General features: G+C 51.0%; 1 protein-coding gene and 1 non-coding gene across 2 annotated transcripts; both read right to left on the bottom strand.

Annotated features, from left to right (window-relative positions):
• Positions 1-17,182: 17,182 nt before the first annotated feature.
• On the bottom strand, positions 17,183-38,434 carry Wnt4 (Wnt family member 4). Its single transcript, XM_051171223.1, has 5 exons — positions 38,299-38,434; positions 25,878-26,113; positions 18,985-19,116; positions 18,758-18,900; positions 17,183-18,157 (listed from the first exon to the last, which is right to left on the bottom strand). The coding sequence occupies exons 1-5, from the start codon at positions 38,373-38,375 to the stop codon at positions 17,690-17,692; spliced, it is 1,056 nt and encodes a 351-aa protein (XP_051027180.1). The 5' UTR covers positions 38,376-38,434; the 3' UTR covers positions 17,183-17,689.
• Positions 38,435-58,920: 20,486 nt separating this feature from the next.
• On the bottom strand, positions 58,921-59,009 carry LOC127212106 (small nucleolar RNA SNORA49). The gene has a single exon (XR_007833490.1). It is a non-coding gene; the product is annotated as a small nucleolar RNA SNORA49 (small nucleolar RNA).
• Positions 59,010-70,262: the final 11,253 nt, after the last annotated feature.

Raw genomic sequence — 70,262 nt, 5'->3', positions numbered from 1 at the left:
GGTCTGTAAAGTAGCTGTCTGTATGTTGAACTACTTTCGCTGGAGTATACCATCAGATACCAGGAGCCCCACTGTGCTAAATAGCCACTCACACCCAGTATATCAACTAAAGGAATGAATAGTGCCAAAAAGCAGGGAAAGGAGATTTACTTAGCAAGGCCATGTTGGGAAATACTGAAAAGGGGGTGCATTGGCTTTAAGTCCATTCTTGGAGGTAATGATTTAAGCTTTATGAAAGTGTAGAGGAAAAATGGGGCAGGGTAGAGAGGCAGGCGTAATTAAGCCTCTTGGCAAGGTGTAGTCTTACTGGTCATTGAGTCAGTTCAGGTTCTGTCGGGTGATTGGTGAAGTTATTGCTTGTGGCACTGTCCCGGTTCCCAGGAGCTGAGGGTGAGCTCATCTTGGTGTGATCTGTTGGGGGAGGCTCTGATGGTCTGCAATCCAAGGTAAAGAACTAGTTTGAGACAGTGACCGAAGACTTCCAGGTGCCTTTATGGGGCTCTGGAATCGGACACTGTAAAAGCTAACAGGTGCCTCAATTACTCTTTGTGTCTTAAACCTCAAAGGAGAGTAAGGTAGGTGTCAGTGGTAGGCCAGACAGACTGTGATTAACATGCCTCTAAGTAGAGTTAAGCATCATTATGACCTGGAAACTGGATAGAGGGAAGACAAGCCAACTTCTGACCTGTTTTAGTTATGGGCACATGTGAAGTAAGTGCTTTTAGCAAAGTCACTTTCTAGTATCCAATAGTGTACTGTATAGAGTTTTCTTGGAAGTCTGTATTTTTCTCAATAATATTTCAGTTCAACTCCATTCCCCATCCCCCCAACACAACATCAGATTCCAGTGTTAGAAATGAATGGGAGTGAAAATTGTTCTCATAGTTTAAGTTGGGCTCCTGGGGAAAGTATGGAAACAAGTAAGTTGGGCTCCTGGGAAAAGTATGGAAGCAGTGGTTACATCTTCCAGTTGCTGAAGATCTCCCCATTTCTGTTACCTGTGTTATGTCATCCCAGCACAATGTCAGGCTACTGTACTGCTCCTCTCTGTTCATCAGTTGGTAGGAAATTGCACGTGGATGGAGTTTTTTTCTGATTATTTAGGGTTGATTTTATTTATTGAGACAGAGTTCCTCCGTGTGGCACTGGCTGTCCTGGAACTCACTCTGTAGACCCAGCTGGCTTCAAACTCAGAGATCTGCTTGCCTCTGCCTCTTAGAGGCATATGCCACCACCACCTAGTTTAGGGTTGATACTTTTAGCTGTACAGGATTAAACAGTAGTGCCTGCTTTTGTGCTTAGCTTTTGATTAGGGTGGAGTCCTAGCTCTGGTGTCTTGACTTGTGGTTAACTGCAAATTATATATTGGCTAGTCTGAGAGGCAGGACCTGGAGGGTTGTTATAAGCCTGACTGAAAACCTTCGCTTTGGCTTTGTGATCATGAGCTTGAGAGCAGTTTTGGGGGAAGGTGGAAATGCCTGTGCTAATACCACACTGTCTAGTTCTTTAAAATGATTGTAAAAAGACTCTTAACTTTGGGCCGAGACAGTTTTTGACAAGAGTTTCTTGGATGGTTGAGATTAGCCTCATCTAGTGGTAAATTTATGTTAAAATTCTGGTGATTCAATTCAAATTGCACTCGGTTACTTATGGGGCTTTTTTTTTTTTTTTTTTTTTTTTTTTAAATCAGTGGCAGAAAGCAATGGAGCTTACCTTAGTTCCTTGCTGGACTGGGAAAACTAGTGAATTTTTTTTTTTTTTTTTTTAAAGATTTCTTTATTTATTATGTATACAATATCCTGCCTGCAAGCCAGAAGAGGACACCAGATCTCATTGTAGATGGTTGTGAGCCACCGTGTGGTTGCTGGGAATTGAACTCATGACCTTTGGAAGGGCAGTCGGTGCTCTTAACCTCTGAGCCATCTCTCCAGCCCAAACTAGTGAATTCTTCAAGAGGTTACGGCTAAGTCTAGAAATTACACAGGCAATCAAAGTGTAGAATCCATTGAACTTCTAACTTGAGGAAATTGTGCAGAGCCTTGACTGTGCTGTACAGTCTTGGGACAGTGTATGAATACCCCTGGTACTTTAGTAGGTTGGAAATAATGGTTGACTCTGCACCCGGGTGTAAGGACTAAATGAGATCATAGTCTGTGCTGTGCAGTGTTAGCAATGAGCAGATTTGCATTGCAAGGGGGAAGAACATGGTGCACAAAGTTCTGGCTGGCACCCTTGTGGTGTGTGTCAGATAGTTCATGTTTTCTGTAGTTAGCTGTAGATTCAGTTGTTCTTTCTTGAAGCTCATGACTTCAAGGCGAGGTCTCTTGTATCCTATGCTGACCTTGAACTTTTATATAGCTAAGAAGGTCCTTTGTTCACCTGAATGCTATGATTATAGGCATGGGCTACAACATTTACGCAGTGCTGGAGGGCAAGCATGGGGCTCGAGCATGGTAGGCAAGCACAGGGAAGCACTTTGCCAACTGAGCTACAACCTCAGCCCCAGATTAAATTTTTAAGAAATTTTGAGAACAATGTGAGTAGCAGTGTGAAGAAGTTTTACTTCCTCAAGGAAAGGCCTGAGATGAGAGGTGGTGTTTCTCCCAGGTCTTTAATTCCATAGAAGTACTTCATGTGCACAGTAGTTCCTGATGAGCTCCAGAGAGCTTGCTCTGAAATGGCTTCTGCCATTTGTGATGGCCCTGGACAATCACTGTCTGAAGATCAGACAAGCTGTGTGGTTTTTCTGTGTCCGAGAATGACAAGGACTGTCTCTCTCTCAGGATGGATAACACAGGGATCCTGCTGGAAGAAATAAATGCTTAGAGGATATCTTTATATTAAAAACCATACATCTCCCAAATGTCTTCTGTGTAGAGACAATGTGCTTTTTAAAATTGCTGAGAGGCCTTCTTTGAGATAGAAACTGGATGAAAGCTGTCATGGAGAGAATGAAAGTAAGTGGGGGAGTTACTGAACACTGCAGGAAAAAAAAAAATCATAGTTAGTTGTGGATATATGGGAGGGAGTGAAATAAACCAGAAAAGGCTTTTGCAGAAAAAGAAGTTTCAGGGCTGGGGGCATACATAGATCAGTGGCAGTCGCTTGCTCAGATGCTTCCAATGACATTTAATTGCTCTTTTTTTTTTTTTTTTAAAGATTTTTTTTTTTATTATTTATACAATATTCTGCCCACGTGTACACCTACAGTCCAGAAGAGGGCACCAAATCTCATTACAGATGGTTGTGAACCACCATGTCTTTGCTTGGAATTGAACTCAGGACCTTTGGAAGAACAGACAGTGCTCTTAACTTCTGAGCCATCTCTCTAGCCCCATTTAATTGTTCTTTTAGTTGACATGTAGTAATAATGTGATATATAATTTAGGTGCATAGCTAAAATTTTCTGGGTGGGAGAATATGAATAAATATGGGAGAGCTTAGGGATAGACAAAAATCTTGCTTCTGGGCATACTGAGGGGGTAGCCAGCAGTCCTGTTCCACCACAACATGGGAACAGGTGTGCTTAGTGGATGTGACATGCTGGCTCTCAAGGGCTCACAAGTGAGCTTGTTAAGAGGGAAGTAGCATGCAACACTCAGAGGGCTGTAAAAGAAATGGTAAGTGTTTGCTGGTGGAATAATAGCCATTTTAACTTAGAGTATGCATCACACTGATGTTTATAACAGCCTGTGAGGTTGATAATGCACATAGCTTTATTGACTGGAGAGGGGCTCAGCCATAACTGCCTTATGTCTGCAGCCAGAGTTAGAACATAGATCTTTGTGATTTGGAACCCGTGGGTTAGACTAGTACTTGCTGGAATTAAAATCTATGTGACTAATCGTACAGCTGATAAATGTAGCCTGAGCATCTCAACAGTGGCCAGGCCAACAAAGCAATTGAAAAGGCTTCGTGTACAGGGCAGACAGACTGGGAAGCAGCATTTTGGAGAAGGGACGTTAGGACCAGCATGAGAGTAAAGCACCTCTTTTATGGCTTAGAGCATTGCCACCATTTGACAAACCCCTGTGTTTCATAACAGTAGCAAAATGGCAGTTATGAAGTAGCAACAAAATAGTTTATGGTTGGGGGTCATCACAACAGTTAGGAAGATTGAGAAATACTGGCTTAGAGTATCTTGAAAGGGCTGAGGGAGTAGCTGAGTGGGAAGCAGTTGCCTAGCTCATGCAAGGCTCTGGGTTTGGTTCTCAGCACTGGGGAAGAAAGAAAAAATGAGTTTCCAGTTTTGTAGTATCTTGAGGTGACTTTGTATGTGGTGGTATAGACTGGAAATCCTAGGTAGAGGCAAGAGCAGGCTGGGCTTAGGTGAGTCCCAATGGTGGGCGTAGAAATTTGGCTCCAAAACTTGCTTCCCTCCTTTCCTTCATTTAATGTGAATTAGGGGGACACCTGGGTTCCAGCTGCATCTTTCCTAACAGAGGGTCTCGGCTATTTTTGGGTTTACCTGACCCTAATGAATCCTGAGGAGAAAAGCAGGGAGCTGGTGAGGGTAAGCTAGACAACTTGGCATTGTAGTGCTGTGCATTTTATACACAGGCTTAGGGCTTGAGTGGCTCTGTTGCTCCCTTGATCTCTGACTTGAGGCAAATAAACATTTTCCTATGCAAAATGGAAGTAGCTGTGCTTTGCTGAGAGTAGAGAATTGCTGTATGTAAAGCTGGGTAGCACCATCACTCATCATTGTCAAGTAGGGCCAGAAGGTTGTTGACTCCTGCCCTTGGGCTGTTCCGTGAGTAAGGGTCTTCTTTCCTTCCCTCTTCTCTTGTCTCTAGTCAATTCTGAAAGTGTGGGGAATGTGCCTGAAGCTTTACCCTGGAGCCCTAGGCCTGCCAGCTGGCCCTTGTGGAGTCCTGTCCTGGTATAAGGGAAGGGGATTTAGGAAGCCCTTTCCTGTCTGTTGACTAGGGCATGGAGATACTAGAGTTAGCCTGTAGAGTGGACAGTACCTGTTAATCCTGCCTGGCCTCCCATGGGAACAACCTTGCTGGCAGCAGCAAAGACTGCCTTGGTTGGCAGCTTACTCTAAGACCCCCAGGGGTCTTGAGCCGTGGTTGAGCTTTCTGCTACATGGGGCTTTTTCACCTTTCCCACTGTCCTGACAGTACCACTGAGAAAAGCTCCAAGAGTTGGGAGACCTAGGTTCTGGTTGGGGTACTTGATTTGTGTGGTAGAACCCCATTACAGAAACAAAAGCTAGTATGTATGAAGCTCTGCACTTGTGCCTACTTACCCCAAGCAAATTGAGCTGTGTGCCCTGTGAGTGGGGTGTTGCTAAGAGTTTTAAATACCATTGGTGTGTAGGGTTGACTCTAGCTTCTTAGTCACCCCCCACCCCCACCTCCCTACCCAAGCCTTTGCTTTAGTAGCTTGGGCTGGCCTTGAACTCACAGAGATCCAGTTACCTCTGCCTTCCAAATCCTGGGATTAAAGGAGGCCATCATCACTCCTAGCAACCCTAGGAATTTTCTCCTCTATCCCTTCTTTCTAGTCCTAAGCAGCCATGGAGCTGTCTCTGTCACTGTAAGTTTTCTCAGTTTGGAGGTTCTATGCACAGAGGTGATAAAGTATGTAGTCTTTTGTACTTGGCTTTGTTCACTTAGCATGTTTTCACCCTGTAGCATGTGTAGCTATGTTATCCCTTCCCTACATGAATTCAAGGCAAATTCTGCTACCCCTGACTCCTCTTTGTCTATTCTGTGACTGTCACTTTTTGCTTTTTGATCCGTGAGTCAGTTTCTACCTTTTGGCTGTTACACCTCCCGTGAGCCCGAGTACACGTTTTGTATGGCCCTTTAATTTTCTTTCTTTCTTTCATTTTTTTCCCCCTGAGACAGGGTTTCTCTGTGTAGCCTTGGCTGTCCTGGACTCACTTTGTAGACCAGACTGGCCTCGAACTCACAGAGATCTGCCTGCTGAGATCCACCTGCTGCTGCCTCCCAAGTGCTGGGATTACAAGCATGCACCATGATGCCTGCCTGGCCTTTTAATTTTCAAAATTGGAAATTGAGAGTGGTGTAATGTGCACATGTGTATCTGGGCCCGGAGGAGACTGGTGTCATCTGTTTGACTTGGTTGGTGACTGGCCAGAGGGAGCACGCAGCACATAGAGCCTTGGAGAAGAACTGGAGTTGTGTTGAATTTGGAGCCTTCTGCCTCTTCAGAAGCAGTGTTGCACGAGGGAGACTTTGGCAGGGCATTTTCTGCTGTCTCCTGCAGCCTGGGGTGGCTTCTGTTTTACTCACTCTGCAGTTCTCAACCCATTGGTTGCAATCCCTTTGGGGGTCAATATTAGATATTTACATTACCGTTCATAGCTAGCAAAATTATAGTTATGAAGTAGCAGAGAAATTATTTTATGGCTGGGAGTCACCACAACACGAGGAACTGTATTAAAAGGACACAGCATTAGGGGATGTTTCAGAACCAGTGCCCTAACTGAAAAGAGCATCTGCTTGTCTTGTAGTAAGAATTGTGAAGTAAGGAGGTCAGGCATTGCTCAATACCCTGTCTGAATGACACTGTGGACCAAAGAAAATTGCCTTGAAGATGCCCTGTAATGATGCAGAGCATCCACTAGGTGGCAGAGAAACAATAAGAAAAGACTGTTGGTTGGTGCCCAGGACTTAACAAGACCACTAGTTTGCTTTTTCTCATTTCCAGTGGGAGCACAGACTCCAAAACTGCTGTGAAAAGAGCTTGGTGCCCACGGTTTTGTCATCTTCCGCCTGTAGCCTTTTGACTTTTGAGAAACCTTGCTATTCCCCCCAACCCAAGGATCCTGTTTCCAGTTCTCAAACAGATTGCTTGCCACTCCCTAGTCTCTAGTCGGCTTTATTCTCCTTTCAGGTTTCCTTCAGCCAAGATCATCCTTTTTTATTTGAGTCATGATAAGTTTTTGATGTCCACTGCCTCTGGGGAACTTTTCTGAGACAACCTCTATGGTAGACAGACATAGGAACACTGAAATGTAGATGGCGGCCTAGGAAGAATTGGTTTATTTCAAGGGTGGTTGGAATATGCAAGCAGAACTCATGAGAGCATGCATTGTGACCCTTAGATCAGATATGTTCTCTTGTGGCTCAATCGGTTGAGGAAATAAAAAGAATGCTTAGCATTTCCTGGGCTACTTAGATTTCCTACAGCTTAGTTTCTCTTCGTGGCCTTCTGCTCCTGAGGTAGGCAATTGTATCTATAGAGTGGAGGCTCCCCAGGTAGAGGCCTGTAGATAGAGGACAAGGGAAACCGATGAAGCTGGATTGCTAGATCTGTAGCTGGCAGCAGCCTTGAGATTCCAGTGGTTCCATGAGGAAGGGTTGGTGTAGGAGGATACTAAACCTCTACCACCAAGGCTCTGCTGTCAAGTGAGAGTGTCTGGGCAGGCCTGGAGCTTAGATTGACAGAAGTAGACAGATCTTGGCCTTTTCTGTGCCTCAGCAGGTCTGTTCCTGCCATGTACCAGGAACTGACTGGCTCTGGGGTTGCACTGTGTGGTGTCTGCAGTCTCAGCAGGTGTTTGAGCCTTTCCTTGGCATTGTGTATGTTTGTGTGTCTGTACCAGAAGTAGTGTTCTCAAGTTTTTGTGCATGTTGAGCTAACAGCTAACATGATATTGAACATAGTTCAGATGTTAGACAAGGTTAGCAGGGAGAAGGGGGCACCAGGAATGCAAAAAAAGAAAAAACAGCGGGGGGGGGGGGAGGAAAGCACATGTGGGCTGTGATGTCATCTGTTTATGAAGCTGTCACAAGTTGCCTTCATGGCCATCTTTGCAAGGGCTGGTATGGCCAATAGAACAGGTATTTATTTTGCAAGTGGGAAAACTGGCTTAGAGTTGAGCTTTATAAGATTTCACAGGTTGAACCTGGGCCTGTAGGTTCTATGCCCAGTACTCCCTCTGCTTATATGTATGTTTGATGCCTCTTTCAGCCACTGAGGTTGGAAAGACCAGGGACAACCTTTCAAGTTACGAAGTGTGTCAGATTCATCCTTTGCTCCTCTCATGGCCCCTATGTTCCCTTCACGAAGTCACTCATCCCAGTGACAGACTGTTGCTATTATTACTTTGTCATATTGAGGTGGAAGTGACTCAGGGGAGACCAGGCTGGCAGCTGTGGCGTTGGCTTCTGCGTTTGCCTCCCTTGTATGATTTTTCTCCTTCAGATGTTAAAACAGAAGCCTCTCCTCACTGGGGTTGAGACATTGGAAGCTAGGAAAGAGGGAGCATTGGGAAGAATCAAAACCAGCATTGGAGTTACTTCAGGAGCCACAGGGCTTCAGAGTAAAGCACCCGTAGCTGGGTGTGGTGGCGCACGCTTTTAATCCCAGCACTAAGAAGGCAGAGGCAGGTAGATCGCTGTGAGTTCGAGGCCAGCCTGGTCTACAAAGTGAGTCCAGGATAGCCAAGGCTACACAGAGAAACCCTGTCTCCAAAAACAAAAACAGAGTAAAGCACCGAGTTACAAACATGGGAAGGATAAGACCACATCTTCAACATTTATTGTGAAATAGTGTCAGGTGTCTGCCATCCAATAGGTATGACTTTGGAAAAGCCCTTTAACCTCTTGGAGGTTTTGTTCCTTCGTGCCTGAAAGCTAGGTCCTGTGTCGTAGTGCTGTTGAGAGCTAGAGAGGTGTGTGCAGAGACTAGTTGTCATGGCATGGTTGTGACATAAGTTATCACCACCTAGTCAGCCAGCCTCTCCTGTGTGTTGCTAAAAGCTGCTCCTTGACCATCTTGTGCTCTGCTGAGCTGGGAACAGGAGTCCAGCTCAGGCCTGGCTCTTGGGAAGCTAACCCCATGGGCTGTAGAATCTGATGAAACTACTTTCCCAGGAGAAGGAGGAGGGATCTCTTTAAACTTGCTGGCTGCTGAGCCCTGGGACAAAGGAGAGACAAGCCCCAGGGCTGAGACAGTCATGTCTTTATTATCTCAGATGTCTCAGGCCTGTCCCCCCTGCCTGGAGATATATGGCCGGGAAGGCTAGCTCCATGGCCTCGGCGTGATTCCAGGTCCTAGGAATGTCTGGCTGTTTTATAGCAAACAGGATCATGCACAACAGCCCAGCATCCAGGCATCTCCACCCCAGCGAGCTCATTCTCCTCGCCAACTTGTAAAACAGTGGGACCTACAGCAGTGACACAAGCTCCATGGCTCATGGGGTCCCAGAGCTTGGCATAAGACAGCAGTCCTGGGCACTGCTGAACCCATGTAAAACTATGGGCACAAGGCCAGTAGTGAAAAGCTCCGTTGAACCAAGGGATGACCTTTAGGGCCAGATCCTGCCTGCTCAGTTTTCACTTGTGAGCTATAGGCTGCCCTGATTTTAGCCTGTTTCTCTCCCTTTGACCCCATGGGGAGCAGCTGCAGGGAGTCACTGAGAAGCCTTGTTTATAGATGCGCTTGGCACAGGATGAGGAGACCAATGTCCAGCTGCTCCCAGGTGCTGGGGAGCCTTCTATTCTGGGCCCCAAAGAAATAAGCCCACACTGTTGTGTTTGGCTGAGGCTTCAGGAACTTGGAGATGAGGAGGCCAGGAGACAGTATGAGTTAGGTGGCCATCCAGGGCTTCATTTATAATAGAGCCAAGGGGGCTGGCTTTCCAGGGTGGCCTTACGTAGGGACCAGGGGTCACAGACCAGGCCAAGGCTCTCTACTGGGGCTCTGGAAGGGGAATTATGAGGCCCTGGACTTTAGGGAGAGTGGTAAGTGGATTCTTTTGTTCCCAAAGAAAGGACTAGAGCAGCAGTTCTCAACCTGTGGGTCTCGACCCCCTTGGAGGGGGCATATCGGATAATCCTGCGTATCATGTATTTACATTATGGTTCATAGCAGTGGCAAAATTACATTTATAGAGTAGCAATGAAATAATTTTGTGGTTGGGGATCATCACAACATGAGAAACTATTAAAGGGTCACAGCGTTAGGGGGGGTTGAGAACCACTGGTCTGGAGTAACAGGCACTGAACTGAACTGGGTCAGACCAGAGCCTGCTCCTCTCCCCTGCTTTCCCAGTTGGCTCAGTCCGCCTTGCACCTGTGTCCTGCTTCAGACTGGGCAGCCTTTCTCCAGGCTTCACACCTCAGCTCATGTGAACCTCATTCAGTGCTTCTTTGTGGACTTGAGGCACCGTGCCCCCACTCTGAAGGATTGTATGGTTGGGGCCACAGGTGTCATGCAGGAGTAGTGAAATGCATCGTTTGTGCTGGGCGATGTGTTGGTGTGCTTTATCTTCCTACACTTACGAAGTTGTAGAATTGGGGTTTGCCAACTCCAAAGCTCTTTGCTACTAGACAGCCCTGAGCAGGGAGTGCCAGTAACTGAGGCCAGAGGAGGGATGAGGGGGATTGAGAGAGAAAGAAGACCCATCAGATCCCTACTTCCTGCTGAGCCTCTGGAGCAGGTTCTCACAGTGCCACCCCTCCTGTCTCACCACACACTTCCCGACCCCTAAGGAGAGGGCACAGCACTTATTGGCTGACGACTGTCATTCACATTGTTCAAAATGTCCACGTGGAGACCACGTTTCTAGTTACATTTGAAGCAGCAGCAGTTTCTCCCTAGGTCCAGACCCTCCTGCTCTGCCGGGGACACTCAATGGGACTCAGACTTTTGAGAGTCTCGTCTCGTTCCCCTCCTTATGCTGGTACACCTCCCAGACTGGGCCTGCTGTGGTTGAAAGTGGGCATCTGAGCAGTTTGAGGGCCAGCAGGCACCTGTTCTATTGACTGCATCCCAGATTCTCAGAGGAAACTATTAGGGTCTCTGTGTGGAGTGCCACCCTCAATCCTTAATGTCTGGCTATGCCCACTGTCCTGAAGGTGGAGGAGAGAATGCACCACCACCACACCACTCCCCCCCCAAAAAAAGAACAGGAAGAGAGGGAACCGCTTACTGGACATCCACTTGCATTGTGGTTGAGTTCTCATAATGACCTGCAGCTGCTCTGGATGGGAAGGCTGAGGGTAACCTATCTGAGGTCACCCGGCCAGGGCAGATCTAAAGGTGGTGCACACCCAGATCTCTGTGGCTTCAGCCCCCGGACTTCTCTTACCACTCCATGCCTATTGTTTTGAAGGACGAGTCCGAGGTTCCCTCTTCTTGTCCTTTCCAATTTGAATGACTGAACTGCCCCCACAGCAGCCTCACATCCTCACAGTGGCTTGTATAGATCTACTGCAGCTCCATGGTGATCAGGAGGGTAGCTACCGGTCCTGTCACACCTATGATAGCCATTAGCCACTCCTGAAGCTTCACAGGCAGCTCCACTGCTGTCCAAGGAAGGGATGGGGGCTGTGGGAGTTCATACTGCAGGCGGTACTGGAAGGTGGAAGGAGGGATGGGGAGGTTGGATCCTACTTCCTGCAGAGCCTCACAGTGCCAACCCTCCTGTCCCACCACACACTTCCTGACTCCTAAGGGAAGGGCCAGTGTACTTACTAATAATTGTCATTTGTACCCGTTAGGGCGCTTCCCAGCCTGCAGACTCCACCCATGTCCTGACTTGGTCTTCCATAGTAGAGAGAGGGAGAGTGGGCATATGGACACAAACTCTGGTCCTGGCTCTGTCGCTTTCATCTGTTTTCAGGAGGGAGCCAGATATTGCTGAATTGCTTCAGGCTCTGCAGGCTGCTGGCCGAGGAGCTGTCAGGAGACAGGCAACATGTCTCCATTCTCTGGGTGCTACTTGAAGTCAGCCCTGCCAGGAGATCTGTTTGTTTCTTTGTGCTTATATGGCTTGTTTTTCAGTTACCCATGAAAGATCTGTTTTGGAAGCGACTTCCTTTCCTTGAACTATAGGGAAAAAGGACTCCTCTCATCAATTATACCTTGGTCTATGCTGAATATTCCAGAGCAGTGGTTCTCAAGCTTCCTAGTGCTGTGACTCTTTAATACAGTTCCACATGTTGTGGGACCCCCAACCATAAAATTAACTCATTGCTACTTCATAACTAATTTTGCTACTGCTATAAATCCTAATATAAGCATCTGTGCTTTTCTGATGGTCTTAGGTGACCTCTGTAAAAGAGTTGTGACCCACAGGTTAAGAGAACTGCTCTTCTAGAGCCAGGTGTCTGGTAGCCCAAAAGGAGTAAAGGGTTTGGATGCTAGGCTGCCAGCCCCTGTGTCCTACCAGCAAGAACCTGACATCCATCTGGCATTTTTGGAGCAGGCCCTAGAGTTTGCCATACCATCTGGGTGGGGACCACAGAGGGCTGCTATTTCCTGCTCCAGTTTCCTTGCCCTCTGCCTTGAGGAGAAAGCTGTGTGCAGGTTCCCCTGCGGAGATGGTTAAGCTCCACACCGCCGTGGACATTGCTACGATGTGGGGAGGAGGTGGACTCAGGCCTCTGTGGCCCTCTGGCTAGGAAGCGTCAGAAGCAAGTGTAGGCCACTGGCAGGTAATGGGAGAGGCTGGTGGCAATGGGCAGGGCCTCTGCTGACCCTGGCACCCTATCAGAAGCCCAAAGTTCTGGGCTCTGTCCTTAAGCTCTTCCAGGCTTAGTAGGGCTGCAGAGGGTGAAACTTGTCTGGGATCCAGAAGTGGGGTCTGAGAAGGGACTTGTTTGTCCCAGTGATTGCGAAGCTGACAGGGTCGTCACCACCCCACTGCAATCCCTAGTTTGTGGCAATCTTCCTGGGCACTATCTCCTCCATTTGCCAATCTTCGGGCCTCTGTTTGTTTCATCTCATGTTCTACCCCTCACCTTTGTCTTGGGGATTCACGTTTAACCTTACCAGGTCACGGGGATGCTGATGGGTCTGGATTTTGGCTGTGCTTCAGGATCCAGTCTGTTCTTTCACTAGACTGGTGACAACTTTTTGAAGGCAAGGGCCTGGTGTGACCTGCCCGTTGGCTCCCAGGTCCAGCATGGAGCCTGTATCCTTGGGCTAGACCAAAGGGTCCAGCTCCTGCTGGCCTCAGTTGTTGGGTTGGTCAAGATGGCACAGGCCTTCTCCCTCACAGGTGGCATGGGTCGGGGAGTGTTGCTGAATCAGAATGCATGGCGCCTTGTGTCCAGCTTCCTCTTCCCTGCTGGCCCAAAGCTTGTGAACAGTGGCTGTCTTTCTGGGGCAGCCAGGGCATCTGGCCAGAGCATGCTCTGTTGTGCACTGTCAACCCTTCAGAAAGACCAGGTCCTGCTTTTAACCTAGAGAAAGCCCTGGGTTACAGATGTTGTTCTTGGCGGACCACTGGGTCCCTTAGCAAACAGGGAGGCGAGTGTGCACCCGGCCTGGGCCTGTTTGTGTTGGCTCTGCCAGGCGGAGGATTAGCTCAGCTGGGCTGCTAATTGCCTCCAAAGTGCCGGCCGGGATGCTGACAAGGGCTGGGCCTTTAGTCCCCTCCTCCCTAAGCAGGCACTATGCCAGCCTTGGGGTCCTGGCCCAGAAGGGGCCCTTCTCTCCTCCCCTGTCAACGCCTGCTTGGCCTAGACCCTTGAGATATGAGTAGGGGGTCATCAGTATCAGCTCAAGAAGAAATGGGGGATGCCTATGAAATCATCGCCTGGAGAAGGCCAGGCCTCACTCTTCTCTCCTGCGTTCTTAGACACCTCCACCCTACTCTGAATAAATGCTGAATGCCCCCAAGTAAGAAGCTGCTGAGCTCCTTCCCTCAGCCACCACCTATAGGGCCTTAGTACCTTCTCTTCCTCCTATGTGTCTTCCTACCCCTTCCATTTCCTCACTCAGTTTCTAGCCCATTTTAGTACCCTTAGCCACCTTCTCCCCTCTCTTCCCTTTAGTCCTCACTAGTACTGTGTTCTAGGCCATGTATGACAGGGTTGACCAGACCTGCCTCTGCCGTGCCTTTGCTTCCTGTGGAGGGCTTGTTCTTAAGGTATTTGTACACTCTTCCCCCAGAGACCATGAAGCTTGGCTTCCTAGGATATCCACCCAGAATGTGACCTAGCCTGGACTCTGAGAGCTGTCCACCCTCAGGGCCAACTGCAGCTTTGACATTCCCACCTCCACTTCTGACTGTACTCTTTTCCCCTGCTTCTTGACCACTGTGGAGTGGAGTGGCTCATAGCAGTCCCTAAGCTGCTTGCTGGCCTCAGCTTCTTAGCTGCTTGCCTGAGTGTCCAGTCTTGGGGGTTCTCTGCTCTCCGCAGTTGTCTCAATTCTGGGAGATTGGTGTTCATTTAGCTTTATATTCTGCTATCTTATTTGCTATCTCCAAGAAATACATTGTTACATAGCCCTATAGGAAGTGTGTTTCTAATGGGAAGCTCCATATTACAGATGAGGAAATGAACTCCGAAGAGGATATTGAATCACCAAAGAGTCCACACAGTGAAAAACTGTCAGGATGGTGGTTCAGACAAGCCCAGTGTTTGTGGCTGGGATCGCCTCTCAGTTAGGGAAATGGATCCATTCTGCTCCACCAGCACAGGTCCTCACATCTCCAGTCCTACTTCCTGCCTTTGACTCTGATTTACTCTTTTCTGTTTGTCCCTGCCCCTGACCTCATCCTGCCTGTTCGTCACAAATGCACATTGCCTCTGCCACCCAGAAAACACACTCCTTCAGCCCCTGTGTGAGTAGGTGTTTGGAAAGCCAGACACTTAGCCTGACTGTCCCCAGGTTGCTCCATCATTGTGAGTGGTGACGGGAACTTCACCAGCTAGACTGGGGGTCCCCAAGGTCTCCACATTCTAAGGATCCTCAACTGAGGGTTTCCCTCTGTGTGTGTGTGTGTGTGTGTGTGTGTGTGTGAGAGAGAGAGAGAGAGAGAGAGATATTAGAGGTCAATGTCATGTGAACACCCCCATTCCTCCATCTGACTGGTTCTATTTTTTTAAGTTAGTTACCTTTATTTTATATGCATTAGTCTTTTGCTTGTATATTTATCTGTGTGAGGGTGTCAGACTCCCTGGAACTGGATTTATAGTTGTGAGCTGCCATGTAGGTGCTGAGAATTGGAAGAGCAGCCAGTGCTCTTAAATGCTGAGGCATCGCTCGAGTCCTGACTGGTTCTATTTCTAAAGTTCCCTTCCAGCCACATGTCTTGGGAATGTGGTTCTGTTCCATCGTCCCCTGTATCCCCTATCAACACCTGCTTTATCAGGTCTCTATCCCCACACAAATACTTGTAATGAATGATCAGTTCAATCAGGGCAAAGTTTACATGGCTGCTCATGGCATAGTGAAGTGTAGGCTATGCTGCTGACGATTGCAGACAGCATTAGGTATGTCCTGATAGGCCTCAGACCGGTTCTTCAGAAGCAGAAAGGCAAGGGTGGGATGTTCCCATACTTAGAATTTACTTTATAAGTACTTACTTAGCAAATGGTAGCTGCTTTATCCATGTCCTTCTTGAAGTACCTCTCTTCTCCCTATTCTATTAAAAAAAAGTCACAGCTACAATTGCCAGATAAAGAAATAACCATTTTATCGTGCATCTCAGACTATGCCATGGGGATGTCACAATGCCAAGGAGCCTCGTATAAAACCTGGAGGATGGGGTAGGGCAGCAGAGTAGGGTAGCAGCATCCAGAGCTGGGGTTTATCCAGCCCTGGCGTTGGAGGAATACCACTTTTGCCTTGTGACAAGAACAGTGAAGAGTGGTTTAGGTAGGATGTGGACCTTCTGGCCAGTTTCCCAGGTCCTGTGTGACCCAAGTATGATGAGCTATGTCAGGCCTGTGCCAACTCTTTGTATTTGACAGTTTGGAGCTGGACAAGTCCAGCGAAGCTCTTTTCCTGTGGCTTCCTTTGGCCTTGGCAGTGGTTTTAGCCTGTGGTCTGCTTCACCTAGTCACAGCCTGCAGAACTCTCGGGGGGGGCAGGGAGTCAGCTTAGGGAAGACGATGTCCATCAAGCCATAAGCAGCCTGAGCCCCATTGCCTCTGAGTGGGGACCTTGGCTCAGAATTCTCTGAAGGGGCAGCTCCCCTACTTCCTTTGTCTGGGCCTGGCTTTGTGGAGGGGCCCATATCTTCCCTGATGGTGAACTAAGCCTACCAGAGGAACAGTGGGCCTAGCCATGCAGATGTGGGGACCCTTAGTCAGCTCAGCTTTCATCCACATCACAGACAGCCTGCCCACGATTATCCCTGCGTTTGAATGTGGTTCCAGCATCTCACTTGGTTTTGGCTGCCTCTTCAGATGGACAGAGAGCAGAGAGCTTAGATGGGAGCCAAGGGTGTTGACCTTCTTCTTGAGGGAGCCAACACCAGGAGGCACAAACCACTGACCCAGAGGAGAGTTTGTACAGGCCTGAGCCTAGATTCGGAATCTTGGGTTTTGCATTCACATCACCCAATAGCAAAGAGCTTGTGAGTTTAGGGTCCCAAAGGGGATCCCAGAGCTGAAGACATCACGGAGACAACTGGAAAGTCCCTCTGAGGATTGGTCACCCAACTGAGAAGCAGTTGAGTCTGTGTGTGTCCTGTTCACAGAACACCTGGTAGGTTCTTGACAGTTTGGCTGGTGAACTGGGCCAGGCACCAGCTACTGATGCTATCTATCCCTTAGGGATCTTTTGTCCTTATTTTACTCAAGGCCTTGGGAACCTGAGGTCCTGGGGATGGTGATGCCTCAGGTTCTGAGACCTTGTTAGTCAGCCCTCTGTTTCCCCTCTTAACTCAGCCTCTTATCCCTCTGTAGCTATGTGGGGTCTCTGGCTCCTACTGCCTCCCTATACCTTTTATTTTAGCCAGAGCCCCTGTCCTATTGCTCAGGCCCAAGGAGACCTGCATTATTTGCCTTTGGATACAGGGACTAAGGAAGAGCCTGGATCCCCCACTGCCAAGATCTTGTGGGGTTTACAGGCAGGAGTACCCAGGACAGATGTGATCACCAAGGGAGATACCATAGCATAGGGCCTGGGGCGTAGTGTTTGCTCCATAAATTTTGTTAAGTGAGTGAGATATCATAGGGTGGGGTCTCTTTGCCCTTTCCTGTGTCTCTCTGTGACATTTCCATTCTCAGCTTCACAGAGGACAAGACTGAGAGTGACTCACATAGGGGTGTGACTTGCTAGGCCCACGCTAGGATCTGACCCAGCATGACAGCCTGACTCTGCCTAGGAGAGTCTAGGAGTAGGAACAGTTTCCCCTGTCAAGGAGGAGACTGAGGCAGGCAGGCCTAGGGTGGGCATTCTTGTTCCGTCCTCACCTGTGTGCTTGCCTGGCATCTAGCTGCTCATGTGAAGGCTTTGACCTGATATCTGTCCATTCCCTTCCTAGGGACTTTAAGAGCTAGGGTTACTAGCAGTCCCTGTGTATGTGTGGGGTGTAGAGGTGCAAGCTCCTTTATTGCAGGTCATATCTATTCCAGCAAGATGGAACCTGCCATAGGGCCATCTGTTTCCCTGCATGGTAGGGTCCACAGTCACTCCTTATTACCCACTTTTTAGTCTATATGTAGAAAAATGGACACCAACAACAGCTGAGTAGTCAGCAGTGGTCAATGTGGCCAGCCAGAGGCATAAACAAAGTCCCTTTGGTCAGTGGCAGCCATACACAAAGGCTCAGACTTGGGGAGGCCCTGGTTGGTGCCCTTGGGGTTGCCTGCCTATTTTTGGCAATAAATAAACTTGAGGACCCAAAAACCAAACCAAAACAAAAAATACAACCAGTATCTCTTGGGGTAGGTGGTGGGAGACTGTTTAAGTTATTGGCCTTTCGTGGGCCACGCAGGTGGTGCTGGGCACACATGGGCAGTCACCGGCATGTGTGCATCTCCACGAGGCGCTGGCACTGCCGGCACTTGACGAAACAGCACCAGTGGAACCTGCAGCCACAGCGCTCGGCTAGCTCCACCTGCGCTGTGTGGAAACCGCGGCCACAGCACAGCAGCTCGCAGCCATCAATGGCTTTGGACGTCTTGTTGCATGTGCGGCCTCTTGTGCCTAGCACACCACTGCGTATGTCCTGCTCACAGAAGTCTGGACTGGGCTCCAGGTATACCAGGTCCTCATCCGTATGTGGCTTGAACTGTGCATTTCGTGGCACCAGTGCCCGGGAGGAGCCCACACGACGTGGCTCCACCTCTGTGGCACCGTCAAACTTCTCCTTTAGTGCGTGGCCAACTTGGCGGAAGGGTGGTACAGCTCGCCAGCATGTCTTTACCTCGCAGGAGCCTGACACCCCGTGGCACTTGCACTCCACCCGCATGTGTGTCAAGATGGCCTGTAGGGGAGGATGCGAGAAGGTTGATCAGGGACAGTGGAGGTTGGGGAGGGACCCTGGGGATCCACAGGTGGACAGGAGGACTGATGGAGAATCAAAGGGTTCACTGTTGGCCTCCTTTTTATAAACATCTACTGGATGCTGTGCTGAGCTGGCAAGCAATATTGGGGACAGACCAATGAGGTACTTGGGGCACTTGGAGTTGCTGGAGGGACACAGCGAAAGGCAAGCATATGAGTGACTGGCTGGTGACCTAATGGGGAACACGGTGTTGTGCTGAGTCTCTACAGACAGAGACTTTGGAAATACAGCCATCAGGAAGGTAGATGGTGTCACAGGTAAGCACGTGGTGTGTGGTGGACAGGAGGGTTTAGATCTCAGCTTCTCTGCTTGTCAGAGGCTCAGATCCTCACAGATAATGTATGGACAAGACCACTTCCACCGCTGTATAACACCTGCCCCCCTCCCCTCACTACCAACCCCTGGCCTACAGAGGTCCCTGGTGAGAAGATGAGCCTTTCCAGAGTAGCTGTGGTGCTGTTTTCAGGACTCTGCCCATGCAGTCCTACCCCAGTGCCAATGGGGTTAGTGCCACTCTACCTTCCTGCCAGCCTCGTTGTTGTGAAGATTCATGAGTGCCCGGCTGGAGGAGGCACCCTTGCTTCTCTCCCGTACATCCACAAAGGACTGTGAGAAGGCTACGCCATAGGCGATGTTGTCTGAACATCCTGACCACTGGAAGCCTGGGGTACAGAGGGCAGAGAGTGCTGGGGTAAGTTGGGGCTGGGACTGGGCCTCTGGCCTCCCCTTTGACCATCTGTGCTTACCTTGTGGGCTGACCCCGTGCACTGTCCGGTCACAGCCACACTTCTCCAGCTCTCCACTGCTGCATGCCCTTGTCACTGCAAAGGCCACACCTGCTGAAGAGATGGCGTATACAAAGGCCGCCTCCCGAGTCCCTGTGGGAGGCAGAGGGAGGAAAGACTATGTCCTAGGGCACCACATCTCCACTTTCTTTGCTGAAAGGGAGAGGTATATGGGTGCTGCCAGAGTGCTGGGCACCAAGGCAGGTGGAAAGGCTGCATGCCAAGCGCACAGTAGGTCCTTGGTCTGGTCACACTAGTAGCTGAACCTCCTTTATGTATGAGGACCATTGCATCCTCCCAACAGCCTGGTAAGGCAAGAGCTATGGTCACCTCCATTTTATGGAGGCTTGGCAGCTTGTCATACTGCACGTGGCTGAGCCAGCAGACAGCCTGGCTTCAGGGCCTGATCGCTCAGCTCCTGAAGAACGCTGTTCTTACTGACTCTAGAAGGCAAGGGAGAGTCCTGTAATTTTGTGACAGTCTGGGGGAAGTGAGATGACTACAGCACTGTGAACGGGCATAGCTACACAGCCACTCCAGCTCCGCCCCTTTGTTGAACTAGTCACTGGGGTTTACATTCCCCCATGTTGCCCTGCAGCTCACAATGTCTCCTGCTTCCTTAAGCCTTGAAGAACAAACTAGAGCATTGGCAGCTCCTACCACTGAGCCCCTCCTGCTTACCCTGGGGCTTGCATGCAAACCCGCTCCCCCTTGACAGCTTGATCTGCCACCCGGGTCAAGTGTTCAGAGAGTAACCAGCAGGTTTTTGGAGGGGAATTTTTCTGTCCCACTCCCACGGTCTGGAGGTGATAGAAGCAGGGGTTTGTAGCACAGGTCTGCCCGCCTCTCTGCAGTGGTTGCATCTCCTGCCCATGGCTGCTCAGCAATTCTATTTTGGTGACAGCCCTCCTTCCCTGCCTGAATGGATGTTTTTATCCTCCTAGGAACTGTGCCTGGGGGGTGTAGCTGTTGTGGAGTTGCTTTCTGGGGGTGAGCTGGGCCAGTGTGTGAGCATAGTGTGCATGCTGGCTGGGTGTGTGACCAGACAGCGGGCCTTGCTCCTATCCGAGACCCTGTGAGGGCCTCTGTGTGCTGTGACTGTCCTTCTGTCTCCTGATGCAGGGTCTGTGTCCACAAGAGTGGTGGGGGCAGGCTTTGGACCCGTGGTTGGCAATTATTTCTGTGACACCCAGGCCTGTGCTCCCAGCTGCCCTGGGGAGCAGTCACCATGGTCAGATGAGAACAGTCACCTCCACTGTGCCGGTCTGTGGACAGAGGCAGCCCAGCCTGGGCGCTAGAGTAGGAGGGAGCTTAGCCCCCAGCACTCAGGACACCCTGTTCTTGGTACAGTTCTTAAGCAGGGAGTACCACCCACCATCCTTTCCACTGCCCACTCTCTGCTTGGCCATTTTGGGCCTGCATTGAGGGGCTTGGCTGGAGCAAGGGAGCCTTGACATTCTGGGATGGAATCTTCTCCAAGCTAATTGAGGTTAATAGCAGGCTCATGTTGGTTGGTTTTATGCTGTGGCCGCCCAAAGAGAGACAACTTCAGTTTCTGGTATTTCTGGTATTTCCAGGCCTGAACCAGCACAAATCTTTGCCCCAAAGACCAAGGGGGAAGGGAAGTCCCAGGAGATAGGGCTGATGGGACTGGTGGGCGGCCTCAGCCCTCTGCCCTGGGAGGACCCTTTGCTTTAGTTGCTCATGCTGCCCTTGCCCAACCCTGGATCTCCTTCACTTCCACCCCCTAGTGCCAGTGGTTCTTGGGTGGCACCAGTCTCCCTGTGGGGTTGCTCAGGAGACCACTGCCTCCTTCTCTAAACATCTGTTTGAGGTCACCCTAATATCTTCATGTTCTGAGTGACTGAAGGAAGAGGCTCCCCGAGACCTTATTAAGCAAATCTATAGCTCACAGAGAGCTTACTGTGTTGTCTGGGCACTTAGTACATTAGCCAAGGTGCCTTCACAGTGTGAGAGCAATAGATGCTTGCTCTTACTTTTCACGGGAAAGTCAGGCAGCTTGTCCAGGGTTACTCAGCTAGGATGTGGAGTAGCGGGAATTTGAACTCAGCCTTTTCTTACTGACCCTGGGTTTCAGCCATTTGGCTTCAGTAGTATGGCCCCTGTGGCTTCTTAGGTACCCAGACCGGAGACTTGGTCTCTGCAGGACCCAACAGGGCTGAATTTCCTCAGATGTTGTTTAGTGGCAGAAGGGTCTGGGGGTGCTGTGGTGGGGTGTTCTGGGGAGGGGGCAGGTATTTCACCCTGGTCAAGCTGTAGTTGTAGGCAGGAAGCATCTTCCCCTGTGTCCTGGGCCAGAGGAAGGCAGAACTCTCAAGTGCCTACCTGGCAGCTTTCTTCCCTTTTCACCCTGCCAACTATCCTTTCCACACCCACAACTTCCTTCTGCTGGTTCCCGCCCCCCCACTCCACCCCCGAGTTCTCCAAGTCTTGTTCTACATAGGCCTGAGTCCTACATGTTCCTTAGGCTTGCCTCAGTGCCATCTTTTCTGAGGGGCTAAAAGCTTCCTGGGATTGGTGGTTCAAAGTGATTCTATAGGTCCGATAGCAGTTAATTCTGAGAACCGCTCTATGCAGGGGTCTTTCCATGTGCTGACCCCCTAAGGACTCACACAATCTGAGGTTGCTCTCTTGAAAACCTAAGGCTTGTCTGGGCTCTTCAGCAGCAAATGGCAGAATGAGGACTGGAGTGGAGATTGCCTGACTCAAGGCCTAGGAGCATGTCATGGTGACATCTCTCCAGATGGTGGGAGGGAAGCCAGTTCAGCAGAAAGGAGCTGGAACTGAGGAAGAACTGGCTGAGGTTGAGCTGGGTTGGCGGGGAGGCCCTGGGTGTGGTGACCTTTGGGCACCAGGTGGGTGTCCCGGTGGAGGCCAGGGAGTGGGCAGAGCTCCATTGCTGCCTTATGTACTCTCCAGGATCTCAGCAGGTGGGCCCTGGGTTTGTCCCCACTTTCTAGGAAGGACACTGAGTTATGGAGAGGGCACGGACCTTGCCCAAGTTCTCATAGCTGGCAGGGCCAGGATCTGGGTCATCGCTACGCTTGGCTCCCTCAGGCTGCTCAGCTGTGACTTGGGAATGACATAAACTCAGAGCTGCTGTGAGGATGGTCTGGGCTAGATAGAATAGGCTAGGCCAATGAATGGCACTCCTTTCTTCACTGGCTACAGTCTGGACCCAAAGGGAGATCTTTTCTGTCTCTTCGGATGCTTGAGGTCACCGTCCTAACCAGGTAAATCATGTATGCAGAGTGGGACCTGCTGAGTCCCCTTCCTGAGAGCTGCCAGATTGGTAGTCCCTGCTAAAAATGATAGATAGCCCCCTGTGAGGCAAGCTTGCTCTCAGGTCAGGGTCTGTATGAAGTACTTACTGCAGAAGTAACAGAATGTCAACAACAGCCCTGAGAGTTATGTGTGAGACAAGTAAGGACCCAGAGAAGTGAAGTTGCCTGCCCCAGGTTTGCCTGTCTCTGCTGTCTTTCAACTCATGGGCCTCCAGAGCCATGCCTGTGCTCGAAGTGATGAGCCCTTTCTCATTCGGTCGAGACTGATCAAATGAGTGTTCTAAGAGGGTTTTTGGGTTTTTTGTTTTCTGTTTTTTTGTTTTTTTTTTGAGACAGGGTTTCTCTGTGTAGCCTTGGCCGTCCTAGAGTAGCTTTGTAGACCAGGCTGGCCTTGAACTCACAGTGATCTGCCTGCTTCTGCCTCCCGAACTCTGGGATTAAAGGCGTGCACCACCACACCTGGCTCTAAGAGGAATTTTACTAGCAAAGAAAACCAAATACAATTAGCCAGGTGTGGTGGCACATGGCTGTAATCCCAAGTGCTCAGGAGGCAGAGGCAGGTGGATAGCTGTGAGTTCAAGGCCAGCCTGGTCTACAAAGTGAGTCCAGGACAGCCAGGGCTACACAGAGAAACCCTGTCTCAAAACGCCTCCCCCCACCCACCAAATAACAACAACCAAACCAAAATGGTGTGTCTGTGGGATGAGCTCAGATGGATCCCCCAGACATGACTAGTGTCTGTCTATTGTGACTAGCCTGGTCTTTAGGTGTCTTGATTTAGCTCTAAAGGGACAGGATGCTTGACCAGGCCACTGGGACTTTAGTCCAGAACAGCTTCCACTTGGCCTGGCTGGGTTCTTATGTCCCCCAGAACTTGCTGACAGGGCTAGTCTCTTCTTTGGTTCCTGTCCACAAGTAAGAAAGGTAAACACTATTCCAACAGGGTCCTGAGGCCCCTGGCAGTCACTGACCATGCTTTCCTTTCCTTGTCCTGATCTCAATCCATTGCTAGCTGACACTGACGTCCTCCGTGTCAGGTTTGGAGGCGTGCCAGGAGACAGGTACTGACTTGATCCATCACTGTTGCCTGGGGATTCAGTGATGGTGAGGGGAGGGTGGGCACGGAGTTGTCTCACACTTGAGTGTGGAGGTATGAAGAGGCAGTGTGAGCACGCATGGCTTCCATACAACCATGTGCATGTAGATACACAGTTGTAAGCCAGCTATATTGAAGTGTCCAATGACCTAATAATGAGTATCTAGTAATCACACCCTGCAACTTTAAAAAATATAAGTATGAAATTATATGAAAACAACAAAAATACAAAATATACCCCCTGTAGGCAGGCAGTGGTGGCGTACGCCTTTAATCCCAGCACTCAGGAGGCAGAGGTGGATTGCTGTGAGTTCGAGGCCAGCCTGGTCTACAAAGCAAGTCCAGGACAGCCAAGGCTACACAGAGAAACCCTGTCTCAACCAAAACACCAAACAAAACAAAACAAAACAAAACAAAACAAAAAAACCAAAAAAAAAAAAAAAATCCCTGTAAAGAATATAGAGCCTGTAAGTCACCTCAGCACTTGGGAGACAGAGGCAGAGAGATTGCCAAGTTTCAGGCCAGCCTGGGCCACATAACAAGCTCAAAGCCAGCCTGCCTGTGTTAAAGAGTAAGACAAGATCTTCAAGGAAGACACACAAGAGGCAGAGATCCCAGAGGGTTGGGCTGGGTGGAGGCCACTTAGCTGGTGGAGAAGGGGTGGGTGTTTTGGGGGAGGAGGACACAGCATGTTCAAAGGCATAGACAGGGGCATGACAAGCAGAATTGGCTTATCTACCAGTTCCTCACCGCCCCAGAGCAGTGGTTCTCAACCTGTGGGCCATGACCCCTTTGGGGTTGAATGACCCTTTTAAATGGGTCTCAGATGTCCTGCGTATCAGATATTTATATTATGAGTCCTAACGGTAGCAAAATTCCAGTTATAAAGTAGCAACAAAATAATTCTATCTTTGGGGATCACCACAATATGAGAAACAGTATTTAACATTTGTGTTAGGAAGGTTGAGAACCATGGCTTTAGAGGAAGGTTGAATTCCCCCTGTGTGAGAGGGACTTCCTGAGAGCAGTATCTATAGGAAGGCTCTGGGGTCTCACCAGTATAGCTCAGGACCCTGAGCACCAGCAAAGACTTCCCTACTGGACTGCTCACTGGGTAGCTGTCTCTTTCTCAGAACAGCCCAGTTCAGCAATGCCAAGTGTGCTCATGTCTGCCAGCCCCTGCCAGCTCCCAGGAGAATGGCTTCCAAATTTCAATGACAGTTGGTTTCCAACAGCATCCAAATGGTCCGCCACAAGCCCAGCAGCCGAGGATGTCTAGGCCCACAGGTGCCAAGACAAAGGTTGGCCCAGGCAACCCGCCTGCAGCTTGAGCTAGTCAAAGAACCCTGTCAACTTGGTGCCTCAGATGTGTCAGCTTCAAGCTCGAGGTAGAAACGCATCTGGCTTTCAGCATCCCCTGGAGGGCAGGGGCTTGACTTCAGTGCTTCAAGGAACCTTCCAGTTTCACAGAACCTCTTCTGGCCCCTGGCTCGCCTGCACTGGCTTAATGCCCTTTCGTATTACGAGTCTCAGCTGGGGCCTCACCTCCTTGGGAAAACCTTTCCAGAGCACCCAGTATTGGCCAGGCGAGACCTTCAATTTCCTGTCCTGTTGCTCCTGTGTTTACTGGTAGTGACAGTACAGACCCTGCCTGGCCCATGCTCAGATCCTGCCACTCACTAATTCTGTGACCCTGGGCAAATGACTTAACTGCTTTGTGCCTCCAATTCTGCACTTGTTACGTGGAAGCCTGACCCAAAGGGCTGGTGAGTCTAGTGTAGTGTTCCTTACAGTATTTAAGACAGTGCCTGGCCCGTGATCAGTGCTGCAGGCCTGTGAGCGCTTCCGTTGTGCTGTGGTGGACTGTCTGGTCCCTGATGGACTGTGAGCCCTAGAGGACAGAAGCTAGCCACACTAGAGGTGTTCTGTAGGGCTGTCACATGCCTAAGTCCACAAATGGGTTCCCCTACCCACGGCCGGATGCAAAAATGAGCAGAGGCTGCTTGTGCTCATCCTTTGAGGAGCCTGGGGCTGGTCAGTCCTGTCTCTTCTCTGGAAAATAAGGACCATTCCAGCTCCTACTCTTGGACCAAGAGTGCTCTGTGAGCTGGGTGTGGGGAGGCAGAGTCAGGCAGAGGCAGATCTTTGTGAGTTCAAGGCCACCCTGGTCTACAAAGTGAGTCCAGGACAGCCAAGGCTACACAGAGAAACCCTGCCTCAAAAAACAAAAACAAAACAAACAAAAACCTGAAAGAGTGCTTTGTGATCATTGTTCTCCTGGGTCCTCTACCTAGTACCCTCAGTCTCGTTCTTTATTCCCCTCGCTCAGGCCCTGTTCTGCTTCTGCCCTTGAACCATCTTAGATGTGCCTGACCCTAGAAGTGTCATTCCCCAGACACCTGGGGCTGCACACAGACAGCCCATGCCCCCAGGAAGCTTCCCCGCTCCCTTACCTTGTGTCACCACCTTCCCAAAGACAGGCAAGGAGTCCAGTGTGGAGCAGTTCCACCGTCGATTCCGGAACTGGTATTGGCACTCCTCGATGGCCAGCTGGGCGCCTCGGCGCACTGAGTCCATCACTTCTAGGTTCCGCTTGCACATCTGCACCTGTCTCTGGATCAGGCCTTTGAGCTTCTCGCACGTCTCCTCTTCGGAGATGCTGCCCACTGAGGACAGCTTGGCCAGGTACCTGGGGACAGGGGTTTGCTGTGATGCTCAGTTCCCCTGATACCTGCTTTTTTCTTCCCACATCCAGGGTCCAGGGTGCTGCCTCTTCACCTGGCTTGGGGACCAGTATGCCTCCCCCAGCTCTCAGACTAGGGGTCAGTATGTGAAGCCTGACATGAGTCTGAAGCAAAGGGCAGGAACTTGTCCTCTTTACCTAACGAGGGAACGACCAAATTGGAAAGCACACAGAAAGTCTTAAATGGGAAAGTTTTACCATCGCGATAAGAGCTAAGTTTTATGGAACTTAGTTAGACATGGATGAAGTACTTTATATTATTTAAACTTAATCATCTCAGCAAGCCCCTGGTTTTCAACATTGATTGTGTGTGTGTATGTGTTCATGTGTATGTGTGTGCATGTGTGTGTGTGTGTGTGTGTGCTTTATGCATGCACGCACATGCACGGACTTGTGTGCACATCCCTGTAAGGTTAGAGGTTGATCTTGGGTGTTCCTAAGGACCTAGCAACCCTTTTACTTTTCCTACTTTTTTTTTCTTTCCTTTTTTTGAGACAAGGTCTCATGTACTCCATGTATGAACTCACTGCATGGGCAAGGATAAATCTGAACATCTGATCTTCCTGCCTCTACCTCCCCAATGCTGGGATTACAGGCAGGCAACATCACACCCGGAGCCTTGCACATGCTAGTCAAATGACCTACCAAGTCACACACCCAGCCTGAGCACCAGTGGGAGACAGAGCTTGGTTTTGTTTTATTTCATAACCTTTGCTAGATTTTGTGTGACTTAGAGATTGACATTTGGGCAGAAACAGCCAGGAACTGGGTTTGCTCAAACAGAGCATGCTGGGTGAACAAGGCTGGGTCTCTCTACTTTTAGAGATGTGCAGGTAGCATTCAGATTTTGCTGGTCAAGCTAGTGGGTCAGATTAGGGTTAGGTGTTATTGTTTGTTTGTTTTGTTTTGTGTTTTTTTTTTTTTTTTTTTTTTTTTGAGACGGGGTTTGTAGACCAGGCTGGCCTCGAACTCACAGAGATCCACCTGCCCCTGCCTCCCAGAGTGCTGGGATTACAGGTGTGCACCACTGAACCCAGTTTAGGGTTAGTTTTTGAATCTGACTGCATTGGGAACATCTGTGGGGTGATGGAGAGCATGGGTACCTGGGCCCCACCTCAGGTAGTGTCACTGTGCTCTGAGCTTTGGGCATATCTCTAAGTGCAGCTGGGAAGCCACTAGCCTAGAGAATAATCTTGGAAAAGTATCTGTGACATTGCCTACCAAGTCCCAGAAGGCTCAGCCTAGGACATCCCTGTCCACCCTGTGGTCTTGGCTCCCGGAGAAGACTCCTTCCACCCACGCCCACCCCCAGCTGTAAATTGACTATCGCTATCACTTTCCTTATCCATACTGGAGTCATAGCTTCTATTACAGGGAGTTGCTGTGAGGACTGAGCGTGTCGAGGTGTGCTAATACACTTGGCTCGGCTGGGTACATCTTAGGAGCTGTCTCTGGCAGCACCAGTGGGCCAACAGAGATGGTAGTCTCGGAGCCAGACAGACCAACCTACCCTGGCATTCAATCCTGGTCCTCCAGGGCCCCTTTCAGCTCTCACTGCCTCTCTAACAGGCCTGGCTTTTGACACGAGTCCAGGGAATCAAATTTTCAGGTTCTCATGCATGTATAGCAGGCACTCTGCAGACAGAACCATCTCCCTAGGTCCTGGGGTATGCTCAGAGTAGCAGAACTCTGGCCAGTCTGTGTAGGAACCCGAGTCTCTTGGAAAGGAGAAAGGTACATTAAGGGCCAGGAGAAGGAATCATCTGGAAACGGAGAGCCTGGCTTCAACTCTGCCAGGGTACCTTGCTTCTCTTGCCCCACCAAGTGGAGGGGGTCTCCTGCAGAACCACACCCATGAGTCACTCTTGGCCTGCAGGGGGCGCCAAGAGTTCAGCTACTGGCGGTCGGCCAGGCCTCTGTTCAGAAGCCACTGTGTCCTTCCTTGAAGGGTCAAGAAGTGGAGCCTACCATTGGATATTTTCCTGCCCCCACTCAGGCTAGGGCTCTCAGAAAAGGGTAGAAACCCTAATCCCTCCAGGACTTGGGGACAAATATCTTGCCTAAACTTATCTACACCTCTTCCCCACCCCTCCCTGTAAGCTAAGCAGTCACGTCTGGCTGGATTGGCCCTGCCTGGCCTCTGGTGAAGGGAGGCATTTAGGGGCTGAAGACTCCAGCCATAAGGAACAGGCAGGGAGATCTGGCTGAGCCATCGGCCCATTGGGGGCCCACAAGTCTCCTTCCGTTTGGAGCTGGCCGTGGACACAGTAAGCTAGCCGGGGAGAGTTTGTGGTCTTTCCCACTATCAGAGTTCGAGTTTTCCTGTTGGCAGAAGAGAGCATGCTGGTCCCGCGCCACCAAATGGGAGCGGTGGATTCGAGGAACTACTGAGCATTCCTCCCTCGGGCTCTGAATGTAACAGGGAGACAGGCTGAAATGACAGTGGCAGGGACACTGCCCGGCTGCCATAGCTGTGAGTCACTGGGACGGCATCCAGGAAGATGACGAGAAACTCCCTGTAGCAAAGTCACTGCCCACCACCCAGTCCTGCCTTTACTTGACACAACAGCTGCCCCTCCCATGTATGGGGGCCCTGGCCATCTCTGTTCATGCTTTCTGAGACCCTAGTGGTTTGTCTGGTGGGTGCCAGAGCTGGCATAGGCTGGAGAGGTTTGGCACCCCAGTCCTCAGTGGCTGGAGCCTGTCCTGGAGCCTGGCAAGTACTTGACCTCATTTCCCAGATGCACAAAGCAAACCGAGGCCCACAGAGGTGAAGTGACTTGTAAGTCCTGTAGCTGTCTAGCCTCAAGCAGCTATGGGCTCTCAACTCTCTCCTGTCCTTCTCCAGCTGGGGATTTGCCCCACTGGGCAGCTGAAGAGCTGACTCCTCAGGCTGTGTCTCTGCAGGCCTCACACAGGGCATGCACAGCACACCGAAGGCATTCAGAAATGTTTGCCGGTGAGGGGCTTTGTCAGGATGCCCTCTCACCCTCCATGGCAGACTACATAAGGAAAGAACAGGCAGGAGAGAGGATGGGGGTGGCCTCTGGGGCCCCTCCCAGTGCCCTACGCTGGCTCAACCTTTCCCCCAGAGACACGTGTGCCATTCACTGACCCGGGAGCTGGGTCAGGCTCAAATATCGACTGCACAGCCGTTTCTGGGAGAGGCAGAGCCAGGGCCTGATGGGCAGGCTGTCTGAGGCTGGCCATCCCTGCTTTTCCGGGCCTGTTATGCTGCCCCTGTTTAGGCTTCTTCCTGCTGTTGTTGAGCACAGGCCTAGCGATTTGCCACCTGCCACCCTGGCCACCCAGGACTCCAGCCTGTGGCCCTGCCATCGATCAGGTTACCCCACCAGCCCAGGCTGCCCCTGCTGCAGCCGCTGCCCAGCTCTTGCCCAGTGGGTCCTGCAGGCTCCTCCCAGGAGGCCCTCCCCTCCGTGCCTGCAGCCTGCAAGGAGGAGGCTGGAGGGCCCTGGCCCTGCCAGGGAGATCAGATCCTCTCAACCACCTGCTGTTTTCATTAGAAACTAAAATTAGCTGGGCTTGTCCCAAGCTTTTCCAGGTTTGCTTGCTTTTTTAAACAAAATATACAAAATTGGAGAGGCTAATCCACACCTCGGTGGCTCTTCCCTGGACTCTAGAGGAGAGGGGCCGGGAAAGCGCGGCTGTGGTGGGGAGCCAAGCAGGTCAGTGGCACTGGTCCTGGCTCTACAGTGTCCAGGTGGGGGCTGGGACACCAGCCCAGGCCTCTCTGCCCCCTCCCTTTGGCCTCTCTGCCTGCTCAGGCCACATTTAGAGACTCCTTAGGAGTAGTTGTGCCCTCCATACCAGAGAGGAAGGAGGCCAAGTTGGCAGGAGGGGGTATCCGAAGGGAATGGTGTATAAGCAAGAGAGGCTTTCAGCTAGTGGATACAGCTAGGTGGAAGCAAGGGGCCACAGACTATCTGGGGCAGTAGTCTCACGGGGCAGGAAAGGATGTGCAGCTCCCCAGGACCCTCGCTACACAACCAACCATTAAAACTGCCCACTATTTCTTTAACCAGCTGGAGTGGCTGCTGGACTGACCTCCACTGTGACCCTGCCCTGGAGACCCTTGTCCCTCCTCTGGGTTGGCAGTGTGGTTTGGGTGCAAACGACATGGGTCAGACTCCTATCTCTGTGTTACTTAAGGCAAGTCAGTGAATATCTTGGAGCCTTGGCCTCAGTGTGCTCATCTGTAAAGTGGGGAGGCTAGTTGTTTTCACTGTAGGGGGTAGGCCTTCTCTGTGGCCCTCCCCACCCTCCGCTGCAACCCAGCTGGACCTTGTGGGACTGTGTGCCTGTTGGTCTTTGGGCCTTCTCTGCCCTCACAGAGCCAGGCCTTGGGCTCATTTCAGCTCTGTGCCCTTCCAGGCAAATGGCAGATCACTTTGGTATGATTTGAACTGTAGACTTTGGAGAAAGTCTCCAGGTACATTTTCAGCATTGGAGAAGTGGTCCCCGAGTGCTTCTAGCTCATCTGTTCGTTACTTTCAGGATCAGGGGCAAAGGGTCATGAGGAGAGAATGTCTCCGAATGGAGAGCAAGAGCTGGGGACTCGTGTCCAGTTTAAGCTCAAGTGTGCCAAGGGAACTCAGAGACTGTTCAGGGTAGGAGATGGCCCCTGCTGCACCTGTCACCTGTGTCATCACTCAGTAGTCACATGCTTCTGCATAGCCATGCCACCAGAGTAGGGTGTCTCCTCCCTTACCTCTCTTTTCTAGGAGAAGGCAGTAAGGCTCCAAGGCTGGTCATTCTATATGTGTGTGTGTGTGTGTGTGTGTGTATGAGAGAGAGAGAGAGAGAGAGAGAGAGAGAGAGAGAGAGAGAGAGAGAGAGAGAGAGAGAGAGGACTCGAAAATGGGACATTCTGGCTCCTGAGCCTGGGAGCAGGCTGCTTAGGCTCCAAATATGGCCCTGGGGGCTCGGAGGGTCGGACCACTCAATGTCATCTTCAGGCACTGTCCTGTGCAAGGTGGCCTGATTCTTGCTTGGATGGATCAATCCAGAGACTTTTATCTACAGCAGGGGCATTGGAGTACTATTAGGAGTGAGGGATGCTGAGGTAATGAGTGTTTCCATGGCTATGGTGTGCAGCCTTGTCTGTATCTGTGGCCTCTGGAGCCATCCAAGTCACCAGAAGGAGGTACCACCACTGGCTAGAACCCTGGAGAGCAAGGCAGTGGGTAACGGCTGGCACTGGAGACACTCTTGGTGATCGGTGTGTGTGTGTGTGTGCGTGTATGTGTGTGTGTGCGTGTGTGTGCTGGGCTGCCTCTGCTGTGCCTTCTTTCTAGCCAGACAGGACTCTGAATGCCAAGGTCAACCCCCCTAGGCCCCGTGTTTGTTGGAGAGAAATGCTGACCTCCTCTGGTGCTAACTCCTCTTATCCCTGGGTCTCGGAAAACTCAGTCCTCACCCTTATTTTTTGTTTATTTTTTTCAGTGTAGGGATTGAAGCTAGGGCCTCATACATGGCTAGGCAAGCATTCTATCACTATGCTATATCCTCCATGCCCCCCTAAAGACAGTGCTACGTAGCCCAGGCTGGTCTTGAACTCACTATGTAGCTGAGGCTGGCCTTGAACTCCTGATTCTGCTGCTTTTATCTCCCAAGTGACCATTTTGCTCCTGAGGGCTGCAGGTCCTTCCTTCTAATTGAGGGTCCGGCTTCTTCTCCCGCTCCCCATTTCCATCTTCCAGAGGAGCAAGTAGCTGACTTGGGGCCAAGAAGACTGACACCTGAACCTGGATAGGGCCACCTTGTGCAAGGAGGTCAACATTTTCTTGTCTCCCTGAGTCAGGGGTCTTCCTGGAGTGGGTGAATGTCAAGTTTAAGGTGCCCTCTGACTCCACCTTGCCTCTTATTTGGTGGCAGAGACCCCTGTCCAGCTCTTCCTTTCTAGATCACTAGACACACTGAAACTTCTAGGCCTAGGGAGCCTAGGGATGGAGAGTGAGGAGAGATGAGGAAATCCCCAAGGAGAAGTCCAGCACAGACTGGCGGCAACCAGGGGCCTCTGTGGTCTTACCCAATCTCGCAGGGGAAGGGCTGTCGCTGAACCTCTCTACTCATACCTGGCAGGCAGGTGGGCAAACCTGGGCTCCTCCCATGGACCAGTTCTCCTTTCATCAACCATGGGGCAAGTTTTGAGAAGGCAAGAGACTTGGGCTGGAGTTCCAGCTTTCCTATGAACATGCTGTTGGGCTCTGAGCCCAGCACAGAGAGTACTGATGCCAGTAGGTGCAAGCCCACTGCTCCCTTGTATGATAGCTCTCGGGGGGGGGGGGGTCCCTGAGACCTCCCCCCCCCCACAGTGATGTCTATGATTCATTCTTAAAGCTGGGGGTGCCAGGGCAGTGAGGTACCATGACTCAGGAGGGAGAGCTCTGCTATCTCTAGCTTTGGGACAAACTCCTAGGATCTCATTGTAGGGCTGCTGCCTGGAATAGCATCCTTGCAGATCAGCGGCTCCTTTATGCCACATCAACAACCCCCTGTAGGGAGCAGACTGACCTCCCACCCCAAGGTTGCCTGTGAGCTGGAGGTGGGAGGAACCTCCCTAGGACAAGGGCAGGATGTGTCCTCCCTTCTTCCCTCCCCTTTCCCCTGCTCTCTGTGAAGACCAAGTCTCTTCCAGGAGCTGTAGGGGTTCTGACTTGGAGGAGAACCTCGAAAACATAGCTTGGTTTCCACTTTGCCAGAAGATGGGGGAGGCAGAGAGGGGATGGATGCCGGAGAAGGGGGGGGGGGGACACGAGACTGGCGGGTCACAGCAGGGAGTGAGCTTCCCCTCGGGCTGGCTGAATCACTGACTTTGCAGCTCGGGACTCAGAGATAAAACCTGGCAACTCTTGTGGAAATCTGGGAAGCAACTGTGGGTCGTGGCTCAGCTCCGCCTCCCAGCTGCTTGCAGAGCAAACCAGGAGCACCTCTTGCAGGCTAGCTGGATGCAGAGGGGTGAGTGGAGGGGCTGAAGGCGGATGCCGTCACCCTTGCCAGCAGCTCCCTGATCAATCTGCCTGCTCGGCTCAGCCTGAGGCAACCTTCCTCCCCCAGGAAGGAACAGGAGGCAGAGGCTCTCCATGCAAAGGCTCAGCTTCCCGGAGCATGGGCGCATACCCACAGGGCTCTAGTTGGGCGAGTTTCAACAGGTTTGGGGAACACTGTCTTGTCAGATACTTGCTGAGTTGTTGCTCAATGGCTAATCCGGGGTGGAGAGAAGAAAGTCTAACCATAGCAGACAGCTGGGTCCCGGCTGCCTCCTAAGCAAACCCCTCAGGCAGAGCCTGGTCCTGCCTCCCCGTACCCGCCCCCCCCACCATGTGGAGGGATGGGAAAGATTCAGGCTGGCTGGGAGGCTCTGCTCTAGCTAGTGAGTGAGGGCTCAGCCGATGGATCTACCTCACTATGGGGCTTTCCTGTCACCTGAGCCTGGGGAAAGTGGACACAGACAGACCTTCCTACTCCAGGCCTCCAACCCTCAGTGACTGAGCTCCTGTTTCACTGATCCACTGGTGACTGAGTACCCATAACTGGGCAGGTATGTGCCCGGCACAAGAAGGACACTCAGAGGTGTGTGTGTGTGTGTGTGTGTGTGTGTGTGTGTGTGTGTGTGTGTGCTCCAGCCATGACCTCCCAAGCATCAGAAGCCACATAACCATGTCATATGTAGTAGCAGGTGGTTACAATTACATAGTGAGACTTGGACTTGGCTCAGGCCGTGTTTCCTCTAGGCCTCTGAGTGGGGCTGAAGCCCACACACCTCTGCTCTGGGAGGGGAGGGAAGAAGTTAGGATAGTATGTGCAGAATGCTGGGACCATCCATTTACCAGGTGTGCCTGGGAGGCTTTGCACCTCTTTCCCCCTTGGACATTTGATGATGTCTGTAGATACCGGTCATCAGCTGGCAAGGGTGAAGTGTGTGCTATTGGCTTCTAGTGGGTAGAGACCTCAAACCACACTAAATTCCCTTGAGTGCCAAAAGGAGACCTAGCAAAAAGTATCCATAATATCAAGGTAGGAAGGGGGCCCAGAGTAAACTGTAAAGTGCTTAGTGTGTGTTGGTGACTATGACTCACTACCCAGAGTCCTGGGAGAGGCTCCAGGGACATGGGCCTTTACTATTTAAAGGGGGAGGGAGGGAACTGGTGAAACATTCCAAGGGGGGACAGGCTGTTTCTCCACCATGGCGCTGGCTCTCCCCGTGCCTGGACTGGAGAGTCATGCCTCACTCTGCCCATAGCCTGGGGAGTCATACATCCCCACTGGGCAAACAGGCATGTGTGAGCTTGGCTCAAGGATGTGCACCTGTGGGGACTTGGAGCCAGTAAGGTACTTGACGCCTCCCTTTATTCCCCTAGTGGCATTGAAGCATGTTTCCTGTAAGAAGCCTCGGGCCAGCAGGATGCCCACTAGCTAGGCTGGATCTCCTGGCTCTAGGACACTGCTGAAGAACTGGGAGGGACACCCTGGACTCCTGTGTACATAAAACTAGAGGATGTGGATGGTACTATTTGGGGCTTGGGAGCATCGCAAGTACCTATTCTTTTCATCATCCCTACAGACAAAGACAGCTCTGCAGCTCGGTGACAGCGGAGCCAGCCTCTAGTAGCTGCCAGGGCTCCCATCTCTATTAGCACGCCAGCATGCCTGGCCTTGTGCTTTGCATATCCCATGCATGGGCTAACACCACCCTCTACCCCCCCACCCTCGCCACCACCACAGTGAACCATCTGCACCCATGGGCACTACTTTATAGCTGAGAGTTGAGGCACTAATCCAAGGTTCCTCGTCAGGGTGGCAGAGCTTTGGTAGAAACCCTGGCTCAGAGCCACCCTGTGGGCCTGACTTTAAGTCCAGGATGGGTTTCTTGTTTTTCACTCACTGAGGTTCTGCCTAGGTCCCTGCTCAGTGCATCGCTTCCTGTCCTTCCTCACTTTTCTGTCTTCATTTGGTTCCTGGTTCTTCCATTTGGGGTTCAGAACAAGCTGCTGAGGCCAATAGCCCAGAGGGAGGAAATACCCCACTCAAGGCCACCCAGCATGTAGTGTAGAACTGTGATCTGAGCCCAAGTGTCCCTGACCCCTTGGTGCAGACTTGGTGCTGGGGCATGACTCAGACTTAGCTAGCTAAGTGGCAGAGCAGTTCCTTGAGGGCCAAATACAGGCCTTATAGCATGGATGATATATCCCCCCAGTCTGCCTTCAGGGGTGGGAGCTGCCCACTCAACAGCATCCAGCTGGGATTAAAGGTGTACACTGCCACCACCCTGCCTTTTTACATTTATTTATCTGAGTTGTGTGTGTGTGTGTGTGTGTGTGTGTGTGTGTGTGTACATGTGTGGTGGTCAGAAGACAGCTTGTAGGAGTCCATTCTGTCCTTCTACCAGGTGCGCCCTAGGGATGGATCTCAGGTTGGCAGGTTGGCAGCATGTCTCGTTACCCACTGAGCCATCTCAAGTAGCCCTTGGCTCACCCTTGAAAAGACATGGAGCCACCACCATGCCTGAATGAGCAGCTACCAACCCAAAGCTGTCAGATTAGCTCTGCCGTTTACTAGCTAAGTAGCTCTGGGTTATCCCTCTGGCCCTCGGCCTTCTCATCTGTAAAATGGGTTCCAGTGTAGTGAGGATTCACACAGTGGAGTGGGTAATGGACATCAAGTCATTGTTCTCCAGCCTCCAGGCTCAGGAGCTCTACTCTGCCGTGGCGCATACAGTCCTGCTTATTCCGGCTGTGGTTTCTCCTGTGTTCTTGTGCCCAGACCAAGTTGCTGGGAGGCTAGGCTGTGGACCTGTTTTCCTGGGGGCTGGTCCTGTTTCTGGCTGAGGATGAAAGTGTTTAGGCACAAGACAGTTATCCCAGTTTGGGTGTGTGTGCCCGGGCTCTCCTCCCCTCCAGAGCCTCCCTAGTTTGTAGGGTCCTGGGAAGCCCCTTCCTTCTCTCTCTTTGAGCTGAGAGACCTCCCTGGCTAGAAGCCCTAGTGGAACAGGAGTGCACCATGTTGACTAGAGCCAGGCTGCATGGCAACAGGAGCCATCACAGTTACAGAGAACAGGTTTGTTAACCTCCTCTGCTATTCCCCCTGCCCCCCCCCCCCCAACGCAGGCTCAAGGCTCAAAGCTCTGGAATTCCCCATGCATTTCAAGAGCTGGAGCTGGAGCTGCCTCCCTGGCTGGGGCTGAGGCGTGGTGGACATGGCTGGAAGCGGGTAGCAGTTCTACCTGGGTGTATTGGGTCAACCTTGGGACAGCCTCAGGCAAGAAGTAGCTTATTATTGTCTGGAGATTAGAGCATCTGGGTTCAGTGCTCAGCTCCCTTCCCTGGGCCTCAGTTTCCTCATCTATAAAGGGAGCTAAAGAGCTAGGAGCTCAGACGGGCAGTGGTGGCGCACACCTTTAATCCCAGCACTTGGGAGGCAGAGGCAGGTGAATCACTGGGAGTTTGAGGCCAGCCTGGTCTACAAAGGGAGTCCAGGACAGCCAAGGCTACACAGAGAGACCCTGTCTCAAAAAAAAAAAAAAAAAAAAAAAAAAAAAAAAAAAAAAGCCAGGAGCTCTATGGCAGCTGTCTCTGTGTTTGCTGCAGGCCTGGCTCATACACTTCAGTTCCCACTTGTTTCTCCAGCTTTTTTTTTTTTTTTTTTTTTTTTTTTTTGTTAGTGCTTGGTGTTGGGCAGGTCAGACCCACTACCAGTTCCCCCCAGATGCTCAGACCCATTTTCCAGACGCCTGGTCTCGAAGCCTATATCTGTTTAAGAGGCAGCTCCTGAAATCCCAGACTCCTTTAAGTCCAAAGCAGTTCCTTTTCCTCAGGTCTGCAATCCAGGCCTCACTGAGGGAAAGGGGCAGTCTGCAAGAGTGGAGTGGGCCAGCGTCCGTGCCCTGGTTTCTGTCCACTCTGCCACTGCCCCTGAAGTGTTAATCAAATTAAGACTCCAGGAAAAACAAAACCTCTGCAGCCTCTTTGGGCCCCAGAGTCGCTAGCTCTGCGAACAGCTGGGAGAATTCCACATCACCTCAGTCTCCCGAGCTCTGGGTGGCTCTGACCCCAACGAACACACTCCTTTCCAGTCTACAGGGCTCTGGCTGGCCACAATGACCTCATAGCAACAACCATTGGGCACTCAGGGCAATTTCATGGGAGATATTTGTTCTTTGGTCTTGATGCAGAGAGAATTTTTCCTTTCCCACTGTCTCCATGGAAACCCAGCTACACTGTTGGCTATCCCCCCCCCCCTTCCCACCTCATGCTTTTCAGATCAATACTGGAGCTTGGCTCCCCACTGGCTGCCCACAGTGGAAGGCGGCAGAGCTCTGGGCAGGAGAAGTTGGGGCCAGGGTTAAGCCTGGGCCATAGGAAAGTGTCGCTGAGGAGGGATGAAAGAGCTTAAGGTCTTGTTCCTTGTTCTCTTAGTCACTAGCTCATCTCCTTAACTCTCTTTCCCAGGGATCCTTCCCAGCGCAGATCTAGTCAGGAAGGAACACTCAGGTCACCAGTGGCTACCGCCCCCTTCCTTCTTGACCCTTGTAAGTGGATGGAGGCTGTTGCCTCCCTTATTAAAGTTTGGGAGAAGTTTCTTCCTGCCTCAGGGAACAGCAAGGTAGGGACAGAGCCAGCCTGCGGGCTCTCAGAGGCTCGGCGTCTGGGTCCTCGACTTCTACGGCTGGCTCCCGCCCCCCAAACAGAAACAGGTCTCTGCACGCCTCCAGCTCAGCCCGCAGCGCCGCGCGGCGCGGCGCAGCGCGAGAAGCTCGCGCTTAGAGTCCTCAGGATTAACTTGCTATTATGTCGAAGACGCCTTCCCTGCAGTGGGCTTCCTCTGAGACCTGTCAGCCCGCGGGTTGGTGCCTCGCACCGCTGTGGGGCCACCGCCCCGCGCTCGTACCCTCTCGCGCTCTTCGAGCACCTAGTGCAGACGCGCTGACAGTGCTCGGGGTACGGAAGCTGGACCCGGGTAGCAGGAGTCCCGGGACCTCCAGAGGAAAGCCCAGATAGTGGTGGTGGCGGGAGCGCAAGCCTTCGGTCGGGTGGCCGAGACACCTGCCCGGAGTACCCTGCGCCCGTTGCCCTAGGGCCCGCCCCACCCGCCCAGTCTCCAGCCCGACTTACAGCCAGTTGCTCGCGGCGGCCGAGAACACGGCGAAGACGAGGAGTCGCAGCGACCGCAGGCACGAGCGGGGGCTCATGGTGCCACGGGCGCGGCTGCAAGGCTCCCGTCGGGGCGGCAGGTGGGCGCCGCGCGGACGGGCTGGGGCGCCGGGCCGGGGCGCGCGGCGGGGCTCAGCCTCCGAGCAGCCGGCCGCGCCGCCCGCTGCTGCGCCCGCTGCCCGGCGGACCCGACTGTCAGCGCCGCCCCAGAGCCGGGATGCGGCGTCGGCGGCGGAGGCGGGCGGGCGGCCGGCGGGGCGGGCCGGGGGCGGGCCAAGGATGGGGTTACCTGGGCGGGTCCAGCGGCGCGGGACACCCCCCTCCACGGGGGCGGGCCAGAGCCCGCGGGAATGGGCTTCTCCTGGGGGGCTTTTTCGGCCCGGCGTCCGGGCGCACTTGGAGCCCCAGCTCGCTGCAGGCACGCTTGGTCGCACGCCGCCCAGTTGGGCTAAGCTAGAGGCGCGGCGCGGCGACCCAGCTGCTGGGTCCCCGCCCGGGCCTTAGGGACGGGCGGGCACAGCTCCCCCAGCCCGCCGCTGCGGGCACTGCAGCGCCGCCCTAGCCGCACCCCGCGGCCCCCCGCCGGCGCCTGGGAGCCGGGATCCCCGGCCGACCCCGGCGGAGCCACTCGGGAGAGCGTAGCTGCCACTCGCGCACATCTAGTCGCTAACGCTCAAGGCGCACCAGGCTGCGGTGCGGCCCGGCTGTCCCCGCCAGACCCCTCCCGGCCCTCAGGCCCTTGCGTTCTGCGGTCCGGCCCCTCCCTAACGCTCACCTCCCTCAGCCTTCCCAGAGCTGGACAGGGGCCTCTCTACTTCGGGCAGCTTGGGACAGTGGCCTGAGACTCCGGGAATCCGAAACCTCGCTTCTGGAGTGCCCTGGGTTCTGGCGCGCTCTAGAAGCAACGTCTTGTGTGAACCCCTGCCTTTCTGAGTGGACCTTCTACTTAGGAACTGGAAGGCTTTGGAGGTTTCCTTTTAGCACAGGAACCAATCCTTGCTTAGTGCTTGAGTTTCTGTTCTTTTCTATTTCTTCTCCCACGCCAGACAGATTCGGGCCTTAGCTTAGTGTTTGGCACAGAGTGGGTGGGTGCCTCGGTTTTGGAATGAATGGCTAGAGTGGCATTATTGCTTAAAAACCTATGCCTGGCTGATGTAGAAATTCAATTCAGTATTAATAGTTACCTGTGGTGGCTCGGCCACACCCTCTCCAGGTCACTGATATAGTCCAGGCTCCTCTGGCCCTGCCTGGGGCTAGAGGAACCCCCTGTCTAAACACGGAGCCAAAAGCCCATAGACTCTGCTCCACCTCACTAAAAAAAACAAGGGGTAGAGAAAAGGACCAGGCCGCTGCCCTTACAGAACTAATTGTTTTCTCTGTGTGAGTTCCGCTGCCCACCCCCACCTCAGCCACGTTTGACTCCAGGAGTTAACACAGGGGGGCCTTGAGAAGCATTTGGCACGGAGACTGGGCCGAAGGTGGTGGGGATCCTTAGAGCCCGGCAAAGTGCTGATTCGAGTTCATGTACCGCATGTCTAAATATTTGCAGGTTATAAATCAAGCTAACAAAACGAGGAATAAAATATGTTCTCGTCTGCTCTCACAAACACGCTTTTATAATAATATGCAGAGGTGCTCTGAGTGTGGGCGTCTCACGCTGTAGGAATCCTGCGTGGTGCACCATGGAGGTGCAGTGAGAGGGACCCTGGGGTCTGGCCCCAAGTCTCACCTTTCCCCACCTCTGTCTCCCCTGCCTTCCAGGGTCTCTTGTGCACACATTCAAACATCTCAGCTTGCATAGACAAACTGTGACTCCCCTGCTCTCTCCACTCCAGCGCTCCACTCACCTGAAAGCTGACTCTTGGCCGTTCCTCAGCCTTAGGGCTAGACACACCACTGTGTGCAGCCTGTCTTCTCAGGGTGGATCTGTAAGAGAGATTCACCTATCCTAGAAGTTAGCAAGGGTCACCGGTGCAAGCAAGGAAGTCTAGGGGCCTGGATATTCAGAGTGAGACTCAGGAGGGGGATACAGGCTTCAGGCGAGCACATTCAGTTGGTCCCATGACCTTTTCTCCCTGTGTTAAGTAAGAGTCGGTGGGCTGGAGAAGGAACAGACTGTGGGATATTCAGGGCAGGGCCTGAGGTTTAAGGGTGGTGCAGAATTACTAAGCTATTTTGAGCCACCCTGGAGACCTGGTATATAATAAATAATAAATAATTTAAGCAGCCGTATGCAATTAGTTTAGGGTGCCTATTATATATAGTTTCTTTCCAAATTGAGACACTTATGTTATAGGCTTTTCTGTTGGTGTTACAGCTAATCTTTACATTTATTATTTACATTAAAATCCTTACATTTATTTATTTCAGTTTTATTTTTAAATTATGTACCTCTATGCGGGTATTGTGCAAATAAGGTAGGTACCCAAAGAGGCAAGGGGCATCCAATCTCCCTGGGACTGGATTTCTAGGTGACTGCAGTCTGCCCACTGTTGATGCTGGGAATTGAACTTAAGCCCTCTGCTAGGGCACTGTAGGGTCTTGACTGCTGGGCCAACTCTCTAGCCCATTATTTATTTATCTCTATATGTGTATGTGTGTGGGCGTGTGGGCCGTAGTGCTCTCCTGTAGGTCAGAGGACAGCTTGTAACAGTCAGTTCCCTCCTCCCACCATTAGGTTCCGGGATCAAACTCAGGTCGTCAGGCTTGGCAGCAAGTACCTTTGCCAATGAGCCATCTTGTGGGCGTGCAAATCATGACATTTAAAATTGGTCATAGGGGACCCTAGGCAGAAGGTTTGCTGGGAGATCAGGCATGAACCAGGAGCATGCCAGGCAGTCTTGGATGTATTCTTCTGAGATCCTGAGTCTTTGGTACCAGGCACTGTTCTGAGGTCTCTGCCTGTGTTTCCTTTGAAGCCTTGCAACACAGATCCTGAAGTGACTACAATTATTTCCCTCCCTTTACAGAGGAGGAGGCTAGACAAAGTGATGGCGCTGGCAGTTAGGAATTTGCACTTGCACCTACTGTGGACATCCAGTGACAATTGCTGGCCCCCTCCCCTTCTTCCTGAGTGTTGGGCTAGGCACCCCACCCAGAGCAATGGGGTGAATTGAGTCCTGTGAGCTGGAAAGAGCTTCCCCAAGAGAGGAGGGTGCTGGGGCCAAGGCCGGGAGGCTTGCCCTGATCTGTGATAAGGAGGGGAGGGCCTCTGAGTCAGTGGAAAGCTTACTGGGAAAATCTCTTTGAGGAAGTGTGCGCTCCTAACTTTCAAGACCGTTCAACCGTGAAGATATAAACACAAACTAGTTAAAAAGTTCAATTGACACTTGCTCTTCAGTATCAGTGGCAGCCATTGTCCCAAGGGCTTTACCTTCATGAACTTTTTGTTTATTTTGTGGTACTAGGGATGGAGCCCAGAGCCTCACATATTCTGGACAAGTGCTCTACTACTGAGCTACAGCTGGAGTCCCCAACACACACACACACACACACACACACACACACACACACACACACACCACACACACACCACACGCACACCACGCACACACACCACACACACATCACACGCACACCACACACCCCACACACACCACACACACACACACCACACACCACACACACCACACACACATACACCACACACACACACACCACACACACCACACACACACACCACACACATATACCACACACACACCACACACACCACACACACACATCTCACACACACCACACACACACCACACACACATCTCACACACACCACACACACACCACACACACACATCTTGCACACACCACACACACACCACACACACATACACCACACACACACACATCTCACACACACACCACACAAACACACACACACACACACACACACACACACACACACACACACACACACACACGGAGACCAGAGGATGACTTCAGTGTGCTTCCTCGGGAATGTTATCTACCTTATTTTTGAGACAAGGTAATTTATTGTCCCGAAGATTGCCAATTAGAATAGATTGCCAGGCTAAGGAGCCCCACTGATCTCCCTGACTCAACCTCCTACACTCACCCCCAGCGCTGGGATTTCAAGTGGGTGCACCATGCTTGGCTTTTTTTTTTTTTTTTTTTTTAACAAAAGCAAAAACAAAAAACAGAGTTCTGGGCATCGAACTCAGGTCCTGCATATAACAGGACATGTGCCCTCTTTTACTGTCCACATGACCCACTTAATTGTACTTATTTACTTTTGTTTGTTTGTTTCTTTTCAAGACAGGGTTTCTCTGTGTAGCCCTGGTTTTCCTGGAATTCAGTATGTAGACCAGGCTGGCCTCAAACTCATCGAGATCCACCTGCCTCTGCCTCCCAAGTGCTGCGATTAAAGGCATGTGCCACCACGCCTGGCTACTTGAAAAAAATTTTTTTAATATTTTATTTTATTTTATTGGTTTTTCAAGACAGTCTCTCTCTGTGTAGCCTTGGCTGTCCTGGACTCACTTTGTAGACCAGGCTGGCCTCGAACTCACAGCAATCCACCAGTCTCTGCTTCCTGAGTCCTGGAATTAAAGGCATGTGCCACCATGCCCAGCTTCGGCTACTTATTTTTAATAAAATTGAACCAAGGGCTTTGGGCTTTGGGCTGTGCTGGACAAGTGATCTGACTTTTTTTTTTTTTTTTTTTTTTTTTCTTCAAAACAGGGTGTCTATGTGTAGCCCTGGCTATCCTGGACTCACTTTGTAAACCAAGCTGGCCTTGAACTCACAGAAATCCACTTGCCTCCCGAGTGCTGGGATTAAAGGCAGTGTGTGCCACCACGCCTGGCTCTGACCCATTTTTATTTTTAATTTATTTTACTTTATTTTTAATTATGTGTATGTGTGTGTTTCTGTGTGTGGCTATGATACATGAATGCTGGTGTCTGTGGAAGCCAGAGGTGTCTTGACTCCCAGGAGCTGGAGTTACAGTCAGTTGTAAGCCATCTGACGTGGGTGCTAGGAACCGAACTTGGGTTCTGTGGAAGAACAATACACTCTTAACCACTTTGCCATCTCTACAATCGTCGCTTTTCTATTTAAATTTTGGGGTCTCATTAAGTTGCCTAGGTTGTCACTGATGTTGCCATCCACCCTCTTGCCTCCTGAGATTACAGAACTGTGCACAAGACCAAGCTGACTGATCCATTTTTAGAATGAGGGTTTTTTTTCCCTCCTCTTTTTGCCTTATTATTAAAACTCACTGAGGAAGATAAGTCCAATTTAATTTTAATTTTATTGTTGTCTTCAGTATGGGGGATGGAATTCAGGGTCTCCAAAAATGCAAGACTAGTGTTTTACCCCTGAGCCCAGCCCTCGACTGTATGTGTGTATCTGTGTGTGTGTGTCTGTGTGTGTGTGTCTGTGTGTGGTGTTTGTGTATGTATGTGTGTGTGTGTTTGTGTGGGGTGTGTGTGTGTTTGTGCGGGGTGTGTGTGTGTGTTTGTGCGGGGTGTGTGTGTGTTTGTGCCTGTATATGTGTGTGTGTGTGTATGTCTCTGTGTGTGTGTGTGTGTGTGTGTGTGTGTGTGTGTGTTTGTGTGCAGGTTAAAGGTCAGGTCACTCTCCACCTTATTTTTTTGAGACAGAGTCTCTCATTGCTCTAGGAGCTCACAGATTTGGCTGGGTGAGCTGGCCAATGAACTAACTCCACCTGTTTCTGCCTCTCCAGCCAGACATTACGGACATGAAATACCATGTCTGACTTTTATGTGGGCACTGGGGGTCCAAACTCAGGCCCTTATGCTTTTGAAGCAGGCGCTTTGCCCACTGAACCGTCAACCAGGTTTCAGTCAGAGAGAATCACATGCCTTGCGTGCGCATTATCTCCAGCTCCTGGGGAAGGGCTCCAAAACCCTGTGGGTTGGCTCCGTCTCCAGCCCAGTCCTGGAGGCACCTGATAATGGAGCAAGCGTCTGTAGGGCTGGCACCTGGGGGTTTAGCCTAATTTCAAACATTTTTGAAGTGGAGAAAGTGAAGGCCTCAGCTTGGGGCAAGAACACTCTCGTGTCTGTGCATGTATTTCAAGGTGGTGGGAGGAGGGGAGCTGTTCCTGTTTCTGTGGCCTCTCTGCCCAGGGTGGAGCTGGGTGAACCTGCACAGCAGCACCATTCAAAGTTATCCATCCTTGGGTCCCCAACCAGGAAAGGCATGGGAGACTTGGTCCGTCCAGCTTATCCTTCATTGTCCAGCCCTGGGCAAGTGCGCCTGTCCTGGCATTTGCGACCTAACGGCTCTTTAGGAACCTCAAGGCGCTAAAAACCTGAGCAACAGGTTCTTGGGAAGACTTGCATTTGGCCTTTGCCCTTTTTGAGCCCCAGTTTCCTCATCTGCCCTTAAGCACTGTGGGGTTCAGTGAGGTGGTCTGGATGAAGCCTCTAGTGCACTGGGCCAGGCTTTGTGGGGTGGGTAGTGAGGATAGCCTCCATGGGTGGTGTCAGCTCCTTGTCCTGTTCCTGGCCACACATAGAACCCACACATGGTCTGCAGAGTGGTTTGGCTCAGCTTCCTCAGGACTTTGAAATGCTCATATTTGCTGTTAGCATCTCAAGATGGAGAGGTTTTGCAAAGAGTTCTGGGATCTCAATATCTCTTGAAAAAAAAAAAAAAGGGGGCGGGGGAGGAGGGACATTTGTCAACCTGGGACACACTGTTTTGGGAGAAGTAAAGTGTTCCTATTTTTGTTTTTTTCCCCTTGAGTGCTGATAAGTCAAACCCAGGGCCTTACACATGCTGGGTCTACAACAGAGCTCCACCCCCAGGGCCTGCACATGCTGGGTCTACAACAGAGCTCCACCCCCAGGGCCTGCACATGCTAGATCTACAACAGAGCTCCACCCCCAGGGCCTACACATGCTACGTCTACAATAGAGGTCCATCCTCAGGGCCTGCACATGTTAGGTCTACAACAGAGCTCCATTCCTAGGCCTGGGGTCTAGAGAGGCTTCCCTGCAACCCAAACAGGGCCCTCAGGATTATTATTCCCTTGCGTGTCAGTTCCCAGAGAAGAAGCTGGGCCAACCCTGCCTTCCATCTCCAGTCACTGACCAGGAAACCTAGGCTCGCAGCTGGGGAGAGTTGTCCAACATCACATCTTTGCAGGTGGTACCCCAGTGATGCTCAGTCAGGTCCCAGATGGTGTTTCTTTTGGAGGCTCTCTTTTTACTCTCCACCTAGGACAGGGTCATGTAACCAGGAAGACTCCAGGGAGGACCGGAAGATGGATTTAGGCCTGTGATTGCAGTGTCCATGGTTCTTTTCCTTCCTCTTAGGAGGAAGTGAGGTTCCACGGGCCCAGGGACCAACGGGCACAACTAGAATGGTTAGAATGAAAGTTTCTCTCCTATGTATATATAAGACGCCTACGGCTTTAAGTTTCGTAGTGTGAAAAATATTTAAATATACACAATAGAAGACAGAGTTAGTAAATAAAGCCCCTCCTGAGAATCATCCAAATTCTTCATTACGTTTAGTTTTTCTTTTTCTTTTTCTTTTTTTAAGGCATGGTTTCTTTGCATAGCTCTGGCTGTCCTGGAACTCACTCTGTAAATCAGGTTGACCTCAAAATCACAGATCCCCCTGCCTCTGCCTCCCTAGTGCTGAGATTAAAGGCGTGTGCCACCACCACCTGATTGACTTCTCTATTTTTTTTTAACTTTTATTTTGAGACAAGGCCTGTCTCTGTAGCTTAGATTGTTCTAGAGCTTACCATATAACCCAGGCTAGCCTACAGGTCACAGAGGGTTTTTTGCCTCAGTTCCTCAAGTGCTGGGATTATAGGCATGTGTCTTTACACCTGACTGCCTTACCTAGTTTTTTTTTTTTTTTTTTTTTTGAGACAGGGTTTCTCTGTGGAGCCTTGGCTGTCCAGGACTCACTTTGTAGACCAGGCTGGTCTCGAACTCACAGCGATCCACCTGCCTCTGCCTCCCGAGTGCTTTTATTAAGATTTACTTTGTTTTAAATTTTCTGTCTTTCTGTCTGTGTCTCTGTTTCTCTGTCTCTGTCTCTCTGTCTCTGTCTCTGTCTCTTTCTCTGTCTCTGTCTGTCTGTCTGTCTGTCTGTCTGTCAGTCTCTCTCTCTCTCTGTGCACATGAGTGCAGGCAACTGTGGAGGCCAGAGGCCCTGGATCCTGCCGGAACTGGAGTTATAGGTGGTTTGAACCACTCTACACGAGTGCTGAGAACTGTTTCCAAAGGCAGTGTGTCCTTAACTGCTGAGCATCTCTTGAGCCTCTCCTCTGGTTTTAAAAACCTTGGCAGAGACCCACATACACATCGTTAAAAATATTAAAGGTAACTTTGGATGGGTTATTTCCCAATAGCTGCCAAGCCTCTTGCTGTCTCACTTGTACATCTTCAGAACCAGCAGGCTCTGGCAGCTTAGGCTCGTCTGGGCTTCTTTCTCAGCCCCAGTTCAATGATGTCATGGTGATAGTTTGAGACTGTGATGAGAATATTTATATCATAGGAATGGGCAGATTCCACCATTCCAGAAGCCCGTATGTGCCCTTGCAGACACAAGAAACTGCTCTCAGACACCCCAAGTAGCTGTAAAAGCACCTTTTAACAGATGGCTGTCCTATCAGGACTCAGAAAGCATGCAGCAATGGCATTGAGGTTACTTTGGCAAGTGCCCCTCCCCCTCACATTATCTCACCTTGTAACATAGCGCGGCTTTGAACTTGGACCCTGCACCCCACATGAGCTTGCTGTCGGCCTTAGTTTTTCCTAATCAATAGCAGGGTCCCTCTCTCCACCTGTCAAGGGCTGTTTTATGTCCTTGATGGCTGCAGATTACGAGGCGACCCGAGGGTCCCTGCTCTAGATGCTTGCTGTGATGTTGGCCAGCGTGTCCCTCTTTCAGGTATCCCCTGTGTGTGTTCTAAGTTTTGTATGGCTTCAGCTTTACCTTCTTCAGACTTGTAGACAGAGCTGGGTTTAACAGCTAATATTTATTTAGAGACAGGGCGTCATATAGCCTAGGCTGACCTCTGTCTCTCTGTGTAGCCAAGGATGACCTTGAACTTCTGATCCTGCGGCTTCACATGTGTGTGCCATGGTCCCCAGTCCATGTGGCACCGGCGACTGAGCCAGGGTTTTGTGTATGCTAGGCAAGCACACTTCTAACTAGCTGCCTCCCTAACTTGGATTTTCAAAATTTATAGGTAATTTTGTGGTAAATGACATATGAACTCACAGCCGGGCGTGGTGGCACCATGCCTTTAATCCCAGCACTCGGGAGGCAGAGGCAGGCGGATTGCTGTGAGTTTGAGACCAGCCTGGTCTACAAAGTGAGTCCAGGACAGCCAAGGCTCCACAGAGAGACCCTGTCTTGAAAACCTAGAAAGAAAAAATTTTTTTTTTGAACTCACGAGAATGTGTTTTTGAGTATCAAGTTTTTGCGCCATTATGTAGTTTCAGTGCATGCATTATGAGCTCTTTTGCTGTTTGGGAAGGGCGGTTGAGTTTCTGATTGGCTCTCACCAGCCAAGGCCTTTTCACTTGCCTTGTAGAGTTCACACCAGGATGCTGCCACTTGGATGGCCGTGTATCCCTGCCCTGTGAGAACAGTGAACCAACTAACCTAGGACCACAGGGCTCTTAGTCCTGCAGGCTAAGTGACAATCATGGCTGTAAGCAAAGAGTATTTTTCGATACTTCTCCTCCTGCAGGCTAAGTGACAATCATGGCTGTAAGCAAAGAGTATTTTTTCGATACTTCTCCTGGGCACCTGTCCCTAGCCCCCGTGGAGGAGGAGTGGGGCACACCTCCACTGGCCAAGGCCAGGAGCTCTCAGAGGTCAGTGTTGTGAGCATTCACCCTAGCCTGTGCTTTCCCTGTGCACCTCAGCTGGCATGTGTGGGATCTCATTCACTGACCCAGTCTCCAAGTCATGGTTGTGAACATCAGAGTTGGGGTCCCATCCTTTCTTGTCCACCAGACTGGATCAGACCCCTCTGGGCTCTATCCCCTTGCTGGGTCAGGGAGTCAACTGGTGACTCATTCTTGCCTTTCTAGAAGCAGGGCTGTGTGAGGTAGGTGACTCTCCTGTGGAGACTTTGAAGATGGCTAGAGAGACCCACAACATTACCCCTTGGTGCAGTGGTGGTGGTGGTGGGGCAGGTATTGAGGGAGCACAGGCGCCTCCAAGGCTGTGTGCCTTGTGCACAGGGTGACTGTGCTTAAGCCGCTGTTAGGAAAACTGTGTTCAGAGGGACCCCACCCAGGAAGAAGCGATGCAAGGGTACAAGTGACCTGTCAGGCTTCCTGTTTCTAAACATGGCAGACACAAAAGATGCTCATGACCTGCATGGGCGATGTGAACTTGATTCACATTCGTTTTAGGGAAAGAAATCAGGAAAAGCCACCCCGTTGTGACTATCACGAGGGACACAGACAGCCCTGGGAGCCGCAGCCTGGAGTCTCCAAGAGAGGTCTAACTTGTAGAGGAGCCATTCTACCAAGTTCACGTTGTGAGTGACAGCTCAGGATGGCCACAGATGTGCCAGGTTGCTCTTAGCTGACTTTCTGTCCCCTCTCCACTCAGCTATTTTGAGACAGGGTCTCACTGAACCTGCATGGGGCTGGCTGGCTGATGAGCAGCCCTGGGGACCCATCTGTCGTGGTCTCTCAGCCTTGAAGTTTGGGTGCAAGCTGCTTTTGTGTGGGTGCTAGGGGGGTGAAGCTAGGGTCTTCATGCCTGCATGCAGGCACTTTACTGAATGAATCACGTCCTCAGTCCCAAATTTCTTGACATGTTTTTCTTAGCCACTTAAAGAAAACAGGCTACTAAGGTGTTTCCTGGAGGACTCAGTTTTCTTAGTGACTCTTGAGTAGAATGTGTGGCACTGTATGGAACGCTCATAGCTGAAAGCCGACTTTCTAGACAAGGACATAATGATGGAGGGAGATTCTGGTAGCACCTTTGTATGTAGAAGTACATGCAAAGGCCCTGTGGCCAATCAGCTTAGAGACTGGCTCTAGCCTGTTTCTTGAGGACTGTGTGGTTGGCAGTCATGGGTCCTGTCTGCTGGTTCCCCTCTCCAGCCCTTTGCATGTGCTGTCTTCTCTACCGGGAAAGATGCTTAACTTGCCCTTGCTGGCTGGGTTTTTCTTTTTTGTTTTTAGACATGAGCATGTATCATTCTTGCCTTAGCCTCTTGATGGCTGGGTTTAACATTCATTCATTCATTCACTCATTCATTCCTTCACTCACTCACTCACTTATTTACTCTGTGTGTGTGTGTATATGTGTATGTGTGTGTGTGTACATGAACCATGGTGTAAATGGAGAGGTCAGAAGACAACTTACAGGAGTCAGTTCTCTCCTACGACGTGGGTCAGCAGGGATCAAGGTCAGACCAGCAGATTTGGCTGCAAGCGCCTTTATCCACTGAACCATCTCGCCAGTCTGGGATCTTCCTTTGGAACAGGAATAGATACGTGCCTGGGGAGGAATGGTTCCTCTTTCATCATTTTCTTTTGAAAAGACCTCAGAATAAATAAATGGTCCTTTGAATTCTGATCTGAGGATCCGACAGCTGAAAAGATCAAACCCCGAATTGCTGTTTCAATTCTTGAATAAAAGTCTTAAATTCATCAATGAATTAAATGACCTTGGCTTCAGCATCAGGAGGATGGACTAAATGGTTCTTTCTGGCCCTGGGTGAGGAGGAACATTCTGGCTGTTTGTCCGGTGTCTGTAGGACCCCAGCCAGGGCTGAAGAGCCTGTGGTGGCCCTGTCCCATGCTGCCTGTGACCTCTGAGCTCCTTTTGACTTTTGAGGTGGAAGGTGGGCTGACTTAGAGCACTTGCCTCCTTGTGCTGGTGGGGAGGACTTCCTAGAGGAGGTGACACTTGCATCTCAGATGGAAGGATTGGGAAGGTTAGCTTAGAGAATGTTGAGAGCACATTTATAGGCCCAGGGAATAGTACACACTAGGTTTGTGGGTGAGGTGGTAGGATGGGTCTGGGGAAAGAAGGGGCTGAGGGTGGTAGTAAGCAAATGAGGAGGAGGCGGGGGTCACATGATGGAGCTGGAAAGGAATGTTAGGGGGCCAGGATGAGAGCCAAGAGAAGGAGAAAGCCCCACCTCACCAACACAAGGAAACCACTGGAGGAGGCCTATATGCCCCTATGTATGCACATGGCTGTGTATGTGCATTCATGTATGGATGCATGTGTGATCAGATGGAGGTAGGGCCAGCATCCTCAGCCTCCAGCCAGGACCCATGTGCACAGATGCCCAGCCGGGCGTCCCCACAGATGCAGACACCCCGGCACTGGGGTGTCACAAACCAGTCAGGGCAGAAGCAGCTGCTTCTAAATCAAGGCCAGAGGCAGCCGAGGGGGCCAGGCTGGGTTTGGTGGCCCTGCCTGTACCAAAGTGGGAGCAGGGGCTGAAGGGGGCTCTCACAGAGGGATCCCAGGCCAGAAGGAGCTCCACTGGTTTGGGGGGAAGTTTATTTTGGAATCTAGGATGATGCAAATTAAGTGGGGAGGAAAAAATAGATGAGGCGGCTGCGAGGGTCTGTCTGTGGCTGGCTTGTCTGCCTGGTTGGGTAAATAGATGCTTGGGGGTGGGGGTGGGGGGGACAGGGCAGCTTTTCTGCAGGGTTGCAGCTCATGGCCCCTGATGGGCTTTCCTGGAACCTGGGCCTGGAGGTCATGGCTCAGATACCAAGTACTCCTGAGGTGTGGAGGGTGGCCAGGCCGTGGCTGCCCCTTCCAGGCCTTGGGGTGGAGTAAATGCTGGGGGAGGACCCTGTTGTAGGTTTTAGACCAGATATGCTTCCTCCATTTGATTTAGTTCCTAGTGAGACAGATCAAGTAGGTATCACTTGGACAGAGGGGCTGGGTGCCTGTGGACACTTAGGACTTGCTGTCTTGAGATCTCTGAGGGGATGTGTGTGTGTGTGTGTGTGTGTGTGTGTGTGTGTGTGTGTGTGTGTGTGTATGTGTGTGGCCTGGTGCATTCTCTCATCTAAAATATAAGAGAGCTATTGTAGGGAGGCTAAATTAGAACTGGAGACACAGCCAAAGGTGAGTGTGATGTGAGGGCACGAGAGGCCTAGCTCGAGCCCTCCCTGTCCAGAGGCCTAGAATGACCTACACATCCTCATTCCCAAAGCTGGCCTGTAAACCTGAGGCTGAGCCTCACTCTGGAGGCAGGGCTGAGAGACTAGGGCATCATGGGAATTTACCAGCAGTGGCCCGGGAAATAAATTACCCAGAAAGGCCCCAAGTCCATGGTTCTGGGTACCCTTATCCTCAGCAGGCCTCAAGTGTTCATTTTTGTCTTGGGTTAACCTAGAGATGTGGCCCAGTACTGAGGAGCCAACCTTGTCACCTCCAGAGCTCAGGGCAGCTTTGGCACTGTAGAGTCACCTGGGACTGGAACCCCACTTGAACAAGTATCTGCGTTGGCCTGTGGGAATGTATATAGAGGGTGTCTTGATGGTTATTGGGGGTGGAAAGACTCACCCTGAATGTGGGCAGCACCACTGCATAGGTTGGACCCTTGACTATTTAAGAGTGAGGAAAGCAAGCCGGGCAGTGGTGGTGCACGCCTTTAATCCCAGCACTCGGGAGGCAGAGGCAGGCGGATCACTGTGAGTTTGAGGCCAGCCTGGTTTACAAAGCTAGTTCAGGACAGTGAAGGCTACACAGAGAAACCCTGTCTCAAAAAACAAAAACAAAAGCAAAAACAAAACAAAAAAAGAGTGAAGAAAGCTTGCTGAGCATCCCTGGTAGCAGGCAGGCAGCATGGTTGTGCTTGTCTCTCTGCTCTTGACTGAATATGATGTTTCAGCTTCCTGCCTTGACTTCCCTGTAATAATGGATGGTAAGCCAAATACGCCCTTTCCTCTCCTGTGTTGCTTTTGGTCACAGCAACAGGATGGAATTAGGACGGAGACCAAGAGCACAGCTTTCTTCAGAGATAAGCCAGCCGTGTGCTGGCTTCCTCTCTAGCCTGCTCTCCTGGTGATTCCCTCAGGTGTGGTGGCTCATGGCAGAGGCAAGGCATGCTCCAAGCTTGCCTGGCCTTCTGCTAGGTCAGCCTCTGGGATGCTTGCTGACACCTTGTGCCGGGCCAGCTCCCCCCACAGACTGGTAGTAAGCCTTCTGGCTGTGGTTTGACTTTGCAGAAATATTCTGGCCTTGAACTCATCGCCAGCCGGCCCTGGGTGAAGTTTGAAGTTTGTTCAGCCATTTTGGGCTTCCAGTGGCTGGGAACTTGGCCTTAAGCAAAGTTGCATCTGACCGCAGGTTTCCAGAGCAACTCTGGGGTGGACAGGCCTATTTACATGTGGCTGTCCCATCACCACTTCCCTCCACACTTCCCTGGTGAAGGGTTTTGTCTGACAGAGAAGGCTGGGCTTCTCTGTCCTTGTTCCCACTCATCCTGGCCCCTTAGAGCTCGATCCCTATGAGGCAGGGGGAGGCAGTGCGACCAAATGGTTAGTTCTGCAACTGGTTCCTTCAGCTCTCTGCCCAGACATCACCTCTCCCGAGATGCCTTTCTTGATGACTCTGTCCTGTCTTCTTGTCTCATCACCAGCACAGTCACAGGGTCTGTGTATGTTCTCATCTATAGCCTCAGTGTCCAGAGCAGAATCAGACACCACACAGTAGTTGCTCAATTAAAAAAAAAAAGGCACTGAATTAGAGCAGGAAGTAGGTCTCTTTTCATGGTGGTTTCCAAACTTCAAGGAGCCCTGGAGTGCCCCGAGGCACTTGTTAATGGTGTTTCCAGGCATTTAGGCATGTTAGACTGATCTGGAGGATCCGGAAGTGGCTGTCTTCTAGGAAGCAGGGCTGGCTATGGCGATCCCAGCCTCACCGGGGCCCAGGCCATGGCAGCACCAGGAAAGGGCTGTCAATGTGAGTTGGGGACCATCACTGGCAGCAGGAAGGATCTGAGAAGACTTCACTTGGGGCATGAGAGGATGGATCCTCTGTTCCCTTCCCAGCCAGGCAAAGCTGTCTCCTTTCCATGGCATTTGGAACAGGGAAATTCTGTTTAAGGCCTGTTGTGCCTGCTTGTGCTCTGAGGATGGGGACCAGGCAATTTGTCACAGCCTTAGATGTGGGCAGGCCAGGCCTTCAACTTGCCTCTGGATACCCTCTGGGGCTTGGGATGTGCTCACTGGGGTCCCTGGTAGCTACCACTCCAGTCCCTGCTGGTCTCATCCAGGATCCACTCTCTCAGGTAGGATCCACTAAGTGGAGCTTTGTGATGCCCAGATGGGGGAGGGGCACACACTGAACACAGTGATTTGGTAGGAGAGGACAGGTCATAACTGGGGCCTTCATGGTGCTTTTGTCTTGATTCTGGGAGTTAAGTCTTGACTATTCTTCTCCTTGCCTCCCCCTGAGATTCCAGACTGCACTTAAAAAGCAACAGGGCAGGGCTGGGAGAACACAAAGGTGTTAGTTCCCAAGTCTCCATCCCTTTATGCTGCTATGACAAAATCGCTGAGGCTGGGTTTCATTTAAGGAACAGAAGTTCAGACGTGTGGTAGTGGCCTGTGATAGGCCCTCACGTTGCATCTTCACAAAGTGAAGAATTGCAGCACAAGGGAACCAAGCCTCATCCTCCTGTGGTAGACAGAGCAAGCCCATTCTTTGGGTCCTCGAATAACACTCAGGGTCTATTTGCAAGTATAGAGCTGTCTGATTAAAACCATCCCAAAGGTTCGACCTTTTAACATGTGCCTGGGAGTGGAGTCTCCAGTGTGGTCCATCTCAAGGTGGGGGGAGCGTTTCACCAAAGCATGTTATAGGCTCATTTTCATGGAGGCCTGCACTAGCGGCCAGGCCTTCCTCAGTTTCCACTCTTGGTCCTCCTTGTGTCCAGAGCTTAAGTCACATTTTCCTATCCTAGGGCTCTCTGAGTGTGGATGTGACACACCATAGGCCACTGGACTCAGTTCCCAGGAGACCTCAAGTGAGGAGCATGTGCAGTTGGAGGCCAATTCCAGTGACAGATACAGCTAAGGGGGAGGGAGCTTGTCCTCAAGAGAGTGGGATGAGTCACATGGAGGGACCATGGCCACTGGGACATCCATCAGTGGTATTGGAGTGCTGGTGGAGTCATGGCCTTTAGTAGCCCATAGTTACATTGGGCCTCTCAGGGCCTCATCAAATAAAAGGAGCAGTTAGCCAAGGGCCACTGGCTGAGCCACTGTAGTGAGACAGTGTGGCGTCTTTAGCATCAGCATGATGAAAGCCAGTGTAGCATCAGCACGGAACAGTGTAGCATCAGCGCGAAACAGTGTAGCATCAGCAAGGAAACAATGTAGCATTAGTGGGAACCAGTGTAGAGCCAGTGTGAAACCAGTGTAGCATCAACATGAACCAGTGTAGCATCAATGTGAACCAGTGTAGCATCAGGGTGAACCAGTGTAGCATCAGGGTGAACCAGTGTAGCATCAGCATGGAACAGTGTAGCATCAGCGTGAAACAGTGTAGCATCAGCAAGGAAACAATGTAGCATTAGTGGGAACCAGTGTAGAGCCAGTGTGAACCAGTGTAGCATCAGCGTGAACCAGTGTAACATCAGCGTGAACCAGTGTAGCATCAATGTGAACCAGTGTAGCATCAACATGAACCAGTGTAACATCAGCATGAACCAGTGTAGCATCAACATGAACCAGTGTAACATCAGCAGGAAGCAGTATAGCATCAGGGTGAACCAGTGTAGCATCAGCATGAACCAGTGTAGCATCAGTGTGAACCAGTGTAGCATCAGCATGAACCAGTGTAGCATCAATGTGAACCAGTGTAGCATCAGGGTGAACCAGTGTAGCATCAGTGTGAACTGGTGTAGCATCAATGTGAACCAGTGTAGCATCAGTGTGAACCAGTGTGGCATCAGTGTGAACCGGTGTGTAGCATCAATGTGAACCAGTGTAGCATCAGGGTGAACCAGTGTAGCATCAGGTTGAACCAGTGTAGCATCAGGGTGAACCAGTGTAGCATCAGTGCGAACCCTCTGCTCTTGTCCAAGCAGGTGGCTTTTCCCCAGAAAGGATGCAGTCCTGAGTGAAGCAAGATTTCCATCCCATTAGGGTATGTGGTGTCAGGAAAGGGTGAGGTCCTCAGGGTCCCCTTGGGACCAGGTCAGTGAGGATGTATTCAGGGCCAGGTCTGGTGTCACTCTCTTTAGAACAACAGCCCAGGGCAGAGGAGCACTGATCTTAATGCTATCTATAGATCATTGAGGCCTAGATAGGTCAAGTATCTTACCTGAAGTCACACAGCTACCAGAGAAGGTAGGATTTTTTTTTTTTCATATTTTTTGAGCCCAGAGCCCAAAGCATTGTCCTAGACCCAGATGTCTGTTGGTGTCTTTGCTAACATATGGCTAACATGCTGGAGAAATGAGTTTTGGCTGTGGTTATGCTTGGCTCCCAGCCAGGCCCAAAGGTGAGAGCACAGCATGGTGATCTGGGTAGACAGAAGTGGCTGGAAAGGTCAGAAACCCAGCCTGGTAGATGCCAACTCTGGCAGGAAGCACCTTTGCCCATGTAGCTGGGCTGTGGGCAGAGGGTGGCTGTGTGCAGCAGCTGTGCCACCACCGGAGATGGTTTCTAATGGCAGAGGATAAACAGTCAACTTGGTGACTCGGGCGTGTCCCAGGGGTGATGGGTCTTTTCTGGAATATTCCAGGAAACAAGGAAGGAAATTGGAGGCCTCAGGTTCCAAGAGTGGGTAGAGCCAGGAGTTGCGGCCTAGGAGGGGCCTGTTGTTCCAGAAGCTGCCCACTCTTGGGAGAGCTGGGATCATCTTGTCCCTGGAAAAAGGTCCAGGCAAAGGGATGTGGTGGAGGAGGTTCGCTGTGGACCATCTATTTCATGGCACCCTGAGCAAGAGAGAACCAAGCCGTGTGTGTGTGTGTGTGTGTGTGTGTGTGTGTGTGTGTGTGTGTGTGTGTGTGTGAAATAGTCTCTCACTGACCTGGAATTTGCTAGGCAGGCTGGTCAAAGAACCTCAGGGATTTCCTCATCTCTCCATCTGAGATGAAAATTTACCACTACCCTACACTGCATTACTTTTTGAACAGGGCTTCATGTAACAGGCCTGGCCTTAAACTTTCCACATCCAAGCATGACCTTGAATTCCTGATCCTCTTGCTTCTATCTCCTGGGTGCTGGGATTACAGACTTGTGACACACGTCCCTTGTGCTGGGGGAATTAATTGAGCCCAGGCATTTGTGTGTGCTAGGCAAAGACTCTATCAACTGAGTTACATCCCCGGCCCACACCTGGCTGTTTAACGTGGGCTCTGGGAATTGAACTCAGGTCCTCAAGCTTGCAAAGAAAGCGCTTTGCCCACTGAGCCATCTCCTTGGACCTGGCACCAAGCCTCTTAGCAATCATTGTTCCTGCCTGACCATACAGATGGACGTCCTGCTTTCCATTTCAGCTGTGCGTTCAATGCCTGCAAATCACTGCCTGCTCCCCCAAGACCTCACGGTACTCCAGGGAGTACTCATAGTGGCTGCCGTCATTGGCTTGGACCTCTAGCAGGTTCAATGTGTTCTTTCTATGTTTTCTCTTAGCCTAGTCACAGTGAAGCAGAATAAAACACACATCAAGGGCAGGCCCTGAGTTGTGAAGGCTTTCAGGCATAGCTGGCATCAGGTGATAATATAAGTAATAATACCAATAAAAAAAGACCAGTAGAAAGGTTTCAGGCTTAGCTGTCTGCTGGCTCTTCTTTCTCTCACTCCATTCTCATTTGGGTATGCTCCACGTGATGGGGACAATGGCTTCCCCAGCCGGTGTCCCTACTAATCCTTCTACTAACATGTGTGTGTCCTGTCCTGTCTTCATGTCAGCCCACCAAAGGCCTTAGGGAGGGCTGTCACTCTCCTGGGGCAGAACAAAAATATTGTCCTAGGGCTGAAAAGATGGCTCAGTGGTTAAGAGCCCTTATTGCTCTTGTAGAGAAGCTGGGTTTGGGTCCCAGCAGCCACATAGTGACTCACAACTGTCTGTAACTCCAGTTCAAAGGGATCCGACGCCCTTTTCTAGCTTCCACACATCCTGCACACACACGCTGCACTGACTTACATTCAGGGTGACCTTGAGGCAGGCTTGTGGAGGGGCAGAGTGGGTTGAGATCAGCAAGTGGAAGATCTGACCTGATGCTCAAAGCAAGGAAGGGTTCACGTGGCTTCTGAGTAGATTGGAAGCCTAAGTGGGAGGCCCCGGATTAGGACAGGAGGAGTGCCTCAAGCAGGGGAGCAGAGCATCACCAGGCTGGGCACAGGGGCCAGGAGAGAGGGCAAGATGTGAAGGGTAAAGTGGCAGGCAGCTCAGCCCATGTGGGCCTTGGTGGGGGCAGTAGTAGGAGTTTTGGAATTTCCTTCAGGGAGCCACTGAAGACTTCTAACTGAGGAATGGTCTTACCAAATACAGGTTCTTCCAATTCTCTGGTTTAGCTACACAGGATGCAACAAGGGGCCAGGCAGGAACTGGGAGAGCAGTTGGTGGCCATGGTAGCATCCCTGTGAGGCTTGAGTGAGGGAGGAGACTGAAGAAACAGAGAGGTGGAGTGGATTTGAAGTGTATTTTGAAGATAAAATTGGTAGGACTGGTTGGTGTAGGGAGAGAGAAATGCTTTAGGGGAAGCTTCCAGATTTCTGATGCGCAGGTAATACTATAAAGTAGGGAAGATCGGCCTCACCCCGTTTATTTTTCTTTTTGGAGTTCTAGTGTTGAGCCTGCACAGACACCCCTCTCCTCAAGCCATTGCTTTTACAGGGAAAACAGTGGAAGCCAATCCTCAGGGGCCGCTTATAAAGCGCAGTCACAAACGCCATGGCAGAGGCAAGAGGAGCCTTCCCTTGCCGCTGAGGCTGAGGGCTTCCTACAAGTGGATGCTCTGTCTAAGCTGCAGCTAAAAGATGAGCCGTTGATGGGCAATGGAGGAGGTGGCTGCTGCTCCAGGACCTGGTGGTGGCAGAGGACAGGATGTCAAAGGGGGAGACAGAGCACATAGAGGCCATGTGCTTCTCAGCACGTCTTGTAGAGTAGGTTCAGGATGAAGGCAGCTGAGGCTGCCGAGGAGGCAGAAGACAGAGCTCCTGGTAGAAATTCCCATGCCACCGGAAAAAATTTCTCCCTAAGTAAGGTGACAGATGATCGGACTATAGGTCACCGAGAGCAAAGGCCACATTTTGATCCTAGAATCACAGAGAATGCCAGGTGCACAGTAGGCATAGAAAGATGTATTTTGAGCAAGTAAGTGCATATGTGTTTTTGTTGTTGTTGTTGTTTTGTTTTTTTAACTTTTTAACTTTTATTTACAGAGTGCTTAGGTTAACATTTCTGGAGAATACTGGGAGACCTTTGACACTTGCTGCATCTGTCAACTCAAGTTATGTTGTAATACTCTGATTTGTTCCACGTATGACATCTTACCCTGGCTCTCCTGCATGCATGCAGTTCCTTCTATCCACAGCATCTCTGTGTCATGTTTAGACAATACAGGCAACATATACATAAGATGTCATGCGCTATTGTGCCCTGACACTGGCTGCCAGCCCAATCTGTAGGCCCCACAAGAAAGCAGAGTCTTGCTAGGGAGAGAGCTGTGCTTTCTCCTCTATCCTTGTTTTTGAAAGGCTCTGGGTAGAACTAACTGGAACCATCAGGTGTCTTGTGGGTCTAGAAACAGTCCTTGCTAGTGGATGTGTAGTTTATCATGAAGCTCCTTTAGAATTATGGAAGAGGGAAGCAGATTCGTCATGCAGGGGATCTAGAGTCAAGTGGTAGGATGGGTAGCGTGACTGTGGCCTGAATCACCAGCAGCTCTTGGAACGAATTCCACAGCGGAGGGACCATAGTACTGAGTTAGAAGCTGGTAGCCCGTACAGCAGATGGTAATGTGTGCATGGAAACGAGACGATGCACAAGCTGGAAATGTGGTGTCTTACTTGGCTTTCCCAGGCTATTTTCTATGCAGTGAAAACAGGAGCCTTGTACATGCTAAGCAAGCATTCTGTTGTCTGACTAGGTTATAATTTGTTTGTTTATTATTATTATTATTATTATTATTATTATTATTATTATTATTATGTGTGTATGTGTATAAACTTGAGCCGTGGTGCACATGTAGAGGTCAAAGGACAACTTTAATAGTCTGTGAGTTCCCAGAAATCAAACTCAAGCGATCAGGTTTGGTGGCTCACACCCTTAACGACTGAGCCATCTTACCGGCTTCCTACTCCAACTAAAAACAAAAACAAAAACAAAACCCCCCCAAAACTCCTCCCAAAACCCAACTATTTTATGTTGAGAACCACCTGTATCTAAAACATGCTATTCGCCCCTGTAGCTCTCCGTCTCATTATCTCGCCAAGGAAGCCTCTGAGAAATGAATGGCAGGTTTAGAGAGGCCAGGGGAGCCAGTTCCCTGTCCTTAGGCAATTGAGTTGTTAGAGTTCCTGAAAGTCCAGTGAGGGACTAAGGTTAGAGAGCTGGTGAGAGAGAAGCTTGGGGGGAGGGGAGGGTGGCTGAGGAAGACAGCAGAGTGAGCCATCCTGGAGGAAGAGGGTGTGGGCCTGGGTGTGTATATGTACATGTGTGTGCATGTGTACAATGTGTGCATCTACATGTGTTTATGTATGTGCATGTGTATATGTCAAACAGCCATGTGTATGTGTGTGTGCATGTATGCATGTGTGCACAGGGCCAGGAGCTGTGTCTTGGGACAAAATAGGACCTGTAGTGCGGCCTCTAGGTAGGGTCCTAACTCCTTGGCCTCTAGGCAATGGTGCTTGCCTGGACACCCTGCTATTGGGTACCTGCAGAGCCGTCGGATAGGGTGACTGTCAGGCTAAGCTGCTCTGACGAGGGCCACATGCTGCTGCTATAACTTCTGTGCCAATCTGGGGTTGGCGTAACTCCCAGAGAGCCACACAAGTTTCCCTGATGGGGACTCCAGGCCAGGAATTCCTGGGTGTGGCATCCTCACAGGTGAATCTCTGAGCACCAGTGGGAGGTGGTCCGCAGTGCCTTACCATGGAGGAACTTGCATTCTGAGCCGTTGCTTCCCACAGCTCAGTTTTTTTCCAGCAGGTCTTCCCTGCTCGCTGTACCCCACTGCTGGCCTCCCTCCTCTGGGTATGGAGTCCCAGTGCCCCGGGCTGGGCACAGCGGCCTCCTCAGTAATCAAACCTTGCTGAATGCCTCCTTAGTCCCCAGAAGGCGAGGCTGGGTGGAGCTGCCCAACCAGCTGAGTTAGCTGGAATTACTCAACCTTGCCCTACCACTGATCACCCAGGGATCCCACAGAGATAAAATATCTAGGATCCATCTCTCCGGAGCTTGTCAGGACTCAGTGAAGCAGTGCATACAACACAGGGGGCTTCCACACAGTCAGTCTGCTGGACCCCTAGGCCCACAGAAGCTAGTGTGCTCCTAAGGACTCCTGGCTTCTTGGAGCGTGACAGGATGGCTGGCACAGACCAGATGCTCAGCTAGAGCTATGGCACCCTCCCCCCACTATTTCCTCAAATCCTTGCAGGGCCTTGCACTGGCTACAGAGTCAGGCTAGGGGCAAGGTCAGAATAGCAAAGTGTGTATGGTTTCTTTTGTTTCTATTTTTGTTTTTCTTGTGTGTGTGTGTGTGTGTGTGTGTGTGTGTGTGTGTGTGTGTGTGTATGTTGCTTTTTTTATTAAATATTTTTTATTTTTTACATATATATTTATATTATTACGCACATATATAATAAACTACCTATAGCAAGAAGAACCATGACACAATCGGGAATTATATAAATGTTACATTCTTAGTGTTTTGGCTATTTGTATTAGGCAGCCTTGAAGAAAGCATCTTTCATGAGTTACTATTGGTTGTCAACTTGACAAGATCAGTCACCTAGGAGACAAGCCTCTGAGCCTGCCTGGGAGGGAGTTTCTAGATTGGGGTAACAGAGGTAGGAAGACGGAGTCTAATATGGGTGGGTGTTCTGTGGATTAAATAAGAAGAGGAGGCAAGCTGAGCATCAGCGGCGCCTCTCTCATGTATCCCTCTCTGCTTCCTGACTGGATACAATGTGACCAGCTGCCTTGCCATCCTGTTGCCGTTATCTATTGTGAACTCTCAGACTGTGAGCCAAAATAAATATTTTTTTTCCCCATTAAGTTGTTTTGTCAGGCAATTTGTTACAGCAATGAGAAAAGTAACCGATGCAACATTTTGGTGATCAGAGAGGCCTGGCTTCAATCCCGCCTCTGCCTCACCCACCTCTGATCCTGCAAGCCAATTCTCTTAATGTGTGCCATTAGCTACAAAACTGGATTAGCAGGCAACCTCTGAGAGTTTGTAAGGATTCACAAAATCACACAGCTGGGGCATTCACTGTCCTCAGGACACACTGTGAGGATGAAGGGCACAGAGGAGGTGGGAAGTCAGTGACTCCAGATCCTGGCTTAGTGATTGGTTTAGGATTGGGCTTGAGTGTGAACCCAGGCTCTTGTACACGAGAGAGGAATGCTCTGCTCTTGGGTCACCAGCGGCTGGAATCCCAGGACCTCTTCTGGGAACTCCAGGGCAAAGATGCTTCTCCGATATTGGTAACTTTGTCATGAGAACTCCTGGCAGATCTCTCGGTAAATAAGGACAGCCAGTTCTGGCAATCCAAAGCAGAGAAAACACCCCTCCCCAACCCCCACCCCTGCCACATATTGTTAAGCTAAGTTGCTGGATCAAGCTTTTCCTGAAGGGCTTTTACATCACACAAGCCAGTAAATCATCCTTATTGTTTAATGCTGTCTAAGTAGGCTTCCCTGTTCTCTGTAACCAAAATCATCATGATGGCTATAGCCCATAGATTTCTCCACATTGGGTTAGCTGTCACTTCCTTTCTGTGGGTGGGGCGACATCGGCTCAGGCCACATTTCCTCCATGAGCACATGGACTGTGAGAACCAGCTGACGCTGCTGCCTGTCGGAAACCAGACCACCCAGGAGCCTCGAGATTATGGAAACATAAAGAAAACCAGAGCAGGGAAAATCCAAGTGAATGCTTCCAGAATTAAAAAAAAAAAAAAAAAAAAAAAAAGAAAGAAAGAAAAAAAAAAAGCCATGGTGGCAAAAATAACTAACTCAGAACTCATGGATAGAGGCTTTGGATGGAGTGGGGTGTGTGTGTCCCCATGGGAGACACCTGTGTGTCCTTCTTCAGTGATTGCATTGACCATGGCTCGCACCCACTCCCAGCTGCCAGGCCTCCAGTTTCCTGGAATTACCTCAGGGGTGTCTTTGCTCAAGGTGGGCTCAGGCCAGATCCATGCTTCCCCAGTCCGGTTGTGAGCAGTTTGTGCCTGCCGCTTCTCACATCATGTCTTTGGCTCTATGCTTCAGCCGCTCTTGTCCCAAGAGCTCCCAGCAGCCTCCCCACGTAGCTGAACTTAGCAAAGGCTGTCTCTGCTGCTTCCATGCTGAGTCCACAGTGAAACACCTGCTGGAGGCGCTGGGACAAGGGGACCGGCTGTCATTCAGGAAAGCCTTGTCAAGTGTAGACTGGCCATTTCCCACGAGGCCCTGGCTATGTGCCTGACAAGTGAACTCGTGGGAAGGCCAAGCGGAGGGATGATGAGCTCTTCCCCTCACCCCATTTCTCCTCCTGTACTTCAGGCTCTGTCTGAAGGCTGGACCCCTCCCCTCCCCCAGCACACACTCTAAAATGATGAATAAAACATGAAACAATTTCAACAAGTTCCTGAATTCACATTAATTTTTACACACACACACACACACACACACACACACACACACACAGACAGACACACACACACAGAGCAGACAGTTGCTCATGTCACCAATAGTGAGCCAACCATCATCCAGGCAGTGTTCACAGAGCAGCAATAATCCGTGAGAGAGCAATCTGGGCAGAGGTGCGTCTTACAGGGGCCAGGTGGTTATCTGTCCTCATCTGGGTCCAGGATCCACATTCCCTCTGTCCAAGTTAGGGTTCCTATTGCTGTGAGAAAACACCATGACCAAAAACAACTTGGGGAGGAAAGGGTTTATTTGCCACACACTTCTACATTGTTGTCCATCACTGGAGGAAGTCAGGACAGGAACTCAAGCAGGGCAGGAACCTGGAGGCAGAAGCTGATGCAGAGGCCATGGAGGAGTGCTGCTTACTGGCTTGCTCCCAGCGGGTTGCTCAGCCTGCTTGCTTATAGAGGCCAGGACCACCAGCCCAGGGGTGGCACCACCCACCGTGGGCTGGTCCTTCCTTCATTGATCACTAGTTAGGAAAATGTCTTACAACTGGATCCTACCAACCTCAATTGAGGTTCCCTCTTTTCAGATAACTCTGTTTTGTGTCAAGTTGACAAAAACAACAACAACAACAACAACAACAACAAAAAACTAGGCAGGCATTCTGGTTAGTTTTCCAATCAGAGCGCTGGATTTCCCTGGGCTCTGCGATTTGCTTAGGGTGGAAGAAATGGCCCATTGGAGCCAATGAGAGGCCAGGATATGCCTGGCTGTCTTCACCTGGCCTCACTTCACAGACTTTTCAGGCAGCGCCTCTGCACGGTGTGGAGAGTGATGCAGAGAAGCTTCTAGTGCGGTTTCCTTAGATGTTGGCTTTGAACCCCATGGAAATCCAGTCCATGCTCGCAGAACTGTGTCTGAGCTCCAGAGTGACCTTTGGGAGGTTTCGAGGTTGACCCCACTCTTGAGAGGCTCTCATGGTGGGGAACTGAAGCTGTGTCTTGGTGTGATGAGAGGGAGAGGTGGAAGGCTCTCCGGGGAAAAGGAGGAAAATACCATCTCTGCCTAGTGGGTTGAGGGGGCTTTCTGGAGGAGGTGACTATGGGGATAGCCTAGAAGGATGTACAGATATCTGTCTAAAGGAAAGCAGGAAGGCAGTGGCGGTGGCCCATCAAGTGAGTTTGGTACCCTGGGAGGAGAGATAGATGAGGCTGGAAGGAGAGGTAAGGCTGGGAGGTTGAGGCTTAGGACATGTCTGTTTGGTGACTGGTGGATGAGGTTTGGCCAAGGAGGGGATGGTGCCAGGACCCCAGCCTGCTTCCTGGAGGAGCTCCTGTAGTCAGATGGAGGCAGAACCCTGTGGATCCTTCTGGATCTGCCACTTCTTCAAAGGGCAAGCATCTACTCAGGGCTCTCTAACTTTAAAAGGTCCAGTGACCTGTGCGCTCACACAGATCAGGGCCAGACGGATTCGGGCCAGTGATGGCCAGCACACCCGCCACACCATCCACTGATCTATGGTTCGAGGCAGGGAGCGTTGCTACTGAGTTCAGAACAAGAGAAGGCTACAATGCTGTGCTGAAAGCCTACCGTTCTAGCACTTAAAAGCTACAGGGATCTTGAATTTGAGGCTAGTCTGGGCAACATAGGGAGATCTTGTCTCAAAAACAGGGGAACAAATCAAAGAAACTCCACAAAGGCTTGGAACGTTGCTGAGTGGCAGAGTTGTTAATAGTTAGATGGAGCCCTGGGTTTGGCCCCAGCACTGTCAAGAAAAACAAATAAATAATCAGATGTAATTTTCACTAATTAAAGCGTAGAGGGGCCATTTTGCCCCATCTCACTACCAACTCTGTGGAGCAACCCTCCAATCTACATACACCCTTGTCTTTTTTTGTCTCTGCTCAGCACTCCACTTCCTGGCCTAGTGTTGGTTATGTCTGTCTGGCCTTGCAGGATTGGCCCAAGGGTGGGCCTGGATGAAGGTCCTGCCAAAGGAGGCTCTGAACTCCAGTAGTGGGAGCCCCTCTCTCCATAGCCTCTAGCCATGAGCCAGCAAGTAACTGCGCCATGCCTCCAGTTCAAAGCTGCCTGTATGATCACCTTTCCTGAGTGACAGGCTAACCTGTGATAGAGCTCCAATGTGGGACCAACCACAGCCCACTCTGAACAGCTCCCTGCCTACTGCCCTGTGAGAGTGCAATTCCCCTCTCAAGCTAAGAGGATTCTGGAAGGAAGCAGCAGGGGCCTTTGGGAGAAGCCTGTCTAGATAGGTGCCAGGGATGCTTAAAGCCCACTGCGGAGGTTAAGGATTGGGCTTGGATGGTTCCAACCAATGGGCTGTGATAAATGTCTGAGAAGCCAGGAGAGCTTCGGCTCTTTTCCTTCTGCTAAGGGCCTGGCTCTATCCCCCTCTGCCCACCACTCAACAAATTCTTCAGCTTCCAGAAAACACCTTGTGACCACAGAGAGGCCCAATTTGGAGCTCTGGGAGCTCACACCTCCAGCCAGGTACTGGGCAGAGGTACCAGCTGCCTTGGAGGCTGCAGCTGCCTCTGGCTGAGAGCCAGACCTGATGGAAGAGAGTACAGTTGCATGGATGAGGGAGCCCCACCCTGTTAGCAGTGGCTCTGAGATCAACTGGTTCTTTCTCTGGTCACTGCCCAGTCATGAGCTGGGCCAAGCTAGGAGTGCTGCGTAGAGAGACTCCAGAGGGAACCCAAATGTCTGTTTTCCCCCTTCCCCCCCAAAGGGAACAAGTGCTCTGCCACAGAGCCTGGCGAGACTGAAGAGTCAGCCTTAGCCAAGCTCAGCGGTGCGAGTCTGCAGGCCTAGCAACTCTGCGGCTGAGGCAGGATGAGTCCTAAGAACAGGAGTTCAAGGCTAGGCACTATGGCAACAACATCCAGACAGTCTGTCTCAAAAAGAAAAAACAAAACAAAACAAGACAACTGGCCTTGGCTGCAACCCTGAGCCTAGATTGCCGGGGCATGGGCTGGGCCTTCCCCTTGGGTGTCGATTGCTCCTCTGTGAAAAGGAGACAGCAGAGGCGTTGGCAGGACAGTCATCTGTCTTGGAACACAGGCTTGGCATCCAGCAGGTGCCTAATAAATGTTCTTCTCTTCATTGGCTGCCAGAGCTGAGAACCCCAAGTCCCAGTTTGGTGGGGAGAGGTCCGGGTTCTGTGAAATCCTGACCTCAGTAAATGATGATTGGTTGATTGGTGCTTCCCCTAACTCTAAGGTCATACACTGTGAAAGGACAGCCCTTCCCCACCCCCACCCCACCCTGCAAAAGCCCAGTGACAATTGCCATTTGCCTGAAGGGGGTTATGGCAGGGGAAGACTGTGCCTGGCTTGGAGAAAACCCTTTGAGGTTCCTTTTGGTTATGGGAGGCCAGATACTTCCCTAAGCATAGGGTATCCAGAGCTAGGTGGGGAGGCTTGGGGACAGAGCAGAGAAGATGAGCAGAAACTCCTTCCTTACAAGGGGCCCAAGAGCGGGTACTGGAAGGGTCAGGAGCATCCCAGATGGTAAGTGACATGCACGGAGGCAGAAGGGAGTGGTGGGTGCTGAAGTTCCAGGCAGAGATCAGCACAGGCATCCTCAGAGTCCCCAGGGCAGATGCCAGCAGCCTTTTCGTAAAGGGAGCGTGGGAATATTGAGTCCCATGTCACTGGATCACCTTCCTCCCAGACCCAACTTCCCTGTGACTCAGTCTTCCCTGTCCCCAGGACCCGAGGCTGGGAAGGGGTAGTTTGGAAATTCTGAGGTTTCTGAGATGGCTCCGGAAGAGCAGGCCTGGGGAGAGGGCTTCACAGCCTGAGTGCTTTTATGTGCAGTCCTCAAATCTTTATAGTTGAGGCCAGGGTCCAGACACCACATCAACTCACTTTTTATAGATGGGGAAACTGAGGCCTAGGGAGGGAGCAAACTTCTGTAGGCTGCCTGGCCAAGACCATGTTCTGTATCTGTGGCCCCCATGGGAACTTTTGCGGGCGGGGGGGGGGGCTGTCTCCAGATTCTCCTTTCTCTGCCTTTCCTATGCAGTCACTTTCTGTTCCACCTGGGTACTGGTGTCTTTGCCGCCCTCAGAAGGATGGGCTCTGAGCTGGCCATTCCTCCCAGATCCCTGCTCTGTCTGGAGATGCTCGCTTCCATCCCTGTCAGGCTGGGGGCTTCCTCTCTCTTGTCTTCACTTCCACGCTGCCACCCACGCCACCCTGTGAAGACAGTGCCTCTCCCTGTCCTCTCCCAACTTATCATCCGAGTGGCCTCAGGGGCTTCACGGATGCCATCTGGGATCTGGCTGTTCTTTCTCTCTGAATCTTTGTCTCTAATGATGTCATATTCTCCACTGCCTGTGGCCACCCTGGGCTTGGCTACCCAAGGGCTGCCTGCTCTAAGCCTGAGTGCTGAGCATGGCTCCTGAGCTTTCTCCTCCTCTCTACCTCTATGTGTCCCACAGACCCCCGTAGACTCCAGCCTCATTACCTCAGAGCTTCTGAGTGGTGGCTGCGGTTACAGGTGCCCGTTTCCTGCCTGTCGACAGCTGCGCCTTCATCAAACACTTCCCTATGGGTAGTCCTCTCCCAGGCCTATCACCATCGTCACTCTCAACCCTCTCAGGGCCTCAGAGGTTTCCCTGACACTAGAGAAGTGACTTCTGAGACTCTAGAATCCCAGGGGTGAACATCCCAGCCTCCATCACTATCTCTCCATATGAATGAAATGTGAATGCCAGGAGGAGAGCTCTCCCATCTGGGGTACATGGGCTCATTTCTGGGGTCCTTCCTGAGCACCCCTTCTCTCACTCATCTCCTCCTCCACTGGCTCACCACTCTTAGCTTATCATCGTTGTTATTATTTCTGAAGCAGAGCTGATATTTACCAAGAGATCTTTACATAGATTTTTAAGCACTAAGGTAAAAAGAAAAGAAATGCTTTTGACAAGAAAGGAACACGTACTCAAGGGGGACCTAGGTATAGGCGTCTCGAAGGACAGTCACTCCGCTCCTTAGTTTATTAAGAAACTTGTCTTTGGCCGGGTTTGGTGGCGCACGCCTTTAATCCCAGCACTCGGGAGGAAGAGGCTGGTGGATCTCTGTGAGTTTGAGGCCAGCCTGGTCTACAAGGCAAGTCCAGGACAGCCAAGGCTACATAGAGAGACCCTGTCTCGAAAAACAAAAACAAAAACAAACAAACAAAAAAAGAAACTTGTCTTCATTTATACCTCCAACAAAGGACCCGCTGTCACTGTGCACTGTGGCTCTTTGCTTGGGATCCCTCACATGTAGTTAGCCTGTGTATCCATTCTGCATATTTGGCCTCCTTACTTTGATCTTCTGCCACATCTCAGCCCCCACCATTCAACAGAAGGAGTGGTAGCCTTATCATCGGCTCCAGTAGTGACCATCTTTTCCCTTCTGGAAACTTCTTTTTTTTTTTTTTCTTTCCTTTTCTTGTTAGAGATATAGTGGTCTACCCAACCCAACTCCAGTCATCCCTAACCCACACCATCCCCACCACACCCTCAACCTCAACCCCAACGCCCACACTTTTCACCCTAATCCAATCTCAATCACAACCCAATCCCAACCAGAACCCAACCCAACCCCAACCCAACTTAAAACAATCTCAGCCAACTGCAGTGGAATCCCAACTCAGCCCCAAATCCACCCCAACCTTAACCTCAAACCCACGCCCACTGAACTCACTCCTCTCAAGTCTGCCCCTATCAGTGAATGCTCCATGCCACCCTGTGGCCCGAGGGGCTAATTCCAAGTCCCTTAGTATGGCCCTCTAGGCTGCCCCTGATCTGTCCCATCTAGCTTGCTAGCTACTACTTCTATAGTTTTTGGTCTTACATTCCTCTACTACCCTCTGTGTCTACAGGCCTTCTTCTCTACCTGCAGGTCACAGTGAGTCACAGCCTCTACTGGCCTTCCTCTGTGAGACCTGTTTACCTTCCAGCCCTGCTATGGAGGTTTGAATGAGAACCCTCCCCCATCCCCCCATTGTCATATGCTCATATATTTTTAATGCTGGGTCTCCAGTTGGAAACACTGTTCAGGAATGACTAGGAAGTGTGGAGAAAGTACGCCACTGGGTGCAGCTTTTGAAGTTTCAAAAGCCCATACCGTTCTCAGTGTCTCTCTCTGTCTCACTCATAGTTGTGTCTCAAGGGGTAAGCGACTGCTCTAGCCTGCCTGCTGCCATGTTCCTGGCCATGATGGCCATGGACTCATCCTTTCAAATCATAGGTCCCCAGTAAATTCTTTCATCTATAGGTCACTTTGGCCAGGGTGCCTTATCACAGTGGAAGAAAAGAAGCTAAGACAGAAGTTGGTACCAGGAAGTGGGCTATTGTTATGACCACGCCGGTTCTGGGAGGAAAGTCGAAAACTTTGGGACTTTGAACTAGGAAACCAGTCGAATGCTATAAAGAGGGTTGAATGGGCAATCCTAATAGGAGCTTGGACATCAATCGCACCGAGAGCAACGTGAACTGTGGAGGTTGCAGAGGAAACCAATACTAGCATCTAGGATAGAGACCATTTTATGATATTTTGGCAAAGAATATGGCTGGGTTTTTGCTCTTGTACTAAGAAATTGCCTGCCTGAGTCTAAACTGAAGAGTATGGGTGCTAATCTCATTGGCAGGGGAGATTTCAAGACTGCCGACTATTGACCGCGTCCTGTGGTTATTGGTGACCACTCTTAAGCAGGTCCACAGTGAAAAAGAGCAAGAGAAGCAAATGAAATACAAAACAGACAGCTTAAGGAGAAAAAGAACACTAGGGGATTTAAGGTGGGAGCCAAGTGTGCTGAAAGAGATAAAGAGCGATGGGCTAAAGAGAGTGGTGCCTTCATGGTGAGATCCACCCGGCTAATCCTGCAACTTGTGAAATGAAAAGGTCTCCCGAGGGATTTTCTAGTTCTAAAGAGTACCAGTAAATTAAATCTTATACAAATGTAATTCAAGGAGGGGGCCAGGCTCCCTCCCAAGCAGGCAGCAGAAGCTGGCCAGCATCACTGGCTGTGTATTTCTGGCTTTAGAGCCATGAAGGATTCATAAGAAAAAGGGCTATGGGCTCTTCCTCCATTGTTAAGGAAAGTTGTCGGGGCCAGGTGTGTGACAG

The sequence above is a fragment of the Acomys russatus genome, chromosome 29, assembly GCF_903995435.1.
Source record: "Acomys russatus chromosome 29, mAcoRus1.1, whole genome shotgun sequence".
Classification (NCBI taxonomy): domain Eukaryota; kingdom Metazoa; phylum Chordata; class Mammalia; order Rodentia; family Muridae; genus Acomys; species Acomys russatus.
The sequence above is the reverse complement of the archived record's forward strand: the minus strand, read 5'-3'. Positions and strand labels throughout refer to the sequence as shown.

What these genes read in the sequence shown, in the direction of transcription:
- Wnt4 (XM_051171223.1), bottom strand. Translation starts at nt 38,375, where the DNA reads ATGAGCCCCCGCTCGTGCCTGCGGTCGCTGCGACTCCTCGTCTTCGCC. An exon ending in GCCGCCGCGAGCAACTGGCT is followed by an intron (nt 26,114 to 38,298) that starts GTAAGTCGGGCT and finishes CCCTGTCCCCAG; the next exon opens with GTACCTGGCCAAGCTGTCCT. An exon ending in TGGGAAGGTGGTGACACAAG is followed by an intron (nt 19,117 to 25,877) that starts GTAAGGGAGCGG and finishes TGCCTCCCACAG; the next exon opens with GGACTCGGGAGGCGGCCTTT.